Below are 72089 nucleotides of genomic sequence, written 5' to 3'. Positions count from 1 at the left end.
ACAGAGATCTTCCCCTCTGGGACACTGACAGGTTTGTCACACCCTTAATAATTGGGAGCCACTAAAAAGAGTGCAGGTTACTTGGACAATCACAACCAAACTAGGACAGGGTTGTACCACAAGGTTTTTCTCCAACTTGAGGCCACGCCTTCATGATTAGGAGACTTGGAGGTTTTATTTAATACATAAAAACCAACACAAACGGTCAAGGACAATAAAAAAAAAAGAGAGAGAGAGAAAGAAACATGTTCCAAACAAGAGAACAAGATAAAAATTCAGAAAAAGACCCTAGTGGAATGAAGGTAAGTGATTTACCTGATAAAGAGTTCAAAATAGTAATGATAAAGATAAAATAGCAGTGAAGAATACAATAACTCAACTGAAAAATACACTAGACAGGTTCAACAGCAGACTAGGTGAAGCAGAAGAAAGGATTAGTGAACTCAAAGACAAGGCAGTAGAAATAACCCAAGCAGAGCAGTAAAAAGAAAAAAGAATTTTAAAAAGTGAAAATAGCTTAAGGGAGTTCTAAAACAACAAGAAGTGGACCAAAATTTGCATTATCAGGATACCAGAAGGAGAAGAGAGAGAAAGGGGCAGAAAACTTATTTAAGAAATAACGGATGAAAACTTTACTAATTTGGAGAAGGAAACAGACGTCCAGACCTAGGAAGCCCAGAGAGTTCCAAATAAGATGAACATGAGGACTCTCACCAAGATACAACATAATTAAACTGTCAAAATTTAATGACAAGAAGAGAATCTTAAAAGTAGCAAGAGACAAACAACTTGTTATATATAAAGGAACCCCTAAAAGACTATCAGCATATTTTTCTGCAAAAAACTTGCAATTCAGAAGGGAGTGACATGATATATTCAAAATGCTGAAGGAAAAAAAAAAAGAAACTTCCAACTAAGAATACTCTAGCCAGCAAAATTATCATTAAGAATTGAAGGAGAGGTAAACCTTTCCAGACAAGTAAACTTAAGTTGTTACCAAATTAAAACAGACAGTTACAAATATAAGTTGTTTTATGTAAGCCTCATGATAATCACTATACAAAAACCTATAGTAAATACAAAAGGAATAAAGAAAAAGGATCTAAGCATACCACTAGAGAAAATTATCAAATCATAAAGGAAGAGAGCAAAAGAAAAAGAAAGGAAGAGAGGAACTACAAAACAGCCATAAAAATAATTAAAAATAGCTTGAGGACATATCTATCAATGGTTACTTTAAATGTAAATAGATGAAATTTTTTAATAAGAAAATACAATGTATAAAAACAAGACCCATCTATATGATTCCTACAACATACACTCTTCAGGTGTAAGAAACACACAAACTGAAAGTGTAGGGATAGAAAAAGATATTCCATGTAATGGGAAAACAAACGTAGCTGGGGCAGTTACACTTATATCACACAAAATATACTTTAATAAAAATAAACAAACACTGCAATAGGAGACAAAGAAGGACAGTAGATAATGATAACGGAATTTATCCAAAAAGGACAGTAGATAATGATAACGGAATTTATCCAAAAAGAAGATATAAAATTGGTAAATATTTATGCATCCAACATAGGAGCACCTAAACATATAGAGTGAACATTATCAGATCTAAAGGGAGAAATAGATAGCAATAGAATCAAAGTAGGGTTCTTTAATATCCATTCACCAATGGACAGATCATCCAGACAGAAAATCAATAAGGAAACATCAACCTTAAAAACATTATATCGGATGTACTTAACAAATATATAGAGAACATTTCATTCAAAACCAACAGAATATCCATTTGCTCAAGTGCACATGAAACATTTTCCAGGATAGATTACATGTTAGGCTATGAAACAAGTACTAACATATGTAAGAAGAAAAAAAAATATTAGTCACCTTTTCTAACCACAATGGAATGGAACTTGAATTCAGTTACAAGCAGAAAACTGGAAAATTTACAAATATGTGGAGACTAAACAACTCACTTGAGCAACCAATGGATCAATGAAGAAATCTAAAGAGAAATGAAAAAATTCCTTGAGACAAATAAAAATGGAAAAGCAACATTCCAAAACTTATGAAATGCAGCAAAAGCAGTTCTAGGAGGGAAGTTCAAGGCAATAAACAACTACATCAAGAAAGAAGAAAAATCTCAAATAAAAAACCTAACTTTACGCTTAAAATAACTAGAAAAAGAAGAACAAATGCAGTTCAAAGCTGGTCGAAGAAAGGAAGTAGCAAATATGAAAGTGGAAATAACATAGACACTAAAAAGGCAATAGAAAAGATCAATAAAACTAATAGATGTTTTTTTGAAAACATAAACAAAATTTTCAAAGCCTTACTTAGACTCAACAATAAAAAACGAGGGGGAACTCAATTAAATAAAATCAGAAATGAAAAAGGAGACATTACAGCTGAAACCACAGAAATACAAAGTATCATGAGAGACTACTATGCACAATTATATGCCAACAAATTTGACAACCTAGAAGAAATAGGTACATTTCTAGAAATATACAACCTCCCAAGACTGAATCATGAAGAACTAGAAAATCTGAATAGATTGTTTACTAGTAAGGAGATTCAGTCAGTAATCAGAAACCTCCCAACAAAGAAAGAAAGGTCCAGAAACCTTCACTGGTGATTTCCAGCAAACATTAAAAGAATAATTAATACCAATCCTATTGAAATTCTTCCAACAAACAGAAGAAGTGAAGTGTAAAACTAATTTTACAAGGCCAGCATTACTCTGATACCAAAAACAGACAAGTATATCACAAGAAAAGAAAATTACAAACCAGTATCCCTCATGAACATAAATGCAAAACTCCTCAGCAAAATATTAGAAAACCCCATTTAACAATATATTAAAAGGATCATACACCATTATCAAGTGGAATTTATTCCAAGTATACAAGAATGGTTCACCATGTACAAATTAATCAATATGATATACCACATTAACACAATGAAGTATAAAATTCATATGATCATCTCAATTGATGCAGGAAAAGCATACGGCAAGTTCAACATTCATTTATGATAAAAATGCTCAACAAAATGAGTGTAAGGTGAATGTACCTTAACATAATAAAGGACATATGTGAGAAGCCCACAGATAATATCATGCTTAGTGGTGAAAAGATAAAAGCTTTTTCTATAAGATCAAGAACAAGACAAGGATGCCTGCTTTAACCACTTTTATTTTTCATAGTATTGGAAGTCCTAGCCAGAGTAATTAGTCATGAAAAAGAAATAAAAGTTATCTAATATAGAAAGGAAGAAGTAAAAATGTCACTATTTTACATATGCTATTATATATAGAAAATCCCAAAGACTCAATAAACAACTGTTCAAAATTATCAAATAATTCAGTAAAGTACAGGATACAAAATCAATATACAAAAATCTGCTCTGTTTCTATAGACTAATAATGAACTACAAGGCAGAGGACTTAATAAAATAATACTATTTAAAATTCCATCAAAAGGAATAAAATGCCTAGGAATAAATTTAACCAAGGAGGCACAAGAATTTTACATTGAAATTATGGCATTAATGAAAGAAATTGCAGAAGATAAAAATGAATGGAAAGATATTCTGTACTAATGGATGGGAAGAATTAATGTGGTTAAAATATCCACACTATGAAAAAAATATGCAGACTCAATGTAATCTTTCTCAAAACCAATGGCATTTTTCACAGAAATAGAAAAACAATCCTAAAATTTACACGGAGCCAAAAAAGACCTCAATGGCAGTGACATCTTAAGAAAGGATAACAAAGCTAGAGGCATCATGCTGTTTGATTTCAAACTATATTACAAAGCTTTAGTAATCAAAAAAGTATGCTATTGGCATAAAAACAGACACATAGATCAAAGGAACATAACACAAGCCCAGAAATAAATCAACACTTATATGGTCAATTAATTTAGGACAAAGGAGCCAGAATACTCAATGAGGAAGGACAGTCTCTTCCATAAATGGTGTTAAGAAAATTGGACAGCCACATGCACAAGAATAAAACTGGACCACTATCTAATACCATAAACAAAAACTAAATCAAAATGGATTAAGAACTTGAACATAAGACCTAAAACCATAAAACTTCTAGAAGAACAGATAGGCAGTAAGATTCTTGACATCAGTCTTAGTGATGGTTTTTTGGATTTGACACCAAAAGCAAAGACAACCTGCAAAATGGGAGAAAACATTTTAAAATCATATATCTTAAAAGTGTTTAATATCCAAAATACATACAGAGCTCATACAACTCAATAGCAAAAACAAACAAACAAACAATCTGTTTAAGAGATGGACACAATCTGAATTGATAATTTTCCAAAAAAGACATACTGATGGCCAACAAGTACATAAAACGGTGCTCAACATTACCAATCACCAGGAAAATACAAATAAAAACCAAATGAGATGTCGCTTGACCCTATTAGAATGACTACTATCAAAAAGACAAGAAATAACAAGTGTTGGTGAGGATTTAGAAAAAAGGGAACCATTGTGCACTCTGAAAAAGAGAAACAATCATAGTTTCCATTTGTCTCCACTGATTTCCTAAGTGTTTAATTTTGTTACATGTCTGTTATTTATTTCTCTTGTTAAATTATGCTTTGGAAATTAGGATGTGACTGATATTGTTAGAGTTCCAGAGAGTTTCATGCTCAATCACTTAAAAACTCAAAATTTCAGGAAATTTTGAAGACATAGGCTAAGGGGATTTTCTAAAGTGTTTTTCATAGATAAAGAATATAAACTCATGGAAAATAATTTTGTGTTATGTATTGTAGCTTGTTTCCCCAAAAACATATGTTGAAGTCTTGTCCTCCAAATGTGTGATTATAATCTACTTTGCAAGTTGGGTCTTTGTTGATGTATTCAAGTTAAGATGGATTCAGTAGCATGTGTTCTAATCCAATATGACTGGTATCCTTATAAAAAGAGGGAAATTTGGACACAGATACATAGGGAGAACAGCATGTGAAGACAGATGCAGAGATTGGAATAATGGGTCTACAAGCTAAGGAATGCCAAGGATTGCTGGCCATCACCAGAAGTGGAAAGAAAAGCATGAACACATTCTTCCTCAGGGCACTAAGAAGGAACCAACAACGCTGGTACTTTGATTTTGGACTTCTACCTTAGAGAACCGACACAATAAATTTTGGCTGTTTAGAGCCATCCTGGTTGTGGCACTTTGTTATGACAGCCTTGTAAATCTAAGAAGCTGTGTAATCTCTGAAAGATATTTTCATTGACCCCTACTAACTGTATTTAAATGGATATATTAATAAAGCAGTAATGCTTGGAATATTTTATTTTGTGGGCTGAATGAAAGCATCTGATAGATAATGCTATAAATCCATGAAGAGCTCTTATCAAGCCTGAAAGGAGAGATGATATTTTTTTTCTGTCTCAGAATAAAATACGTTTAGGAAAAATGGAAATATATGTGTTATTGAGAGCATTTTCACCCTATATAAAGACTAAATTACTCTGGAAATCAAAATTATATTTAATTTTTTATTCAAAATATTGAATGTATCATTTTAAGAAAACAATTGCACTAAATTTCTTTAACTGAACTTACTTTGGAAAGCTTTAAATCATTGCAGGATGTAGGGCTTTAAGTTCCTTCTTTTAAATTAATATTTACTCATTTGAGTCAAAATTGGACTAATGAAAAGCAAAAATTGAAGTGTAATGTTGAGGTTCTGTTATTGGCAACAACTTTAATTTTACTAGTCCTTTATTTGGAGTGTGTATAGTGTTTCCCCAAATGGTCGCCATGAGAGACAGGAAGATGCAGCATTTATACAGTCTTCAGTGACATTAGTACGGCTTATCAAAGGGCAAGATCTCTGGGCCGAGGTGTACATAAGTCAAGCGGACATCTCGATTTGAGAAAGCTTCTGAGTGAAACTGAAAGATCATGTTACAGGTTTGATGTGAATTATCTTTTAATGTGAGCTGAGTCTCAGCTTGCACAGAACTTACAAATGTGTCTCCTGCTCAAATCAAAGGTAGTCTGAGAGAATGTGATATGGGAAACCAGAGGTGTCTGGTACAATAATGAATGAATATTTGAGTGTGCATGCTCTGCCTTACTAGAGCTTATAGTCCATTGAAGTGAGAGAAATAAAAAATAAAAAGAATTTAAAGTATTATATAATTACCATAGCACTGTAGGCTAAGAAGAAAAGGAGCTAGTTCCTCAAGGGAAAATAGAGAGTTGCCATGAAAAGTAATTTATGTGGAGTTTCAAAGATGAGTTTTCTGAGGAAATCACTTCCAAGTCCTTATAAACATTAAGGGAGTATTTTTCTAAATCAGATTCTGGTAAACATTCCACTTATTTTTTTGTGGTTCACTGGTAATAGTAAATAAGCCACTAGCTTGGTTTAGCTTAGAGAAATCATTTACCTCAATTTACAGTGTGATGAATGGATGACAGTACGGTCTTCCTGGCCTCACATTAATAGAATACACGATTTATTGAGACCTGCTCAAGCAAGGAGGCCCAACTTCTTGGCTATGTGATACAGTTTTGACTTCTCAGATGACAGTACTAATAAGTTATGGCCCATTCACCTACCTTCCCTCCTGCTAAAGGCATTAACAAACTACACTTTGGAAAACCAGGAATCTGTAAATAAGATACATACAGTAGGCTGTATAAGCTAAAATCTGACCAAAGTAACTTAATCAGCCTCACCAAAAGAAGGAAAAATAAATTATTTCCTCTGGCTGCAGCAGTACAGGTTATTGTATATAGCTCTAGAGGGCTCTATTTTTTCAATTTTATTGAACTATATTTTACATTTAATAAATTCAATCAATGTGTACATAGTAAAGAATTTTCTCATGCCAGGATAGGTGAATTTATTTTCTTCTCTGGGTATGCTAGTCTAGTGATTTGCGTTCCACATATCACTCTACCACCAGATTTTCTATGCTTACCTATCAGACATGAAAAAACATTATTTTTTAACCCCCTGATACTTGAAAATCAAAAGAGAATAAGACTTGCTTCATAGACTTCTTGGATCTTCACAGAATTTAATGACTTAAGAAATCAGGTATCCTCAAATTATCACAGCTGTGCTAGAGTTTGACAAAGAAGGAATGCAGGACTAATGCTTGTAAATTTTTGTATAGAAATAAGTCAGGATATCACCAATTATCTTGCAGATATTTGAAGAACTCTCCAAATATAAACTCAATTGATCTGAACAATAATAAAAAATCATATTTAGCTAATTGATTAATGGATGAAGACAGTATGAGATACATTTGGTTTTCCTAAAACTATCTTACAAGAGGAAATAACAGAAAAAGTATCAAGGACCTTCTAGTTGGCAGGACCTGTACTACATCTTGGACATATAACAGTGAAATGTAGGTGTAAGGGGATACCTCCATGGAGATTACAATACAGTGCAGATTTGGACAATAAGCAGGCAAATACAAGTTAGAACAATAAATGTCAAAGCAGAGGTGTATATTGGATTGAGCGCTATCACAGCACATGGATGAGCCTCTAACTCAGAGGTTAAGTTCTGATTAGAATTCTGAAGTAAGGGCTGGAAGAAATAAGTCATGAGATATGAGGAGAGACAGTACAGGAAAGAGACTGCCCCAGGGTAAACATATGCAAAAAACAACTATTTTGTTTCTTGGCTAGAGAAGAAAGGAGGTAGGTAATCACTGATGAAGATGGTATTTTCCTTATGGTTGAGGATTGTGTTTTTATCAATTGTATGGAAGAAAAAGGGAGGAAATGATGGTGATGGCATTACTGGGTCCATATGCCTGGGCCATCCTTAGTATTTCTTCTAATTTGCTTCTCAATAGTATATATGGGAGAAAATTCCAGAGAGAAATAGCATCAAAAAGGCCATAGAGATATGAAATATTGTCAAGAGTCCCAACAAATGAGGACAAATGTTGACAGATGGACTAAACTGAAATATATAAATTCATACAATATAATAGCCAATGCTTTAGACCTACGAAAACATCCTCATTTATTTCTGTTCATAAGAATATACTTTTCTCTAGTATTTTCTTCAGGGCAATATTGACATCTTTATTCCTCAGGCTGTAGATCAGTGGGTTCAGCATAGGCACAACAATAGTATAAAACACAGAGGACATTTTTCCTTGATTCTTGAGGGTGACTGATGATGGCTGCAGGTACGTGAATGCTAAAGAACCAAAAAAGACCACAACTGCCAACATGTGGGAGCTGCAAGTGCTAAAGGCTTTGGACCTGCCCTCAGTGGAGCGAATGCAGAGGATGCTGGCAATGATGAAGCTGTAGGAGCTAAGAATAGCCAGGCTTGGGCCAAGGATATTAATTACAGTAAAGATTAGAATCAGCAGTTCATTGAACTGGGTACTAGAGCAGGAAAGCTTTAGAAGGGGAAGGATATCACAGAAATAATGGTTGATCACATCAAATTTGCAGAAAAAAAGCCTCAACATACAGCCTGTATGAGCAAATGCACAAATCAGGCTTATAATATACACTCCTAAAATCAAGGAGAAACAGGCCTGATAGGACATGATGACATTGTAAAGCAAGGGGCTACAGATGGCAACATAGCGGTCATATGCCATTGCAGCTAACATGTAGCATTCTGAAATAGCAAAAACGAGGAAGAAATAGAGCTGAGTCATGCATTCAAGGTAGGAGATAATGGTCTTCTCTGTCACAAAGGTCTCCAGCATTTTGGGGGTGATGACAGTAGAATGGCAGAGATCAATGAAGGACAAGCTGCTGAGGAAATAGTACATGGGGGTGTGCAGGTGAGAACTGAGCCCTATCAGTGCGATCATGCCCAGGTTCCCCACCACTGTGACCACATAGATTCCTAGGAAGAGGAGGAAGAGTGGCAGCTGGAGTTCTGGCTGTTCTGTTAGCCCAGCGAGGATGAACTCAGTCACTGCGGAATGATTTCCTGCTGCCATTTTCCTCTGGGGAGTTTCTAAAAGGGAGAGAGAAAGACACCGTTTTTGGAGACATTTCCCTGCTATTCTTCATTTGATAAAAGATACCTCGTATAGAAAATTACTGTTTCCGATATTCTCTTGGTTTCCGTATAACAATATTAACTCTTGATAAAGTTACCTAAGTACTATTTATCTTAATTAAATATTTCACACCATAATATCTAATGTAATAAATTATCACATATAAAATTATTTTAGCCATAATGATGATGTCACATGTTTTGAGAGGCCACTACCCATTTTGAACATTTCAGTTATTTTGAAGCCAATTTTTTCTAAAGTGAGGTTTGCAGACTTGAAAACTTAGAATAGTCATTGAAAATGAGAGAAGCTGGCTGAGCAACACAGAGCAGAGAGCAAATCCTGATTACGTGCAGTATTGTTTCTAATCCAGAAACTAATTTCTGCCAGGGGTGAAAGAGGCACATTATTGCTAGGCCTTTGGAATGTTTTGATAAAAATGAGAAAATTTGGGTTTCAATGTAAAATCTTTGGATTTTAACATTATTTTGAATATTTTTGAATTAGTTTTTATATTTTTGAGTATTTTAATATTATTATTGAAATAAATCACTACAAACAACACTCACTTTGCAGATTTTGATAGCTGAATTGACCCACTGTTAGGCAATTTGTGACCTCTGGAACAAATATTCTGCCTTTGCTTGAGGGAAGAACTATGAGTAGTGGCTAAGTGAATAGGCCTTAAAATTCAAGTGCCTGTGTTCAGATGCTGACCCATCATTTACTAGTTGATAAACCCGGACAATTAAAATAACTTCATTATCAAATTAGCAGAGGTTAGCACTCTGAAAATAATAAGAATAATGATTGCTGTTGTTTTTATTACTTACAACATACTATCAATTGGAAAATAAGGGATAATTACACACTTCAAAACACAAAAACAGCAAATATGTTGTTTTAACCTTTCTTTTCACCTCTTTTATCTTTAATCAACTGAGGGGGTAGGAAAAACAGTCATAAAATTAGGGGATACAGAATCGTAAGTGTAGTCCTATATTCTGTTAATCACATAGAGATTTTTTTTATCATTACATTCATCAAAGTAAAATTAGAAATGAATTCCCCTTGAATAAAAATAAAAAAAGAATAAAAGGAAAATCTGAAATGTTCTACTCCATTGTTAAACAAAAATGAACTTGAAATGAAACTTAAATCTAAGTATAAAGGCTAAACTATTAAACTTCTGGAGCAAACACTAAAGAAAATCTTCAATACATTGAAGTAGTCTAAGATTTCTTAGGACATACACACTAACTATACAATACTGATAAATGCAATTTTATACAAATTAAAAACTGTTATTCAAAAGTTACCTGCAGAAAATTAAAAGCAAGCCACAGACAATACGTGCATCCAACTATGGATTTTTATCCAAAATTATAAATAATATTGACAAGACAATAATATGAAGACAATCAAGCAAATTAAAAAAATAAGGAAACTATTTGAACAGATATATCACAGAAGAAGATAAAGGAATATTTAATAAGGACATGAAAAGATACTAAAATCATTATTTATAAGGGAAATGAAAACTACACTAACACCATAATGACAAACCACTACACAACTATATTTAAATGACAAAAAAGAAAAGAAAGGAAAACAACAAAAACTTACAATGCTAATGTTTTGAGAGGATATGGAGCAACTGAAGCTCTCACACATAACTGGTGAGGAACAGCATAAAATTTTCCAAGCATTTTGGAAAACTGGCAATTCCTTAGAAAGTCAACTATGTATTTAAATATAACCCAACAATTTACTCCTCAGTATTTTCCCAAAAGAAATGAAGAGTAGATAAATGAATTGTAGTATATGCATAGAGTGCAATATTACTTATCAGTAAAAATTAATAAACCACGGATGCATGCAATGACATGGAATAATCTTGAAAACTCACATTGAATAAAAGGAGCAAGACATCGAGGAGCACACATTGTACACTTCCATTCATTTGAAATTATAGAAAAGCAGAACTAATCTATAGTGATGGAAATGTGGTCAGTGGCTGACTGCAGTGGGACATGGGATAATGACTGGGAAAGGAGATGAGAGAAATCTTTAGGATGATAAAAATACGTCATATCATTAATGAGGTTTTGGTTTCACCAGTGCGCAGTGTATGCATTTGTCAAAACTCATTTAGTTGAATTATATTCTTAGAGTGGGTACATTCCTTCTTGATGTAATCTTGATAAAATTATTCCTTGTTATAATCATAGGAAAATATTAATATAACAAAATATAAAATAAATTAATAATTATTATTTATAATAAAATTAATAATATTAATTTTAAAACAGAAAATCTAATAAAAATCTATAAGGAAAGGATAAAGAAGATCTGAATGAGATTCATAAATGTAAGTATATATATATATGTATTTATATAATCTCATGGCATCCAGAAACTAAATAGCATGCATTTTTTTTAAGGGCGCATAGAATCTTTACAGAATTATTTACGTGCTGGTTCATAACACAAGCTACAATACCTTCCCAGATGTTTTCACTGGTCTTCACATTTAAGAACGTAATAACACCAATCCTACAAGTTTTATCCTAAAATATAAAGAAGGAACATCCAACATTAATAATAAAATAAAATAACCTCATGGAAAACTCAGAATGGATAGTAACTTCTTAAAGCTGTTTGAAAAGCACATATAGCTTACAACAAACTTAATAGTGAAACATGGAAAACTTTGCTCTGTTAATGGGAAGGAGACAAAGATGTTTGCTTGCCATCTCCATTCCTGTTCATCATTATACTAAGAATACTAGCCAATTCAATAAGGCAAGAAAAATAAATAAATTTAATAAAGATTGGAGAGGAAGAAATAAAACTGTTAGTATAGATGACATAAATGACTAGGTAGAAAGATCAAGGAAACACAAATAAAAATCTTTAAATTAATAAGTAAATTAAAGAAAAATCTTAGATGTAAAGTTGAATATTTGAAAATAATTTACAAGATCATATTTGATTTTAGAATGTGAAAATGTTAGTGCGTATCTGAAATAAACTTATTTTCTCTCTTTGCATACAGTTTTTGTGTGTGTAATACATTTGTTTGTGTATGTTTGAATGTAATTAGATTTAAATTGCCAATATTTTTTCCATAATTATGAGACAGATTGACCTCTAATTTTTCTTTTCTGTAATGTTTTTCTAAGAATTTTGTTTCAAAACATGCTGGCCCCTTAAGAGATTTAGAAAATATTGCCTATCTTTCTCTCACTAGAATAATTTGCATAAAGTTTACCTTAAATGTTTAAAAGTATTCACAAGTGAAATTATCTAGACTATAGTTTTCTTTGTGTTCAGGTTTTCAGTAAGAGAATGAATTTCTTTAATAACTCTCGATTATTCAGATTTTTGTCTTTCCTTTCAATTCTCCAGAATTGAAATTTCAAGGCATTTGTCCATTTGGAAAATTATCAGATGGTTTATATTCTCTTCTCTTGTACTTTGTTTTATGTTGATAAGCCATGCAGTGCTTTCTATTTCTTTATTCCCAAAGTTCATTTATGATTCTTCTCTCTATTATCTAAATAATAGATCTTGCTCAGGACTACCACAACCTGGCCCAGGTTTACTGAACACCAGATTCCTGTTGCCACATTTCTTTCCTGTTCTACAGTCAAGCTCCTTCGTTCCTATGTGCTGCCTGATGCCTGGGGCATTTGCTGATAGCACAACATACCTTGTCTCTAAAACAATCTATATGTCTTCCTAGACTTTCAACATTTGTTAAGTTTAAGATTTGTATAAAACGAGATGCAATCTACTTTTTCTACTATAAATCCTTTCCCATTAGTGACTATTCAAACTTGGAGGGTCTGTCTCATTTCAGTCCCCAATTTTCCTCTGTTTTTTCTTGGCTCCAAAGAGCTCTAGGTATAACATCCAAACTAAGATAATCAATACCTTAAGGCAACATAAAAAAATATTGTAGGGATCATTGGGCTGTATTTGGTGATCTCTTAGAATTTATGAATAATATCAGCTCAGCTAGAAGACCTATCCTGGAAAGCATAATTCTCAAGACCTTATAATACTGAAATATGGAAACTCAAGGTAGATATTTTAATGAGCTAGGCTTCATATTCTGTACCCCTTTCTCCTTGTATCTGTCCATTTAAACTCCACACAGAGGGCTCACTTTGGCAGCACATATACAAAAATCCACATATAGGATCAGTAAATACCTTCCTTTCTAGAGTCCAACCTATGTGAAGGCAGAAAAAATTTACATCAAGGCCAGTATTTCAGTTGATCAACATAAATGTGACATAGATACAGTTCATCTTCATTTCATACAGGTGAGTGGCACAGGCTCTCATAATATGCTTGTGGGTAAGAAGGAGTTCTGTGTGCTGCTTGCTTTACAGTCAGATGTAGAAGAACATGGTGGAAACCAAAGAGTGTATATTAACTCAGGAATTTCCCAATATGATTGATCATTACCTAGGATGATTACAGTATATACAAAAATGATGAATGTGAAAATATAAACATTATAATGAAAAACAAAAGTTTGTGAATCATCCCTACACTGTTAGTGTTTTAGTCAGGGGACAACTTAATCTCTGTAGAATAGCTTTGATAAACAGTTTCTGTTTTCTTTCTTCTGAGAGTTACCTCCACAGCTCTATATAATTCACACATCTTGGTACTTCCAGAATTATCAACTTTGAACTTTATTGGAGCTTTCTACTATATTGCAGACACAGTTACCTTAGTTAAATCATTACCACTGCCTACCTTTTAACTCTAACAATTGATGCCTGTTTTCTTAAATTCGTTTCTTAGTTGCAGTATAACCTTAAAAATATTTTCAAAACTTTTTATTCATCAACTTTTCAAATTTTCCGAACTCCTTTGGAGAAATGTTTATTACAGTTACATGATCCTAACACTGGAATTAGTTAATCAGAATCTTTGACGGTTTTAATGATCTGACCTTTTGAAAATCAAAATAATTTAAAACAAACAAAACAGCTAACAAAACTACAAAAGTAATGCTGACGATTATCTAGCTTTGGGAACTATTGGATTAAAAGACACAAAGTCAGTGTAATGGCACACTTCAGATGAAGAACTTGAGAAATTGTATTTTTTTATTTTCTTTTTTTCCTTATTACTTTCTTTCCATTTATTTTCTTCTGTTCTACCCTTTCCTTCTTTCCATCTTGCTTTTGCAAGCTCCTTCCTTCCTTCCTTCCTCTTTTCCCCTCTCTATTATTTTGAAAAGTTAATGAGAGAGCAACACACCACACAATGAGCCCTGGAGCAGAATCTAAAAATCACAAAAACACAGTTACTGCCTTCATAATACTCAAGAGTTGATATTAAGGAGGGCTAATATTCACCATAATGAAACATAATATGAAAACAAAGTTGAAGTGAACTCAGAGTTCATAAAAAATTGAATAGATACCCTAATGAATGAAAAACTAGGGAACTGAATGTGTTGGCATTTGTATGTATTTCAAAATGTATTCACAATTGTTTATTTTTTACCCCAATCTCCATAAGATCCACTTCTCAGGTTCTGAATAATATATTTGCTTTTGAAACAAGTTATGATCCCCTATTTATATAAATATTAATTAATTATAAATGTTTTCTTCCTATACATAATCTAGATAATTAAGAATTGGCTACATATAGCAATGTCAATTAAGTAAGCATACCCACTGAAGTAGGGATGTAGAATATTTCATCAGAATATGAAATGAGATCACTTAACATCAAAAACATCAAAGGCTTTTCTTTCTGCCCTTTAGCTTATTTGAATTGTAAAGGGGATGAGAGAGAGTGTAATTGGAAAATATCAGTTTGGACTCAAACTGTTTCTGTGAAATTTTCCTTTTCTCAGTTAAGATTGGACTTTGAGATGCTAATTCTCCATGGTACAGTGCACACTCAGAATGAAACATAATATGCCTAGTTACTGTAACCTAGACCACAAGGGCTGACAACAACTGGACAAAGGAATATGGAAACTGAAAACAGTTAAATTGAAATTCAGTGGGGCAAAGATTCAATGCTTTTAATTTAACTTTAAAAAATCATTAATTTTCTTAATGAATATTGGTTTTGGGTATAATTCGTTTAAAAAGTAAGGGCTCAATTCTTTATTAACTCAGTAAAACCCATAAATTAAGTGACTGTTTAATAAGTGATTAGTTTCAGATTGCATTTATAGAAATACCATGTCTAGAGTATGATTGATAATAATCCTCACAAGATCCATAACGTAGCTTCCCAACTTGAGTTCCATAAGCCTAGAATGCCATGAACGGATCACAAGTGTTCCGAGGTCTTGGTCTTCTCAGCCCCTGAGGGAGTGAGGTTGAGCCTGTGGCATCCATAGACTCCTAGCTGGTCACCGCTGGCTACAAGCAATCTGGTCCACTATCCCTACTACATCACACAAATATTTCCAATCACCGTGTTTGCCATGAGGTTAAGGAGCACTGTGCTACACTTAAATTACATCTGCAGTTTTGTGTTTAGTTATGGATATTCTTTTCAACAAGAGACATTGACAAGATAGAAAACAACTAAAAACTGTCAAGAACTTGGAAAATATTTGAAAGTAACAAGATAATTATCGTGTATCGTCATATATCTGAAGGGAATCTAAAAGGGTGAAAGAGTTATTTTACGTATGGTGTTTGAAATATCTTAGAATATACCCTTTACTAGATACAAGGGAGAATATTCTAAAAATTTGATTTCTTAGAAATGGGCTGAGGTAATTATTCTTAATAATAGAATACACTCAACTATTAATTAGATGATGATCTAATTTCAGGGACACTGAGAAAGGATTTTCTTCATTGCTTTTAAGATAAACTATGAATATCCACATACCTCTTGCCACTCTCCCGATTTAGTTCACATTTGGTTCCTTTCAGTTTCAGAAACTTTCCTTTCAAGTTCATAAACTATTCAGTTTCTGGAATACGTCACATTCTCTCAGCTATCTGCATTTTTATATGCTCATCTTTTCACATGAAATGATAGTCTTTCAGCCCCGTTTATCTCCGTTATCTGGTACATATATATTTTTCAAATTTCATTTAAAACTAATGTCATCATGAAAATATTCTCCAATTTCTTGTCATTGATTGGACTTTTTACTACATGCTCAGAAATCTACCTTTTCTCAACAGCACATTTTCAGACTTCAGCTCCATTATAAGCCAGATGATGAACCGTATCAGATTTATCTCCTCTGTATCCTAAGTAAATAGGATACATCTGGCACATAATAAGAAATTTAAAATTTACCTTATGAATAAATGAGCATATAAATGAATTAAGGAAGATATTTAGGAATATTTGTTTGAATTCCCAATGTGATTGGGAATTCAATGTGATTAGTTCCAGACTTAATATTATAAATCCCATGTGAAATAAACACACTCACCTTTCTTCTTTCTGGAAACCTCAATGCCAAACTTTTTCTGAAACTTGCTCTCTTTGACACTGAGGAGAACAGTGTTAATGTTGGTATTAGGAGTCCTAGGTACCGAACATTCTGCTACCTTTAGTGCTGAGAAGGCAGGCACAGCCCTCGGTCTCAGAGCCACTTTTGAAGCTGGCGTCCGCACCACAGGTCAGCATTTTCAATTGCTAAGCATTCAGTTTGTGTTTCTCCACCTTCAGGGTAGCAAACATGCTCAAGTTTCACAGTCCCCCAAGTGGTTCTGATTGCTGTGCTGTGAAGGTTTGTCCTTAGTTTACATATTCCAGGCACCAAATAACATGGAGGAAAATACTCTCCAAGGATTTCCATTGCTCAGGGAACAAGCTCTTGAGAAAAGAGGCAATTGCAGTTGACAGTTCCCAGTTCTCAAACTTTTTCCATTAAAAGGGATTCTTGGTCCATCCTGAACTTATGAGTTAGTGATAAAGATTTGTTCCCTGGACCACTTGAAGATCATTTGTTTCTTAATGAAGGTTCTGATCCAGCAAGTCTGAGTGGGATTTGTGATTCTGCATTTCTTACAAGCTCGTAGACAGAGCTATTGGTTTACAGTCCACACTGTGAATAGCAGTTTTTAGAGGACCAGAGCACATCTTGACAAGTTATCTTATTGTTAATAGGGCTAAAAACTTTTCCTTTTTTATTTGCAAATTACATATATAGATACATATAGATAGATAGAGATAAAGGTACAGATATAGACTTTACTTACTTAAACTAAAAAGAAAAACAGTTCACCCATTTCCCCACCCCCCATCCCCTGTCTCTGGTATCTACCAATCTATTCTGTGTACCTGTGAGCTTGTTTTCTTTTTGTTTTTTTAGATTCTACGTGTAAGAGAAGGCATACAGTATTTGTCTTTCCCTGTCTGACTTATTTCACTTAACATCCTGCCCTCAAGTTCCATCCAAATTGTGGCAAATGGCAAGATTTCATTCTTATGGCTAAATAATATTCCATTATGTATATATATACACACACACACACATCTTCTTTACCTACTCATCCATTGATTGACTCTTAGGTTGTTTCCATATCTTGGCATTTGTAGATAATGCTGCAAAGAACATAGGTGTTCATATATTTTTTTGAGCTAATGTTTTTGTTTTCTTTGGATAAATACCAAGAAGTGGAATTGCAGGATCATACGGTAGTTCTATTTTTAATTTTATAAGAAGCGTCCATACTATTTCACATACTGGCTGCACTAATTTACGTTCTCACTAACAGTGCTCAAGCTGAAGGAGTTCATCTCCACCAGATACGCCTTACAAGAAATGTTAAAAGGAGCTGTCCTACTGGAAACAAAAAGGCAAACATTTAGAAAGCATTCAGCAAGGTGCTAAATAGACAGACATAATCAGAATGTTGTGTTTTGCATCTATGTTCATCAGCAATATTGGCCTGTAATTTTCCATTTTGTGCTGTCTTTCTCTGGTTTTGGTGTCAGGGTAATGTTGCCCTTTTAAACGCAGTTAAGAAGTGTCTTGTCCTCTTCGATTTTCTGGAAGGGTTTTAGAGGGATAATTACTAAACCTTGGAATGTTTGGTAGAATTCACAAGAAAAGCCATCTGGCCCTAGACTTTTGTATTTTGGGAGGTTTTTGATTACCCTTTCCATCTCTTTACTTGTGATTTATCTATTCAGATTCTTTATTTCTTCTTGATTCAGTTTTTGAGGTTGTATGATTCTAAGAATTTGTGCATTTCTTCTAGGTTATCCAATTTGTTTATTCAATAATTTTTCATACTATTTTCTTATAATTGTTTGTATTTCTGTGGTATCTGTTGCAATTTCTCCTGTTCATTTATGATTTTATTTATTTGATCCTTCACTATGTTTTCTTAGTGAGTCTGGCTAAAAGTTTGTCAATTTTCTTTATATTTAAAGAAGCAGGTCTTAGTATCATTGATCCTTTCTATGTTTTTTTTTAATTGTTTTTAGTCTCTATTTTATTTCTTTCTGCTCTGATTTTTAATATTTCCTTCCTTCTACTGACTTTGGGCTTTGTTGGTTGTGGTTCTTACTTTTCTAGGTCTTTTAGGTATAGTGAAAGTTTCTTTATTGAAATTTTTCTTGTTTCTTCATATAAGCCTATAAATGCTATAAACTTTCCTCTTACTACCACTTTTGCAGCATTCCTCAAGTTTCAGTATCTTGTATTTTCACTTTCATTTGTCTGAAATATTTTTCAATTCTCTTTTTATTTCTTCATTGACCTAATAGTCGCTCAGTAGCATGTTGTTTCATCTCCACATATTTGTGACTTGTCCGGTTTTCTTCATTTAGCTGATTTCTAGTTTCACATCATTGTGATTGGAAAAGATGCCTGATGTGATTTCAATCTTCTTAAATTTATTGAGAATTGTTTTCTTTCCCAACATATGGTTTATTTTTGAGTTCCACATGCATTTAAGAAGAACATGTATTCTGCTGGTTTTAAATGGAATGTTCTATATATCTATTAATTCCATTTGATCCTGTGTTTCATTTCAGGTCACTATTTCTTATTGATTTTCTGTCTGGATGATCTAGCCATTGATGCAATGGGAGCGTTAAGGTCCCCTACTATTTTGGGGTTGCTGTCAATTTCCCAGTTCTGGTCTGTTAATTGTTGCTTTATATACCTTGGTGCTCTTATGTGCATATATATTAATAAATCCTATGTCTTCTTGGTGGAATGTCTATTTATCATTATGTGGTATCTATCTTTGTCTCAAATTCTTGGCTTGTGGTCCATTTGACTATACATAAGTATAGCTAAACATGCTTTCATGTATTGCCATTTGCTTGGAGTATCATCTTCCATCCCTTCACTCTGAGCCAATGTTTGTCTTTAGAGTTGAGATGCTTCTCCTGGAGGTAGCATATTGTTGGGTCTTGTTTTTTAATCTGTCCAGCTACTCTGTGTCTTAATTGGTAAATTCAATACATTCACATTTAGATTAATTGTTGATATATGTGAGCTTAATACTGGTATTTAATCTTTGTCTTCTCATTGTTCTATATTTCTATTGTATCTTTTTACTTGTATTTCTGTCTACCATTTCAGTTTGGTGGTTTTCTGTGATGTTTTTCACAGTTTTCTCATTATCTATGATTTGCAACTTTTTATTTATGAATTTTTTGTTTTGTGGTTATCATGAGGTTTGTATAAAAGATCTTGCAGATGCGCTAGTACTTTTTCTGCTGATAGAAATTTATCTCTATTAGCCTATGCATGTGTCATCCCTTTCCTCTTCCCTTTATATGTTTTTATTGTCACAAGTTATCTTTTTTTGTCTTGTGAGTTTATGACCAAATTGATGCGATTATAGTTATTTTTGATGCTCCCAATCCCTTTAGCCTTTATATTACATTTAAGTGTTTATTAATTTATTCTGACATAAAGTCACAACATTCTGATTATGTCTGTCTATTTAGCACCTTGCTGAATGCTTTCTAAATGTTTGCCTTTTTGTTTCCAGTAGGACAGCTCCTTTTAACATTTCTTGTAAGGCGTATCTGGTGGAGATGAACTCCTTCAGCTTTTGTTTGTCTGGGAAAGCTTTTTATTTATCCTTCATATATGAAGGATGACTTTACTGGGTATCCTTGGCTGATAGTTTTTGTCTTTCAATATTTTGAATGTATCATTCCACTCTCTCCTAGCCTGAAGAATTTCTGTTGGGAAATCTACTGGTAGCCTGATGCTGGTTCCTTTGTAAGTTATTTCCTCCCCTCTGAGTGCACTTAATATTCTTTCTTTGTCATTGAATTTTTACAATTTTAATATAATATGCCTTGGAGAAGGTCTTTTTCATTGAGATAATTAGGAGTTCTATTACTTTCATGTACTTATATATCCTGTTCCTTCCGAAGGTATGGGGAGTTCTCAGCTATTATTTTTTTTAAATACTCTCTCTGCTCCTTTCTCCTTCACTTCTCCTTCTAGGATATCTGTTATCTTTTTGTTTCTTTTCCTAATCAAATGGGTTATTTCTGCAGAATTTCTTCATTTTTAAAAATATTAGTTCTCTTTCCTCTTCCATTTGAATCATTTCTAGATTTCTATCTTCGAGCTCACTAATTCTGTCTTCCATATGGTCTGCTCTATTTTCAATGGTTTCTACTTAATTTTAATCTCATTAATTGTATTTTTCTTCTCCAGAATTTATGTTTGAATTTTCTTTTAGAGTTTCAATCTCTTTGGTAAAATACTCCTTCTGTTCATTAATTTTATTCCTGATCTCATTGAACTGTCTTTCTGAGTTTTCTTGTAACTTAATGAGTTTCTTCATGATAGCTGTTTTGAATTCTCTGTCAAATCACAGTCTTCTGTTATTTGAAGTTTTGTTTCTGAGGACTCATCATTTTCTTTCTGCTCTGCTATGTTACTGTATTTTTTTTTAATATTACCTAATGAGTTGATCCTCTGCTGGTACATTTGTGGTAGTAAACACCTTTCTTATTTGGGTAAGGTTTTGGTTACTTTGTTCTGATCTGCTTCTGGTTGTCTTTGCTTTTTTGCCTTTTTTTTTTTTTTTTTTTTGAGTTAGATTAGTCCTGGGCTAACTACTGCCAATCTTCCTCTTTTGGCTGAGGAAGACTGGCCCTGAGCTAACATCCAAGCCCATATTCCTCCACTTTATATGTGGGATGCCTACCACAGCATGGCTTTTGTCAAGTGGTGCCATGTCTGCGTCTGGGATCCAAACTGGTGGACCCCGGACCACCAAGAAGCAGAATGTGCAAACTTAACCACTGTGCCACCAGGCTAGCCCCCTGGTAGTCTTTGAAAGCCTGAACTTTCCATACTCCACTACCTCTGCTATCAGCATCATCAGTGGCCTCTTTGTACTGCCTGAGCCTCTGAGGTGCTACTGCCTTGACACTTACAATGTTGCTGCAATCTCAGGTGTTGTCACCAGGGTCACCAGGCTGTGAGCACTTCTGCTGCTTCTGAAGTCTCCTGGATGTTATGTGCCCCCACTGGCTCTCCATGGACTCTCTGAAAAGTCTAGTGCTGCTGTGTCATGTACAACTTATGCTGCTGCTCCCAGGTAGTCTGAAAGTTCTGGCAGCACTACAGTCAGAGGTGTGAGATTCACAGGTATCTCTGTCAGTGCCAGAGGCCCAGGGTCTTGTATGCAGCCCCACTGCTGGTAGAGCCAGTGTCAGTGATGCCACACTAGGGGGTGGAGTCATGGGTTCTGCTGTGTTGCATGAAGCTTCACGTCACAGTGTTACCCACTACCACTAGTGGGGGAAGGAGGTAAGCCACAAGTGAGTATTGTTGCTGTTTGTGTAGTATGCGAATGCTGGCATGTGCCAGTGTGCTTTGAATCATTTGGTCAGGGTGACACACTCCAACTAGGAAAATCTGCATTTTGGATACAGTCCCCAGTGCTGGTAAGACTGGCATCACTGCCAGGGGAGGAGAAGGAGGATGGATCACCAGCTGTGCCCTGTGTCTTGAATCCTTGGGATGTGTTCTCCACCTGCCACCACTGTTGGGGAGGGGAGCAAGAGCTAAACCGTTAGTGAGTGTCATTGCTGCTCATGCAGCTCTGGTCACTGGCACATGCTCATGTACTTTAGACATCAGGTAAGGGGTCTCAGTCCTAGCTAGGAAAATCTATGTTTTAGAAACTTTCCCTGCTGCTGGAAAGACCAGCACCACTGCTGGGGGGTGTGTGCAGGAGCTTGATCACTGTCTCCATTCTGTGTGGAGGGGAACAGGGTCTAAGCCACAAGTGCCATGTCTGCCCTTGCATCCTCTGTTTGCTAGTGCACATGTCGGTGTGAGGATTCACTTTATTGATCCTTGCTGTCAAGGGAAGAGGGAGGGCTCATTCCTTAGTTCTACTGACTCCTGGAGGTCCAGTCTACCCACCTTCATATGTATAGATGCCTGGATCTCTCAGGCATTCTGGTGTGCTCTGCAGGGAGTCCGTTTTTGGTCAATAGATGTCTGACTGGTTGTAACTTAGAGGGAAGAGACAAAGGGAGCAACTCCCTCTGCCACCATGCTGACATCACACTTAGAAACTGTTTTCTTTACAAATTAATATATGCTTGTTTCAGAGGTAATGAAGGATAAACTCTGTGTGACAACATCATCCAAGTTCATTGTGGTGCCTCTGGTTATAATACATTTACTCTATCAACCTTTTTCAATTATTAAAACATTTGATATATATCCTTCTGTAATGGTACTTACGAAATCCTATATCTTTGTTATTTTTTACTCATTTGTAGTAGGTCTACTTCTTCAAGTTCCTTTATCTCTCTTTTTTGTGATAGAGTTCCATATCTATTTTGGAATCTATTTGACATCTATCATATTTTAATATCATGTCTTTCATCAGTTCTTAGAATTACTAGAGACTGTTCAAATATTTCTTTTTCTTAACACTTTCTAACAGTTTTAATACACAAATAAATGCTTGGAAAGACAAAAAAATTCTCATAAATAGTCATTTCTATCTATCATTTATCAATGTGAAAAATTTACTCAATGTTGAATTTTTAATGCTTAGAGTGGCATTAAATAAAAATTACACATGAGTGTTCTGGCTCAACACGGCAACAGGGAAGAACAAGAACTCCTCCCATGGCCAAACCAAAACTACAGCTACATACAGAACAATTACCTCTGAAAAGAAAATTGCATGAGCAACTCCTACACTTCAAGCAAATGAGAAAACCCCACGTGGAATTGGATAGGAGAGGTTGACAATCTTGCTGTCAACCACACCCACAGTGTGGCCACCCACAATTGGGAGAGAACTCAGAACCCTGCACTTCTCTCTGAGGATTGAAGTATTTGGACCGCATATCTGTTACCCCAACTTCTCAGACATGCACCTGAGAGATGAGCCCCCAAAACATCTAGCTTTGCTAGACAATGAGGCTTCTTTCTAAGAGACCCACAAGGCTATAGTGAACTGAGAAACGGTTCTTAAAGATCTTGCATTTGCAGAAGTGCCCACTCCAGGGCCTAGTTCAAAACCGTTCACTGAAAAGCCCCCAGACTTTCTGTGAAAGAAGATTGTTTACTTATTTTAAAACATAAGCAAGATGTGCAGGTATCTAATTTAACACACATCAGGGACTTTTGAAATACTGTCTGGGGATAGAGGTTGGGGGATGCCATTTTAGCATCTCCATCTACTTCCCTTCAGCTCACAAGTATCTCCCAGAAAGGTTGTTGTGCATTCGTTTGGCACCCCAATCATTGTTACTGCTGCCCAGAGGACAGTTCTAGGTCACCTGGCTCTGTTAGCCAGCTAGGCTTAAGGTTGCAGTTCCCATAAGAATAAAGCAACAGAGAAAAAGTCCTTAACCAGCATAAAAAAGAGTTCTTACCTCCAGGGCACAACAAGAGACAACAGACAGGGGCTCAATATTTCTCTGAAAGAGGCTTATTTGCTCATTTTATAGCTGTGGCCTGAGTGGCACACTTCTAGTTAAAGACACATCTAAGGACCAACAGTAATCCTCCCCAGAGACCTTGGCTGGCAGGTGTTTTTTTCACCCTCTCCCACTGCTATGCTCCAGAGTGTCAGTGTCTCCCAGAGAGAAGACTTTGGACTATGTGGTGTCCCATTTTTACATCTGCTGCCCTGGTCTTTGTGGCTTTAGTTGAAGGGATGCTCTTTGATCACCTGCCTCTGGTGTCCAGTGGGGCTTGCATTTCTGGGTCCTATGGGACTTTAACAATCAGAGATACAGTTCTTGGCCGGCTACAGTCCCAATGACACAGCACAAACAGCAGACTAAAACACACCCCCAGTCTATCTGTGAATGTCTATTTGCTGGTCCTGGAGCTTCAACCTGAGAATAATGCTTGCAGTTTGACATGCCTCTGGAGACACAGTGAAGTGACATTGATGGACATCATCTCTGTGTTCTCCCCATATCTTGCTCCAGGTCACAAGCATTTCCTGAAAAAGAACTTGCACATACATTTGGATTCCTGGATTTTTTTCAGCTGATGTCAGGGGACACTTCTAGATTACCTGGTGTGGTGGCCAGCAGGACTTACGCTCATGGTCCCACAAGACTGTATATATCTTCATAGTTTTAAATCTGCTGCCTGAGGATCTAGCTTCCAATCACCCTAAATCTAAGAGGTGACAGAGATAACTCCCCCTGATACACTGACGGCTTGGCACACCCTCAAGTACTGGAAGCCAATAAAAAGTGTAGGCTGCTTGCAGAATCACAGTGGTTTGCGAGACAACCAACCTAGGGCAAGGTTGTATGTTAAGGTTCATATCCAACTCAAGGCCACTCCCTCAAGATTGAGAGTCTTGGTTTTCTAATTTAATGCATAGAAACCAACACAAAGAGACAATGACAATAAAAAAAAAATAACATGTTCCAAACAAAAGGACAAAATAAAAACTCAGAAAAGATCCTGATGAAATGAAAGTAGGTGATTTACTTGATAAAGAGTTCAAAATAACAGGGTGAAAGCAGTTCAACAAGTTCAGGATAAGAATGGGTGGAAAAAGTAAGACTCTTGCTGAGACAAAAAATATAAGAAACTACCCAAGGAGTCACAGAACTGAAGAATACAATAAATGAACTGGAAAATAGACTGGACAGGTTCAACAGTAGACTAAGTGACGCAGAAGAAGGGACCAGTGAACTTGAAGACAAGGCAATGAAACTCACCCAATCAGAGCAGTAAAAAGAAAAACAAGTTATAAAAAAAAGAAAATAACTTGAAAGATTTACTGGACAACATAAAGAGAACCAACATTTGCATTATAGGGATAAGAGAAGGAGAAGAAGAGTGAAAGGGACAGAAAACTGATTTATAGATAATGACTGAAAACTTTCCAAAGCTGGGGAAGGAAACAGATATCTAGATCCAGGAAGCCCAGAGTGTTCCAAATAAGATGAAAATGTGGAAGTCACGCCAAGACACAGTATAATTAAGTGTCAAATGTTAAAGTTGAAAGTTAAAGAATCTTAAAAGCAGCAGAGATGAGCAACTTATTACATAAAAAGGAACCCCCAAAAAACCGTCAGCATATTTTTCAGCTTAAACTTCAGAAGTCAGAAGTGAGTGACACAATATATTCAAAATGCTTAAAGAAAAAAGCTCCCAACTAAGAATAACCTGTCCAGCAAATTTAATCAGAATTGAAGGAGAGATAGCATTTTCAAGATCAGTAAGAGCCAAAGGAGTTTATCACCTCTACACTGACCTTACAAGAAATATTATGAGAACATCTTTAATCTGAAAAAAGGAGACTAATCAATAATACTAAAATATATGTTAGTATAAATCTCACTGATAAAGTTAAATGTGTAGTACAATTCAGAATAATCAAATGTTGTAAAGGTGGGGGTTAATCATTTATAGAGCTAGTATTAAGGTTAAAAGAAAGATGGACTGAAACCAAATATAACTACAATAATTTGTTAGGGATGCACAAGATCAAAAGATGTAAATTGGTATTAAAAACATAAAATGGGGCAGTAGAAATGTAGAACTTTAGAATGCATTCAAACTTCAGTTGTTATCAACTTAAAAGAGACAGTTACAAATTAAGTTATTTTATGTAAGTCTTCTGATAATCATCAAGAAAAAACCTATAGTAAATATAAAAGAGATAAAGAATGAATCTAAGCATACCACTACAGAAAATTATCAAATCACAAAGTGAAAGAGAAAAAGAAAGGACAGAGAAAAGGGAAAAAGGAACTACAAAAAAAAAGAGGAAAAACATCAACAAAATGGCATAAGGACACACCTATCAAAAATTACTTTAAGAAATTGGACGAACTTACTTAATTTAAGTAAATGGATGAAATTCTCTAATCAAAAGACATACAATAGATAAATACAAGACCTATTTACATTCAGTCTACAAGATAGTAATTTCAGATGTAAGGAGAAACACAGACTAAAAGTGAAGGGATGAAAAAGATACTCCATAAAATTGGAAAACAAAAGGAAGCTGGGACATGTAAACTTATATCAGACAAAATAGACTTTAAACAAACACTGTAATAAGAGACAAAGGACAGTAAATAATGATAAAAGAGTCAATTCAACAAGAGGATATATCATTTTTAAATATTTATGCACCCAACATAGGAACACTTGGATGTATAGGACAAATATTACCAAACCTAACCGGAAAAATAGACAGCAATACAATAAAGTAGGGGACTTTAATACCCCACTTCACCAATAGATAGATCATCCAGACAGAAAATAAATAAGGAAACATGGACCTTAAATGACCTTATATGTGATGAACTTAGACAATCAGAGACCATTTCATTCAAAAACAACAGAGTACACATTTCTCCCAAATTCACATGGAATATTCTCCAGGATAGATCATATGTTACACCACAAAACAAGACAATAATTTTAAGAAGATGAAATCATATCAATAATTTTTTCTGACCACAATGGTGTAAAACTAGAATTCAATTACAAGCAGAAAACTGGAAAATTTACAAATATGTGAAGATTAAATAACTCGCTTGAAAAACCAATGGGTAAAAGAAGAAACGAAAAACCAAATGAAAAAAATTCCTTGAGACAAATAAAAATGGAAAAACAATATGCCAAAACTGATGAAATGCAGCAAAAGCAGCTCTAGGAGGAGAGTTCACAGCATTAAACTCCTACATCAAGAAACAAAAACAATCTCAAATAATAGAAATAGAATAACTAGAAAAAGAAGAACAAATGAAGTTCATAATTAGAAAAATAAAGGAAATAACAAAGATTAAAGTGAAAATAAATGAAATGAAGACTAAAAATACAATATAAAAGATCAATGAAACTAAGAGCTGTTTTCTGGAAAATATAAACAAACTTTTTAAAATCTTTACCTTGACTCAGCAAGAAAAAAAGACAGAGGACTCAAATAAATAAAATCAGAACTGAAAAAGGAGTCATTACAGTTGACACCACAGAGATACAGAAGATCATAAGAGACTACTATGAACAATTATATGCCAACCGTTTGGACAACCTAAAAGAAATGGATAAATTCCTGGAAACATACAACCTACGAAGACTAAATCTTAAAGAAATAGACAGTCAGAAGAGATGGTTTACTTGTAAGGAGATTAAATCAGTAATCAAAACCCTCTCAACAAAGAAAAAAAGGATTAGATGGCTTCACTGATGATTTCTGCCAGACTTTCAAAGAATTGTTAACAGCAATCCTTCTTGAACTCTTTCACAAAATAGAAGAATGACTTCCAAACTAATTTTGCAAGACTGGCGTTAACCTGATACCGAAAACAGACAAGAATGCCACAAAAAAAGAAAATCATAAACCAGTATCCCTGATAAAAACAGATGCAAAAACCCTCAACAAAATATTAGTGAACCCAATTCAACAATACATTAAAAGGATCCTACACCATGATCAAGTGGGATTTATTCTAGAGACACAAGAATGCTTCAACACCTGCAAATCTATCAGGATGATACACCTCATTAATACAATAAAATTTAAAAATCATATGATCATCTTAATAGATGCAGAAAAAGCATATGACAAATTCAACGGCCATTTATGATAAAAACTCTCAACAACGTAGGTATACATGGAACGTATCTCAACATAATAAGGTCCATATATGCCAATCTAATATATAGCATCATACTTAATGGTGAAAACATAAAAGCTTTTTCTATAAGATAGGCAAGGATGCCCACTCTCATCACTTTTATTTAACATAGTTTTGGATCCTAGCTAGAGCAATTAGAAAAGAAACAGAAGTAAAAGTCATCCAAGTCAGAAAGGAAGAAGTAAAATTGTCATTATTGGCAGATGACATGATATTACATACAGAAAACCCTAAAGACACGTCCAAAAATATTATGAAAACTAATCAAAGAAGTCAGTAAGATCAGAGGATACAAAGCAATATACAAATTTTGTTGTGTTTCAATACATTAATAATCAACTATTAGAATGAAAAGTTAATAAAATAATTCTTTTAACAATTCACCAAAAAGAATAAAATACACAGGAATAAATTTAACCAATGAAATAAAAGACCAGTACTTTGAAAACTATGTGACACTAGTGAAAGAAATGGAAGAATACGCAATTAAATGGAAAGGTATTCTGTGCTCATTATTGGAAGAATTAGTATTATTAAAATGTCCATGTTACCAAAGCAATATACAGACTCAATGCAATCTTTATCAAAATTCCAATGGCATTTTTCACAGAAAGAGAACAAATAATTCTAAAATTTGTACAGAACCAGAAAAGAACCCTAATAGCCAGAGCAACCTTGAGAAAGAACAAAAAGGCTGGAGGCTTTATGATGTCAAACTATATTACAAAGCTGTGGTAATCAAAACAGTATTAAATTGGCATAGAAACAGACACATAGATTATATATGGTCAACCAATTTACGACAAAGGAGCCAGAAAATACAGTGGAGAAAGGACAGCCTATTCAGTAAATTCTGCTGGGAAAACTGAAGAGCCAAATGAAAAAGAATCAAACTGGAGCACTGTCTAAAATTGTAGACAAAAACTAACTAGAAATAGATTAAAAACTTGAATGTAAGACCTGAAACCATAAAATTTCTAGAAATAAACATAGACCATAAACTGGTTAACATCAGTCTTGGTGATGATCTTTTGGATTTGCACTAAAAGCAAAAGCAAACTACCAAAGAGGAGAAAATGTTTGCTATTCATTATATAAGTGGTTAATATCCAAAATACATAAAGAACTCATAACTCAATAGCAAGAAAATAATCTGATTAAAAAATGGGCAATGGAAAAAAGGGAACCATTGTGCACTTTTGGAAAAGAAACAGAGTTTCCCTTTATCTCCTTTGATTTCTCAAGTGTTTAATATTGTCACATATCTCTGATTTATTCCTCTTAAAAGATTTTGGGTTGGAAATGAGAATGTGATTAATATTGTTATAGCTCTAGAGGGTTTCATGCTCAGCCATTTAAAAATTCAAAATTTTAGGAAATTTTGAAGACAAAGACTAAGGAGATTTTCTGAAGTGTTTTTCATAAAGGAAGAATATAAAATCAGGGAAAATAATTTTGTGCTATATATTGTAGCTTTAATTGTTTCCCCAAAAAGTATATTAAAGTCTCATCATCGATATATGTGAATGATATCTTATTTGCAAGTTGAGTCTTTCCTGATATAATCAAGTTAAGATGGGGTCAGTAGGGTGTGTTCTAATCCAATATGACTGGTATCCTTATAAAAACAAAAGGGAAGTTTGGACACAGACACACATAGGGAGAACAGCATGTGAAGACAGATGTGGAGATTAGAATAATGCATCTACAAGCCAAGGAATGCCAAGGATTGCTGGCCATCACCAGTAGTGAAAAGAAAAGTAGGGAACAGATTCTTCTTCAGTGCACTCAGAAGGAACCAACAATGCTGACACCTTGATTTCAGACCTTTAGCCTCCAGAACTGAGAAAATATATTTTGGTTGTGACAGCCTTCGGAACTAATACACTATGTAATCTTTGAAAAATATATTATTTGACTCATTGTAACTGTAATTAAATATTACAATATTTATAAAGCAGTAATGCTTGGAACATTTTATTTCGTGAGCTGAATGAAAGCATCTGATAGATAATTCTATAAACCCATGAAAAGTTCTTACCAAGCTTAAAAGGAGAGATGATGATATTTTTTTATTCTAAAATTAAAAGAGATGTTGAGGAACAATGGAAATATATGTTACAGATAATATTTTAGTTCTACTGAAAAACTAAAGCATTTTGTTTGGAAATCAAAATCATTTGTTTTTATTTAAAATATTAAATGCTATATCATTTTAAGACAATAATTGCAAGACATTTCTTTAGTTGAACTTACACTGAAGCTTTAAATTATTGTTAGATATGGGCTTTAATTTTTATTTTTATGTACTTATTTTTTATGAGGAAGATTTGCTCTGAGCTAACATCTGTGCCAATCTTCCTCTGTTTTGTATGTGGGTTGCTGCCACAGCATGGCTGACGAGTGGTGTAGGTCTGTGCCTAAGATCCAAACCCATGAACTGGGCCTGCAGAAGTGGAATGTACCAAATTTAACCACTAGACCACAAGGTAGGCCCCTTAATTTCTTTAATTTTAAAGTAGTATTTACTCATTTAAGTCAAATTGGAATTAAGGAAAAGCCAACATTGGCGTGTAGTGGTGAGGTGCTGTAATGGGCAATGAGGGTTTAATTGTACTAGCCCTTCATGAGGAGTGTGCCTAGTATTTATCAAGATAGCTGCCACGAGGGGCAGGAAATGCAGCATTTATACAGTACCATTAGATAAGGTTTACCCAAGGGTAAGAACTCTCTGGGCTGACTTGTATATAAGTCAAGTGAACACCTGGACTTGGAGAAGGCTCCAGGGTGAAACTGAAAGATCCTATTGCAGATATGAAGTGAACTACCCTTAGTGCAAGCTCAGTTTCAGCTTGCACAGAACTAACTAATGTATCTGCTGCTGAAATCAGAGGTAGTCTGAGAGAAGGTGACATGGGAAACCAGAGATGTCCGGTACAATCATGAATGAATATTTGAGTGCATATACCCTGTCCTATTGGAGCTTATATTTCATTGAGGCAGAAACAATAAAAAGAATAAGCGTTCAAAGTATCATATAATTACAACAAGCACTTCAGACTAAGAAGAAAAAGAGCCAGTTTTTCTGAGGGAGAATAGAGGGTTGACATGAAAAGTAATTTTTGTGGAGTTTCAAAGATGAGTTTTCTGAGGAAATAACTTCAAGTCCTTACAGACTTTAAGGGGTTATTTTTCTAAATCATATTTGGCTAAATTTTTCACTGATTATCCTGAGGTTCACTGATGATAAGTCAATAGGTTGCTTTAGCTTAGAGAAATCTTTTAACTCATTTTAAAGTGGAATTAATGGATTGACTGTAGGGTCTTCCTAGGCTGAGATTAACAGAGTCCATGACTGATGGACTGCTCAGACAGGAAGTCCCAAGCTTTTGAATAAGACTCATTTTTCAGTTTCTCAGTGGAGAGTACTATAGAGCTATGGCCCATTCACCTACTTTCCCTCCTGCTAAAGATCTGAACAAACTACAGTTTGGAAAAGCAGGAGTCTCTAAATAAGATACATACAGGAGACTGCATAAACTGGAATAAAATCACGGTAAATTAACTAACCTCACCAAAAAATGACAAATTATTTCCTTTGGATGCAGCAATACAGGTTATCGTATTTAACTCTATAGTGCGCTCTCACTCTTCTCAATTTTATTGAACTATACTTTACACATAATAAATTCACTCAATGTCTACATAGTAAAGAATTTTCTCATGAAAGCATAGGCAAATTTATTTTCTGCTCTGGGTATGGGGAATTATGGTGGTCTAGAATCGGTGGTTTTGGTTCCTCATATCACTCTACTACCAGATTTGCTATGTTTATCCAACAGATATCAAATATGTGTCTTATTTTTTAACCTTCCAAAGCTGAGTGATTGAAAGTAAAAAAAAAAAAAATTCTTGCTTCCGAGACCTCTTAGTTACTGTCAGAGTTTAATGACTTCATAATCAAGTATTCACAATTTATCACAACTGTACTGGGGTTTGACAGAAGGAAATCAGGACTAACACTTCTGAATTTTGGTACAGGAATAAGTCAAGATGTCATCAATCATCTTGCAGATCTTTGGGGAACTCTCCAAACACAAAGTTAATTGGTTTGAACAATAATAAAAAAGCATGTCTAGCTAATTGGAGAGATTAATGGAGGAAGAGAATGTGAGATATATATGGTTTTCCCATAAGTACTTTACAAAAGGAAATAATTGACAAGAAATTTTTCAAGGACCAAAGAGGTGGCAGAAACTATACTACATCCTGGAGATGTAACAGATATAACAGTGAAATATATGTATAGGGGGCTACCTTCATGGAGATTATAGTCCAGTGCAGATTTGAAAATAAGCAGGCAGGATACAGATATGCAAAAAACTGGAGATTATAGCCATCATATTGCTACAATTGATGTTGTTTCCTGACTGGGTAGAAGAAAGTAGATAGATAATTACTGTTGGAAGATGGTAATTTCATTATGGTTGAGGATTGTGCTTTTATCAATTGTATGGAAGAAAAGGAGAGGAAATGATGGTGATGGCCTTACTTTGAGCATGTATCCAGGTCATCTTTAGTATTTCTTCCAGTCTGTTTCTCAACAATAGTTATGAGAGAAAACTTCAGAGAGAAATAGCATCAAAAGGCATGGAGATTCAAAATAACGCCAAAAGAATCCTACTAAATGAAGAAAACTGTTGACATATGGACTGAAATGAAACATATTAATTCATACAATGTATTGTCTTAACTTAGATCAAATATATGCTCATATTATTTCTGATCACTACAATGTTCTTCTCTTTAGCATTTTCTTCAGGGCAACATTGACATCTTTATTCCTCATACAGTAGATCAGGGGGTTCAGCATGGGCACAACAATAGTATAAAACACAGAGGACACTTTCCCTTGATTCATGAAGGTGACTGATGATGGCTTCAGGTACGTGAAAGCAGCAGATCCAAAAAAGAGCAAAACTGCCAACATATGGGAGCTGCAGGTGCTGAAGGCTTTGGACCTGCCCTCAGTGGAGTGAATGCGGAGGATGCTGGCAGTGATGAAGCTGTAGGAGCTAAGGATAGTCAGGCTTGGGACAAAGATGTTAAGTGTACCAACACATAGAATCAGTAATTTGTTGACATAAGTACTAGAGCAGGAGAGATTTAGGAGGGGAAGAAGATCACAGAAATAATGGCTGATCACATCAATATTGCAGAAATGAATTCTAAACATGTAGCCTGCATGAGCAAATGCACAAACCAGGCCTATAATATACACTCCTAAAATCAGGGAAAAACATGCCTGATGAGACATGATGACACTGTAAAGCAAGGGGCTGCAGACAGCAACATAGCGGTCATATGCCATTGCAGCTAACATATAACACTCTGAAACACCAAAAATGAGGAAGAAATAGAGCTGAGTCATGCATTCAGGGTAGGAGATAATGTTCTTCTCTGTCACAAAGCTCACCAGCATTTTGGGGGTGATGACAGAGGACTGGCAGAAATCTATGAAGGACAAGTTGCTGAGAAAATAGTACATGGGGGTGTGCAGGTGAGAACTGAGCCCTATCAGTGCGATCATGCCCAGGTTCCCCACCACTGTGACCACATAGATTCCTAGGAAGAGGAGGAAGAGGGGCAGCTGGAGTTCTGGCTGTTCTGTTAGCCCAGCGAGGATGAACTCAGTCACTGCGGAATGATTTCCTGCTGCCATTTTCCTCTAGAGAGTTCCTGAAGGAGAGAGAGAAAGGTACAGTTTTTGGAGACATTTCCTTGTTATTCTCCATTTAATAAATTGTACCTCATATAGAAAATTAGTGCTTTAAATATTCCCTTGGTATCTGTTAATAATTTTAACTCTGGATCAATTTACTGAAGTAATATTTATCTTAATTAAATACTTTTACACTTTAATATCAATATAATAAAGTACGTCACATAAAATTATGTTAGCCATAATGATAAGTCTTTGAAGATCACTCCCAATGTTGAACATTTCAATTATTTTCAAGCCAATTTTGTCTAAAGTGAGATTTGCCTACTTAAAAACATAGAGGAGCCATTGAAAATGAGAGAAGCTGGCTGAGAGTTGATGTGAAGAGAATAAATCCTGTGATAGTGCAGTATCTTCATTATCCAACAGCTTATTTCTGATAGGGATGAAAAGCACATTATTGCTAGGCTTTTGGAATTTTTAATTAAAATAAAAATTTTGGGGTTTCTATATAAAATCTTCAGATTTTTAATATTATTTTTGACATGAAACAGGACAAACAACATTCATTGTGCAGATGTGCCAGCTGAACTGACTCACTATTATTCGATTAGTCACCCCTGGACCAAATATTCTGCTTTCACTTGAGGGAAGAACTATGAGTAGTGGCTAAGTGAGTAGGTCTTAAAGTCCAAGTGCCTGCGTTCATATGCTGACCCATCATCTACTAGTTGATAAACTTGGATGAGTAAAATAACCTCACTATCTAATTAGCAGGGATTAGCACTCTGAAAATAATAATAACAATAATTGCTGCTGTTTTGTTATTTATATCATGCTATCAATTGAAAATTAAAGGATAATTCCATATTTCAAAATACAGAAACAGCAACTGTAATGTTTAAACTTTCCCTTTCATCTCTTTTATCTTTCATTAATTATGACAGTATGAAAAATAGTCACAAAAGTATGGGATATAGAATCATAAATGTATTCTTATATTCTGTAAATCATATACAGTTTTTTATCATTATCTACATAAAAGTGATGTTACAAATGAATTCCATTTCAATAAAGTTGAAACAGAATAATTAGAAAATTAAATTTTTCTACTTCACAGCTGAACAAAAATGAACTTGAAATGAAAGTTAAATCTCAGCCCAAAGGCTAAACTATTAAGCTTCTGGAGAAAACACTAAAGAAAATCTTCAACACATTGGAGTAGTCTAATATTTCTTATGACACACACACTAAATATGCAATATTTATAAATTCAGTTTTATCCAAATGAAATCTGCTCTTTAAAAGGTGCCTGTACAAAATTAAAAACAAGCCACAGAGAATACATCAAAGTATAGATATGTATCCAAAATATATAAATAATATCAACAAGACAAGGCTATGAAGACAGTCATGCAAAGTAAAAAATAAGAAAACTGTTCAAACAAATATATCACAGATGGACATAATTGGATACTTAATAAGAACATGAAAAGATATGGAAATAATTGTTTATAAGGGAAATGAAAACTAGACTAAAACCATAATGACAAACCACTACATATGTATATTGAAATGGCAAGAAAAAGAAAGAATGAAAAAGAAAGAAACAAAAACTTACAATACCAATGTTTTGAGAGGATATGGAACACTTGAAGTTCTCATACACAACCAGTGAGGAGAATTGTAGACTTGTCTAACCATTTTGGAAAACTGGAAATTTGTTAGAAAGTCAACCATGTGCTTCCAACATAACCTAACAGTTTTACTCCACAGTATTTACCCAAAAGAAATGAAGACATATGTCTACACAATGACTTGAACAAAAATGTAATGTAAGCTTTGTTACTAACAATGAAAAACTGAAAACAACCCAAATATTCAACCAATGAATAGATAAATGAATTGTGGCATATGCATAGAGTGGAACACTACTTACCAATAAAAAGTAATAATTCACAGATGCATACAACAATACGGATTATCTTGAAAACATCATGTTGAGTAAAAGGAGCCAGACATAAAAGAGTACACACTGTACAATTCCATTTATAAAATTCTAAAAAGCAGAACTAATCTATAGTGACCGAAATGATGTCAGTGGCTGACTGCAATGGGACATGGGAGAAAGACTGGGAAAGCAGATGAGAGAAACTTTTAGGATGATGAAAATGTGTCATATCATTATGAAGGTGTTGGTTTCACCAGCACATAGTGTATGCATTTGTCAAAACTTATGTAGGTGGATTTTATTCTTAGAATGAGTACATTCATTCTTGATATAATCTTGAAAAAAGTATATCTTTTTATAATCTCAATAAAATATTAATACAACAAAATATATAAAAGTAAAATAATAATATAAAAATAGAAAACCTAATAAAGAATTAACAAGGATAAAGAAGATCTGAACATGATTCATAAATTGGAATATATGTATATAATCTCACGGCATACAGTAACTAAAGAAACCATATTCTTTTAAGGGCACATAGAACCATTGAAGAATTGTTTATATGCCAGTTCATAACACAAGTTGCAATATCTTCCAAGATATTTTCACTGTCTTCACATCTAAGAAAATAATCATACCAATCTTGCAGGTTTTCTCCTAAAATATAGAAAAAGAGGCAACATTCTATAGTAATAATAAAATAAAATAAAATAACCTCTTAGAAAACTCAGACTAGATAGCAAGTTCTTAAAGCTATTTGAAAAGCACGTATAGCAAACAACAAACTTGATAGTGAAACATGGAAACATGTTTGCATAAAAGTTAACTTAGACATTTAGAGGTATTCAACAGTGAAATTATCTAGAACTGTTGTTTTCCTTGTGTTCAGCTTTCCAGTAACAGAATGAATTTATTCAATAACTATCAATTTTCAGATGTTTGCCTTGCCTTTCATTTCTCCCTAATTGAAACTTCAAGGCATTCATCCATTTTGAAAATTATCAGATGGTTTTAATACTCTTCTCTTTCACCTTTTTATATATTTATAAGCTATGCAGTCCTTTCTATTTCTTTATTCCTTAAGTCAGCAATTTGTGATTCTTCTCTTTCTTTTTGATCCCTCATGATAGATGTTTTTAAATTTTATTCTTCAATTTAATAATATATTTTGGCTACATCGATTTTACGAAATTGTGTTCATTTTCTATGTAACTTATTTCTAATAACTTAATTATTATATTCTATTTATATATATATATTTGTTTGGTTTCCTCTTTTTCCTTAAATTCTTGAAATGGAAGATTAAATCATTGATCTTCAATCATCCTTATTTTCTAATATACACATTTAAGGAGTAAATTTCCATCCAGTTATTACTTTAGCTGCATCTGACAAGTTTTACTATGTTAAATGGCATTATTTTTCATTTAAATGTTTTATGATAATTTTTTAAATTATTTTATCCCATGGAATATTTATAAATGTTTTACTATTTTCCCAGAAAATTAGGATGTTTAAAAGTATCTCTTTTTTGAAATGTCTGTTTTTATTTCATTGCAATCAATAAATATACCATGAATTTAATTTTTTGAAATTTTTTGAAGTTTTGTTTATCATACATTTTGTAAATTTTTATAAATATTCCAAATGCACTTGAATAAATATGTTATATATCCTTGCAGAGTTGTGTGGTTTATGCATTTCTTGTTTTTTATTGATGTATAATTGATATATAATATTATATTAGTTTCAGATGTATGCATACTGGTCCAATACGTGTACATATTGTGAATTGATCACCAGAATTAGTCTAGTTAACATCCATCACCATACATAATTACAAAATTGTTTTCCTTGTGATGAGAACTTTTAAGGTTTATTCTCTCACCAACATTCAAATATACAAAACATTGTTATTAACTATAGCCCCAATATTGTACATTACAACCCCATGACTTACTTATTTTGTGCTTGGAAGTTTTTATCGTTCGACTATCTTCACCTATTTGACCCACCTCCTACTCCTTCTCTGGCAAACACCAATCTCCTCTCTGTACCTATGAGTTCATTTTTTTTTTTTTTTGCTAGATTCCACAAATAAATGAGATCAAAAAGTATTTGCCTTCCTCCGTCTGACATGTCAGTTAGCATAATGCCCTCATGGAAATCTATATTTTAGTAAGTTCAGTCCATTAATTATGTTGTTCATCTTTTATACACATAGAGATTTTTTTGACCTGCCATTTTAATAGCTATTGAGAGATGCATATATATTAAAGTCTCCCACAAATTTTGGATTTGTCAATTTCATCTTGATTTCATAAATACTTTTGTTTTAAAAAATTTGGGTCTATGCTTTGGGTCACATAGAGATTTAGGATTCTGAGACCTTTCTGGTATGGATATTAGACTTGAACTCTTATCATTATGGAGTGTTTCCCTGATATCTGGTACAGCACAATGCTTACAGTTTCTATACATGATTTTAGTAGAACAAAATGTTAATTTTTTGCTTAGTGCTTTGATGGCATGTCACTTTCAGTCCTCCTCCTTTTAATCTTTCTATATGCTTTTACTAAAATGTGTTTTTTAGAAGAAACAAAAAGTACAAATACAAGTTTTAAAATAATCATATTACTTAAAATAGCAATCATTAAGCATAAAATATCTGAAAAATAAATCTAACAAATATGTACAATGTCTATATAATAAAATTATATAATATATATTATATAACATTTGTTCAAAAAATCTTCATAATAGGAGAGATAATGCGACATTCATGGATTAGAAGATTCAATGTTATAAAAATGTTAAATCTTCCAGGTTCATCTATAGGTTCAATCTAATCCAAATTTAAATTTCAGTAATTTTTTTGTGGATTGCTGTGAATTTCAATGTGAAATTCATGGGGCCAAAAATAACTATGGCAATCTTGAAGAAGAACAAAGTTTTACAAATTATATTACTATTTGTAATAATATTACTATATTATCATTATTAGAAATATCAACTTTGACATTGCTTCCACTTTTTTATTATATTTCATGTGGAGTTACCAGTAGCAACACCTCTCGCCTTATCCAATACTTGATAGTATACTGTATTTTAGTTCTTTTCTTTGTTGCTTCAAAATATTGTAACTTCAAAAATATTCTCAAAATTTTATTCATCATTTTTCAATATACGGGTGTCCACGCTCTTCATCCTGTGACCACACTTTGTACAGAAATGCCTTCAAGCACTTGTAATCTTTGCACCCTGTCATCTTAAAACCATTGCCTTTGGAAACCTCTGTCACTGGAAAGCCAGTTTTGCTATATCCTCAACTTCTTGCCTCCATCTTGTCTTAATAGAAAGCAGATCTATCTTTAAGGAAGCTGAAACGATCTAAGTGGACAGTTAATGTTTTCTAAGGCCCACGAATAATTGGATTTATAGACGGAGTTAATATTTTGTCCACTATCTGTGGAGATTTTCAAAACACTACTCTAATGAAATAAAGGTCTTCCACTGATATGAACTCAGATAATTATATTACCTTTTTTCACTTCTATTATTTTTACCACCTGTTTACCTCCAATCTTTTCTGAGAATGAAGTCCTGTATCTAAATCATAGCTCTTGCTCACAACTCACCACTCCCTGTGCCAGGTTTGCTGAACCCTAGATTCCTTTTGTCATGGTTCTTTCTTCTCTACAGCCATGTTCCTTGGTTCCTATGCTATGCCTGATGCCTGGGGCATTCACTAATAGCTCAAGAGTCTTTGTTTCCAAGTCAATCTACATGTCTCCCTAGACTTTCAACATTTGATAATTTTAATATTTGCATAAAAAAACATAATCTACTTTCCCTTTTCCTGCTATAAGCCTTTTTCACTCAGGAACTATTCAAACTTGGAAGGTATGCCTCATTTCAGATCTCAACTATTCTCTGGTTTTTCTTCCCTCCAAATGAGCCCTGGTAATATCATCTAAACTCAGATAAACAATACCTTAAGACAACATTTAAAAGTACTGATGGGATCATTTGGCTGTATTTGGTGGTCTCTTAGAATTTATGAAAAATATCTACTCAGCTAGAATACCTATCCTGGAAAGTATAATCCTCAAAAGCTTACAAATTGGAATCTGGAAATTCATGGTATGTATTTTAATGTGCTAGGCTTCATGCTTTGTACTCATTTCTCTTTGTATCTGTGTCCCTTTAAAATCCACATGTAGTGCCTACTTTGACAACACATATATTAAAATCCACATATAGGATCAGTAAATGCATTGCTTTCTAGAGTCCAACCTGTATCAAGGCCAAAAAGATTTTATCCAGGCCAATATTTCAGTCGCTAACATAAACATGACATAGACACAGTTCTCTGTCATTTCATATAGGCAAGTGGTCCAGGCTTTCACAATACCTTGTGGGTAAGATAGAGCTCTGTGGGATGGTGGCTTTACAGTCAGATGTAGGAGAACATATTGGAACACAAAGAGCGTTTACTAATGCAGGAATTTCCCAGTACAATTGATCATCAGAGCCACCTACAGAGAGTACAGTATTTACAAAAATGACAAAAATGTAAACATGATTATAATGAAAAACAAGAGTTTCTGAATCTTCCTCCCTACACTCTTAGTCGTTTAATCGAGGGATATCTTAATCTCTGTGGAATAGCTCTAATAAAGAGTTTCTGTTTCTTTCTTCTGGGAATTACCTCCACAGCTCTAAATAATTCACATATCTTGGTATTTCCAGAATTATCAACTTTATATGTTATCTCAACTTTCTATTGTATTACATATGCAGTTACTTTAGTTAAATCATTGCAACTGGCTTCCTTTTCACTCTAATATTTGAAACTTTTATTTTTTAAGACTTCCTTTCTTATTTGCTCTATAACTTTAAAAATATTTTCAATTTTTTTTAATCATCAACTTTCCAAATTATCTCAACTCATCAGGATAAAATTTTATTACAGATTTCCTATCCTAACACCAGAATTAGTGAATCAGAATCTTCAAGGGTTTTAAAGATCTGACCTTCTGAAAATCAAACTAACTTAAAACAAATAAAACAAGTAACAAAACTACCAAAGTAGTTCTGATGATTATCTAGGTTTGGGGACTATCGGATTAAGAGATACAAAGTCAGTGTATTGGCATGCTTCACATGAAGAACTGGAGAAATTCTATTTTTTTTCTTTTTTTCTATTACCTTCTTTTCATTTCTTTTCTTCCTTTCTTACCTTACCTCTTTTCCATTTTTCTTCTCCTAGCTCCTTCCTTCTTTCTCTCAATCCTCTATTATTTATCAAAACTTAATGAGACAGTAACATACCAAACAATGACCTTTGGGCTAGAATATAAAAATCACAAAAACATAGTTACTGTCCTCATGAAATTCAAGACTTAATATCAAAGAGAGCTAATATTCACCATAGTGAAGTTAACATGAAAGTAAAGTTGAAGTGAAGTCAGAGAGGCATAAAAAATGAATACATTCCCTATTGGAATCAGAGCTAGGAAACTGAATGTCTTGAAATTTGCATTTATTTCAAAATGTTTTCTCATAAATTTGTATTTGTCTCAAAAAAGTTTGTATTTATCTCAAAATATCTTATTTGTTTGTTCTAACTAATCTCCATAGGATCCACCTATGAGGTTCTGAATAATATATTTGCTTATGAAACAACTTAATATCCCCTATTTACATAAAGATCAATTAAAGATAAAGGTTTTCTTATTATTACATATATTATCTAGATAATTAATAATTGAGTGTATATAGCAACAGCAATTAAGTAAACATAGCCACTGAAGTGGGGCTGTAAATCCTTTCATCAGAATATGAAATGAAATCACTGAACATCGAACATCAAAGACATTTTCTTCTGGTCTTTACCAAAAGGTAAAGACTTTATTTGAATTGTAAAGGGGATGGGAGGGAGTATAATAGGAAAATATCAGTTTGGACTCAAACTGTTTCTGTGAAATTTTCCTTTTCTCAGTTAAGCTTGGACTTTGAGATGCCAATCCCCCATGGTATACTGCACACTCTGTTTGAAACATAATCTCTCAAGTTACCATAACCTATACCACAAGGGATGACAACAACTGGACAAATGAATATGGTCACTGAAAATGGTTAAAGCAAACAAACTGAAATCTAGCAGGGCAAATATTATATGTTTTTAATTTTGTTTTAAAAGGTCAATTCTTTGCATACTGGATATAGCTTTTGGGTGTAATTCATGTAAAAAATATAAATACTCTTTTTTCTTTGCTGAGGAAGATTCACCATGAGCTAATATCTGTTGCCAATCTTCCTCTTTTTGTATGTGAGCCCCTGCCACAGCATGACCACTGACACATGAGTGGTGTAGGTCCACGCTTAGAAACCGATCCTGGACCACCAAAGTGAAGCACGCAGAACTTAACCACTAGGCAATTGGGGCTGGCCCTGAGGACTCAATTCTTTATTAATTCAGTAAAACCCATAAAGTAAGTGGCTGGTTAATAAAGCAGTTAGTTTCAGATTGCATTTATAGCAATACAGTATCTAGAGTATGGTTGGTTAAGATTGATAACATAGCTTCCCAACTAGAGTTCCATAAAACTGTCATATGGTGAATGGATCATAACAGTGCTGAGGTCTTGGTCTTCTTAGCTCTTGATGGAGAGGGGTTGAGCCCGTGGCATCCATAGCTCCTAGCTGATCACCACTGGCCACATGCAGCCTGATCCATTATCCCTGTTACATCACACAAATAATACCATTTTCTGTGTGAAGTTAGGAAGCTCTGTGTGGTACACTTAAATTACACTTGTAGTTTTGTGTTTAGTTACGGATAGTCATTTTAAGAAGAGACATTGGCAAGAAGGAGGACAAATAAAAACTATGGAGAAGTTGGAAAATGTTTGAACGCAATGGGATAGTTAGCAGATATTATCATACATCTGAAAGGAATCTAAAGGGAAACAGACTTATTTTATGTATGGTGTTTGAAAGATCTTAGAATATACCCTTTAGTAGAGATAAGGAAAATAATCTAACAATGGTTGAGTACTTAGAAATAGACTGATCTGCTTATTTCTAATCATTGAATGCACTCAACCATAAATCAGGTGAAGATGCACTTTCAGGAACAAGGAGAAAGGATTTTCTTATTACCTCTCACCACTCTCCAGGTTTAGTCCACGTTTGGTTCTTTTCAGTTTCAGAAACTTATCTTTCAAACTCAGATACTTTTCAGTTTCTAGAATATGTCACATTCTATCAGCTATTTGCAATTTTATTTGTTCATCTTTTTCACATAAAAAAAGTCTTACCAATTCCATTTACCTCTGTTAGCTGATAAATATTTTTTTTTTTCATTTCAAATCTCATTTAAAATTGATGTCATCATGGAAACATTCAAACATTCTCCAATTTCTTGTCATTGATTGGACTTTATTAGTACATGTTCAGAAAACTACCATTCTAAGCAGCACTTTTTCAGACTTAAGATACACTATAAGCCAGATAATAGACTATATAAGACTTATTCTTCTCTATATTCCAAGTAAATGGTACACATCTGGCACATTATAGGAAGTTAAAGACTTATTTATGAATAAATTAATATTTGAAGGAATGAATGAAAGTATCAAGGAATATTTGCTTAAATTGCCAAGGTGAGTACTTCCAGACTTAATATTCTCAAATCACAAGTGTGAAATGAGCACACTCACCTTTCTTCTTCCTGGAAACCTCAATGCCAAATTTTATTTGCAACTTGCTTTCTTTGACACAGAGGACAATAGGACTAATGTTGGTGTTGGGAGTCCTAGGTACCCAACATTCTGCTACCTTTAGTGTTGAGAGGGCAGGCACAGCCCTAGGTCTCTGAGCCACTTTTGAAGCTGGTCTCCATCACAGGTCAACTTCTTCAATTGTTGTGTTCAACTTCAATTTGTGTTTCTCCAGCTTCAATGTACATCATCACCTTTCATAGTCCACTGAGCAGTTCTGATTGCTGTGCTGTAAAGGTTTGTCCTTGCCTTAAATATGCCAGGCACCCAAGAACATGGAGACAAAACTCTCCAAGGATTTCCATTTCTCAGGAAACAAGCTCTTGGGAAAAGAAGAAATAACGGTTATTTCCCAGTTGTCTAACTTTTTTCTTCAATAGGGATTCTTTGCCAATCCTGAACTTCTCAATTAATGATAAAGATTTGTTTACAAGATCACTTGAGGATTTTTTTAAAATGTAAATTCTGATTCAGTACGTCTGAGTGGGTTTTGCGATTCTAAATTTCTTACAGTCTCCTACCCAGAGCTATTAGTTTATGATTCACAGTGTGAATTGCAAGTTTTAGAGGACCAGGGCGCATCTTGACAAGTTATCTCACTGTTAGTAGAGCTAGATATTGTTTTTGTTTACAAAATAGATACATATGTATAGATAGAGAGATAGATGATAGATATATGTTTTTATTTGTTTAACTAAAAAGAAACTCAGTTCACCCATTTCTCCTACCCCTCATTCCCCGTCTCTGGCATTCACCAATCTGTTTTCTGTATCTGTGAGCTTGGTTTTTGTTTTTACTTTTTAGATTTCACATATAATAGAGGTCATACATGTTTGTCTTTCTCTGTCTGACTTGTTTCACTTAGCATAATGCCATCAAGTTCTACTCATGTTGTTGCAAATGTCAAGATTTCATTCTTTTTATTGCTGAATAATTCTTCATTGTATATATATACTACAAATTTTTCATACATTCATTGGTCAATGGGCACTTAGGTTGCTTCCATATCTTGGCTATTATAAAAATGCTGCAATGAACATGGGGGTGCATATATCTTTTTGAGTTAGTGCTTTCGTTTTCTTTGGATAAATACTCAGAAGTGCAATTACTGGATCATATGGTAGTTAGATTTTTAATTTTATAAGAAGACTTCATACTGTTTTCCATAGTGGCTGCAACAATTTACCTTCCCACCAACAGTGTTCAAGTGTTCCTTTTTCTCCACATCCTCGCCAACACTTGTTATTTCTTGTCTTTTTGATGACTGTCATTCTAACAAGTGTGAGTTGACGTATCATTGTGGTTTTGATTTGCATTTGTCTGATGGTTAGTTAATTATCTTTTCATGTGCTTGTTGGCTGTATGTACGTCTTCTTTGGAAAAATGCTCAGATCTTGGGCCCATTTTTTTAAATTGCATTGTTTGTTTTTGTGTGGTTGATTTGCATGAATTCTTTATATATTTTGAATATTAATCACTTATCAAATATATGATTTGCAAATATTTTCTCCATTTAGTAGATTGTCTTCTCATTTTGATGATGATTTCCTTTGCTGTGCGCAAGCGCTTTAGTTTGACGTACTCCCCCACTTTTTTATTTTGCTTTTGTTGCTTTTAATTTTGTTGTCAGATTCAAAAAGAATCATCTCCAAGACCTATTTCAAGAACCTTATCAACCGTGTTTTCTTCTAGGAGTTTTATCATTTCAGGTCTTACATTTAAGTCTTAATTCATTTTGAATTAACTTTTGTGTATGGTGTAAGATAGTGGTCCAGTTTCATTCTGGCCTGATTCTAATATGACACCATGATATTGAACCTATTCATGAACTTTTTCTACTGTGTAGAATTTTCTTCAGGGCAAATTTGACATCCTTATTCCGCAGACTGTAGATCATGGGGTTCAGCATGGGTACAATGATTGAATAAAACACAGAGGACACTTTTCCTTGGTCCATGGAGCTTACAAATGATGGCTGAAGGTACCTGAAGGCTGCAGATCCAAAGAAAAGAGCAACAGCTGAGATGTGCGAACTGCATGTGCTAAAGTCTTTGGATCTGCCCTCAGTGGAGCGAATGTGGAGGATACTAGAGAGGATGAAGATATGGGAGGCAAGGATAGTTAAGGCAGGAGTCAGAATGTTAAATGCACTCAAGACTAGAACCAATAATTCATTGACATAGATGCTGGAACAAGACAGCTCCAAAAGTGGAAAGAGATCACAGAAATAATGGTTAACCACATTTGTCTTGTAGAAAAAGAGTCTCAACATAAAAACTGTGTGGATTGTAGATCCAATAATTCCCAAAACATAAACTCCCATTGTGAGCCAGAAGCAGATGTGATAAGACATGATGTTGTTGTAAAGCAAGGGGCTACAGATGGCAACGTAGCGGTCATATGCCATTACAGCCAACATGTGACACTCTGCAATAGCAAAAATGAGGAAGAAATAAAGCTGAGTCATGCATTGAGGGTAGGAAATGATGTTCTTCTCTGTCACAAAGTTCACTAGCATTTTGGGAGTAATGACAGTGGAATGGCAGAGATCAATGAAGGACAAGCTACTGAGGAAATAGTGCATGGGGATGTGCAGGTGAGAACTGAGTCCTGTCAGTATGATCATGCCCAGGTTCCCCAGTGCTGTGACCACATAGTGGTAGTTGGAGGTCAGCATGTTCCGTTAGCCCAGCGAGGATGAACTCTGCCACTATGGAATGATTTCCAGGGACCATTATCCTCTTAGCAAGTTCTAAGTTTTAAAAAAAGTAAATTAGTGTACTTTTGTGTGTGTGGGTGTATGTATTTGAATGTATGCACATGTGTATGTGTGTGTGAGGGGGAAAATAATTCTGTAGAGATCATTATTTTAACACTCAACAGGGGAGATTCATAACGCAGGGATCTCTTGTTTTTCTCCTGCTGCTCTGGAACAACCAATGACCAGAGAAGGGCTTAGAGACTTCAAGAAACTTAAAATTCAGATATTTCATAATTTTTTAAGATAAAACATGAATTTTTCATTTTTTAAGTCAGTCAGAGGCAACATTACTACCGTTATTTCTGAAGACTTTTCTCTTTTCTCCAATATTCTATATGTATATATTAATGTCATGCACGTAAAGTAGCATAATATTTTCATCTTGCTCTGAATAGACAATAGTAATGTCTGCTTTCTATAATTAATAAATGTAGGATTCATAAGTCTGTGAAGAGTAGTTATATTGGTCTGAGCTATTTTCCTCATTAGCATCCCAACTCAAAATATCAGGACTGAGCAACTGACGTATTTTTCCACCTGAGATTTGGCTGCTCTGCTTGTCCCAGCTCCTTTGACCCAGGCCTACTACCCTGGAAAGCAGGACCATAACTGCTGGCAGACATCATGCATATAACTCAGCAGCTTTTCCAATACCAAGGACCCATCCTCCCACATTCTAATTTGGATAATCTCAGAGGCTATAATATAATGGCCTATATTTAGTTCATTTTTTCTACCACTGTGACCAGGGGAGCAGTGGACTATGATTGATCTATGCAATTTGGACTTCATGTTTGAAGTGGTGAAGGTTAGAAAACTATTCATATTCCCAAAATATGAGAAAAGTTTGTGCCGACAGACACTAGGTATCATTTATGCTGGTCTTTTCTTATAAACGTGTATTTTGCATGTGGTCTCTATAGAATTTGAAGATGGTGACGTAGATTAGTAGAGCACATGCAAAATACAATTACAAATTTTAATTTAATTTATACTAGTTACCAGTATGCTGCATTTTTTAAAGACCAATTTATCTTCAGTTTATATTTGCAAAGAAAATGAGTAGATTCTAGAAAATGGAAATTCATATTCTTACTTACAAATAGTAGTTGGATTAGTATTTTCAGTTTGGGAAATGATATTTTGTGTGATATATAAAAACTGGACAACTTCAGGAAAATGATCTAGAAAGCTGTCATTTTAAGAATGGCTAAAACAACAGGATATTTCACTAACAAAGCAAAAATTCATGTGGCACATGATAGTTATCTCTGTGTTTAACATATTGTTTTATTTAAGCTGTATTGGTCTCATTGTGTATGTCTCCAAGAGAGGGAAGTAAAACTAACTGCTTGAAACCATGGAGAGAAGTATTCGTTTTCACAACAAAGATGAACATTCAATGGTCAGACATACCTTGAACTTTCAGTCAGAAATGTTTGAGTACAGCCTGAATAATTACTTATTAGCAGATGTTGTTTAAGCACGCAAGCAACTGATGAGTTGTTGAATTAAATTATCTTAAACATCTCCTCTGGTTTCAATATTTCATGATTTTATCATTCTAATAGGTCTTGATATTATGTTAGACAGATGTGCATTCAAACCTGAACTAAACTCTATACTTGTTGGTGACCTGACAATAATTACGTTCACTCTTCAACCCTCTGAAAAACAAAAACACTAACATCTGTCTCATGTTACAATTAAGCTAAACAATGTTTACAAGATGCTTAGCACAATTCCTCGCTATTGGTAAAAAATGATAAAATGCCAGTGTTGTTTTAATGTTAATCTGAGTTTCTCTTTAATATATCTTTTATTTAACCAACATTTTCATTCCTGTAATGAATGACCAGAGTTTTTAACTTTTTTGTTTACCATATCTTCTTATTCCTTTCTACATGAGTATTACAATAATACAGAGATTTGGAATATTTTACTGAATATTAACCTCCTAAAATTATCGACATTTTCCATGGTCTCTAAATAAATTCCAAGCCAAATTCTGTGTCATTCAAATATTTATATCATCTGGCAACAAAAAAAGATTACATATATATATATTTTATCTCCCAAGTATCACACGATTTAGTTACTTCACAAAAGGGCATTTGTTAGACTTTCATTTTTGACTCATCATATTTCATTAGCTTTTCTCTTATCTTATCCCCTCTATCCTACGGAATCAATTTAATAGTTAGGGCCCTTTAGTTAAGGGCTTTAATAATGAAAGCCCCAATTAATAAAACCATTCTTTACATGCTCATGAATATGTTTCTTATGTTTATGTTTAGCCATACTTAATTCCTTATTAATTATTATGAGTTATTTATGGGTTTTTCTTCTGTATAGGCTGAAAACTCAATACAGTACTAGACAAAGTGCCTTTCATACAAGAAGTCTCAATAAATATGTGATTTTAATTAAATTATTGAAAGAAAGTTAGAGATATGTTAACATAGACTCAATATAAGTGAAAAAGTACCTCACACTGCTTAAATTGAAGAGAGCGAACAAAGAAGCATATGTCATAATTTTATGCAACAGAGAACAGGGAGTTGATAAGAGAACTTTTGCTCATCAGGAAGTCCAAGTATTAGAGTTAGAAAAGGTAGCGATAGATAACTATGTGCATCTCTAAGTGCACTGGAAGGGAGCTAGTAGAGAGAACTCTAAAATTTTAAAGTCAAGAACTGGGATTCAGAGATAGTCTTCTTGCTCCCCAAAAATTCAGAGATATGTATTTTCCTCCTCCATTTCTCTGAAGGGAAAAATGATTCTGATGAGGCTGGTTCTGAGTACTAACCTTGCAGGACCTCTGGATGTGGAGTAGGTCATAGCCTAAAAGTTTCTGTGGCAATAATTTTGAGTCACTGATCCTGATATCTGATGAAGCTGATGGCTCTCTGAAAAGGCTGCTTGATATATGATGATTTTATACTCTGGCTGCTGAGGCTAAGAGTCTGATAGAAAAAAATCATGATAATGGCCTCCCCCTAGGATCTTATACCACAAGTATCACCTCTTGGGAAAAGAAACAATTAGAATTTTCCTTTATCCCCTTAAGCTCTTAAGTATTTAATAGTGTCACATAGGTGCGATTCATTGTCTTGTTAGATTATAAAATGAAAAAAATGATGTAATAGGTTTTGTTAGATCTGCATTGAATTTCATGCCAAACTATTTGAAAGTCCAAATTTTCAGGAAATTTTTAAGACATACGCTAAAGGAATTTTTAAAAGTGATTTCCCACAAAGAGTAAATAGAAAATCAGGGAAAATAACCTTTGTGTGTATGATTTGAATAATTTTTATTTACATTGACCTCTACTAACTACACTTAGATATCATGATATACTTATAAAACAGTAATAATTGGAATATTTTAACATGGGGGCTGAGTGAAACAATCAAGTGGATATTGCCATAACCCCATGAGAAATTCTTAAGAAGCCTAACAAGGAAGTTGATGTTTGTTTTCCTCTAAAATTAAAACAGACATGTTGAGTAACAATATAAAGATTTATGTGTTATAGAGATTATTTTAGTCCTATATAAGTAGTAAATTATTTTTTTAAAATAAAATTGTATTTAATGTTTTTATTCTAAGTATTCACTGAATGTTACATCATTTTGGACAATAACTACAACAAATTTGGTTAACCAACTAACTTTTTTTCCAGCTTTGAGATATAATTGACATATAAAATTGTGTGATTTAAAGTGTACAACATATTGATTTGATAAACTTACATATTGCGAAGTGTTTACCACCATAGCATTAGCCAACATTGCTATCAAGTCACATAAGAACCATTTCCTTTTTGCCATGAGAATATTTAAGATTTACTCTCTTAGAAACTTTTAGTATATAATAGGATATTATTAACTCTAATCACCATGCTGTACATTAGCTCCCCAGAACGTATTCATTTTAAAACTGAAGTTTGTACCCTTTAACCAACATCCCCCTATTTCCCCAGTGATGGTCTGTTAACCACCATTCTACTCTCTGTTTCTATGAGTTCGGCTTTTTTAGAGTTCACACATAAATGAGATTATACAGTATTTATCTTTTTCTGTCTGACATTTCACTTAGTGTAATGCACTCAAAGTCCAACCATGACATTGCAAATTGCAGGATTTCCTTCTTTCTCATGAGTGAGCAATATTCCATTGTGTATGTATATATGTTTGCATATTGTATACTATATATACATTTGTATATCATATATTATATATACATATATATTGTACATTTGGTTTATACCAAATTACTTAGATTGTTTCCATTTCTTGGCTAATCGAATTTAATTTTTAATGCTTTAAGTTATTATTAGATGTGAAACTTTAATCTGTTTTTTTAAGTTATTTTTGAAAAGTACTGTGAAAAGGGTCAAAACTTGCAACAGAATAATCTTTAAACCCTATAGAAAATGTTTCTCATCAATAATTATCAAACCTTAGTACAAGAAATATGGTATGATGTAAGACACAATAGTTGTTCTCAAGAATTTGACAATTTTGATAGAGGTAATATCCACAAGCATGAATTAATAGTAAACTATACGAGACAAAACATCATTATTATCGCATGTATGATGAATCAGAAGTGTGTCTGATAATAGCCTGGAGAGGTCAGAAATGCATGGAGAATTAAACCCTTGCATTTATAAGTGTGTGAAATTGAAAATTGTGCAAAATTGGGAAGGTAGAATGGCGTTAAGGAGCCTTTTCAGAATGGGAAAGCAGCATGAAGGAAGAGAAGGCCATAGGAAGGAACCCAGCATTGTTGGGATATTATAGGAACTATTCAACCCAGTGTGACATAGAGCTTTAGAGGAAATATCAAAAGTCATGAAATATTAATATATTCTATTTATGCATTATATGTTTCACTTTAATTACATTTCATCTTATTATTCTTCTTAGATACAATGCTAAATTCAACTGTTAAACTCCAGAGAGAACATAGAGTTGTCTATGGCTAAATACAAATATTTGAAAGAATTAAATAAACTGCAACTAATTTCTAATTTTTATCCTCCCTTTCTTCCATAATAGTAAATTCCTTGAATCTTAGCCTGGCACATAGCTATAGAGATAACCATTATATTTCTTAGCCCCTCTTAAAGCTAGGTTTGGCCATATGACTAAGTCCTTATCAATGAGAAACAGGTGTAGGTGAGATCTGTGACTTTCAGGCAGTGTTCTTCAAGGTTGGAGACATTCCTCTCTCCTTCTCCATTTTTCTTTCTGATGGGTGGGTGATGGAGATGAAGAATGGAATGGAATCATTGTCTGAAACCAAAAATTGGAAGTTATGTGTTGTAGTCACAAAGCAATAATTTAAAAGAAGCTTATGCATCTGATGAGCTACTGTACCAACCCTGAGTCATCTAGTTTAAGGCACCATGGTGCATGTGTATATGTGACATAGAGCAAAGCTAATTGTAACTAAAGTAGAAGTTAGAAAATGATTCTGTCTAAAGTTCATTCTTGTGGCATATTAATGTTCCTTGAAAATGCTAACTATATGAGAGGAACTGTTTTCTTTTAGAAATTAATATATGCTTGTATCAAAGTTAATGAACGTTATCCAAGCTGATCATAGTGCCTAGAGTTGTAATACATTTACCCTATCATGCTCTTTTCAATAATTTAAACATTTGATGACATATATCTGTCAACGAAATAAAGAATCTAGGTAAAGATTAAATGAAGGAGTTTGTTTGATAATGAAGGTGAGGAATTCGAGTTCTGGCAAACAGTCCAATGGAGTATTCTGAGGACTGCTCCAGGGTCTACAGATCTGATGCAGTTTATGTACCCTTTCATAAAGCAGTGTCCATGCAGGAAAGGACTTACACATCGAATATTCATCCACTTCAAGGATAACAAGAACTCTTGGTTATATGTCACACAAGGTGTGTGTTGGTGCTATCTATGTGTGGAGGGAGGCAAGGACCATGGGTCATCACTTTTTCCTTAAATTTTTCAGAAATATAGTTGGGAAATATGAGAGTGAGTTAACTATTATCTCTTCCTGTTACTGATTTATCCGGCTAGTGTTTTCAGTCGTGAGAGAAAACGTTGCAAGGCCATTTAGACACAGACTTACGAGGCCTTCATGGCTGCTTCAAGCACAGCATGGACTTTATCGTACTGACTTTAAGCCTCTACAGCTTGCTTGCTAGATTCACCTGTTAGACCAGGGAGAAGGGTCCCAGTTTCGTTCACGTATCCTTCTGTAATGGTACTTAATAAATATTAACGTATGTATTATTTTTTTTCCTCATTTGTTTTAGGTCTCCTTCCTTAAGGTCTTTTGTCTCCCTTTACTGTGGTAGAGTTCCATCTCTACATTGCAGTCTATCTGATATCCATTCTAATATTTTAATAGCATGTCTCCCACCAGTTCTCAGATTCACTAGCGACAGTTCAAATATTTTTTATCTTTTGCAACACTTTTTTACAGTTTTAACACAAAAATAAGTGCTTAGAAACACAAAAATTTTCCTAACCATATATTGCTCTCACGTATCAATGTAAAAATTCACTAGATTGTATATTTAATGCTTAGAGTAGTAAAATATAAATTATACTAGGAGTTCCAGGTCAAGAGAGCGATATAGATAGATTCAGAACTCACTTCCTTTCATTTACACACAGAATCTACAGACAGGTATGAAACAACTTCTTCCTGAAAAAAAAAAAAGAAAAAAAAACTAGCTGAGTGACTCCTAGACATTGAGTAAATGAGAAAAAACACACATCAAAGTTGGTAGGAGAAGCTGGGACATAACTTTGCCATAAACCTTAACCCCAGCATGGCAACTCACAATTGGTAGGAAACTCAAAGCCCTAAGTTTCTCCTTGAGAAGCAAAGGGTCTGAAGTCCGCATCTGGCACCCCAACTTTTAAGATCTGCACCTGAGAGATAAGCCCCAAAATACCTAGCTTTAAAAGTCAAAACTGCATCCACAAGACTCACAAGGTTGTGGGGAACTGAGAAAGAGCTCTTAAAGGGCTTGTACTCACACACTCATCCACCCCAGGGCTAGTGCAGAGATAATCAATTAAAAAGACCCAGACTTTCTGTGAAAGAGGCTTATTTACTTATCTTAAAGCATTGGATTGAGAGACAGGCATCTAATTCAACACACCTCAGGGGTCTATTGAAATACCCTGTGGGGACTGTGGCCAGTGGGCACCATCTTTGCTCTCTCCTTCTGCCTCTCTCCAGCATGCCCGTAACTCCCTGAAAGGAGCTTGTACCTCATCTGGTGCCCTAATTTTTGCAGCTGTTACCCAAGGGACACAGAGATGTCCCTGCTTTGGTGAACATCCGGTTTATCCTTGCAGGTCCTATGGGACTCTAACTCACCAAGAAAGAGTTTTTAACCCACTACCATCCCTAGGGCTCTGTAAGAGGCAACATGCTGAGGTATCTAGTATTTCTGTGCTGGAAGCCTACTAGCTTATCTCATAACTGAGGCCTGAGAGAAAAGATTCTAAATAAATACAAAGCCTAACAAGAAGTTATATTATTTTTTCCTTTTTTATATAAAAGGGATATTGAGGAATGGTGGAAATATATATGTTACAAATAATATTTTAGTTTTATGTAATGATTACTTCTTTCGGAAATCAAAATTTATTTAAGTTTTTAATCAAAATTTTAAATGCTATGTCATTTTGAGACAGTTATTGCCATAAATTTCTTCAACTGAATTTACTTTAAAATTGTTTAAATTGCTGTTAGATGTAGGGCTTTCAGTCCCACTGGATTTCAGACCTTCAGGCTTAACTGGAGCTATACTTCTGCCTTTTCTGGGTCTCCACTTGCAGATAGCAGATTGTTGAACTTCTCAATGACATGAATTAATGTCATATCTGAATGCATGACTCAGCTCAGGCAGAAGAACCAGGAAAGGAACGACAAAACAGCATCATTAAGACTGGTGAGATGGATTAAAAAATAATATGCTTCCTCCTAGAAAGACATCTGAGCTCCAAAGACAAACACAGGCTCAGAGTGAAGGGATGGAAGAGGGTACTCCAAACTAATGCCAAACAAAAAAAGAGCAGGTGTTGCCATACCTATATCAGACAAAGTAGACTTCATGACAAAACAGTTAATGAGAGACAAAGGGATCAGTATGTGATGAAAAAAGGGACACTCCGCCAAAAAGCCATAACACATATATATCTATGTACCCCAAACAGGAGTACCAAAGTACGTAAAGCAACTATTAACAAACCTAAAAGGAGATATTAAAAACAACACAATAAGGGTAGGGGACCTTAAGGCTCCACTTACATCAATGGATAGATCATTCAGACAGAAAGTCAACAAGTAAATAGTGGATTTAAATGAAAAACTAGACCATATGGACTTAATAGATATATATATATATATATATATATATAGAACACTCCATCTAAAAACAGCAGAGTACACAGAGGATACATTCTTCTCAAGTGCATATGGAACATTCTCAAGCATGGACCGTATGTTGAGAAACAAGGCAAGCTTCAACAAATTTAAGAAGATTGAAATCATGTCAAGTATCTTCTCTGACCTTAATGCTATGAAACTAGAAATCAACTACAAGAAAAAAGCTGGGAACGTGACAAATATGTGGAGGTTAAGCAACATGCTATTAAACAACCAATGGATAATTAAAGAAATTAAATGAGAAATCAAAAAATAGAGAGAGATAAATAAGAATGAAAACACACCATAATAACTCATATTGGATGCAGCAAATGTAATTCTAAAAGGGAAATTTATAGAAATACAGGCCCATCTCAACAAACAAGAAAAACCTCAAATAAGCAATCATAAACTACACCTAACATAATTAGAAAGAGAAGAACCAAAAAAGCCCACAGTCGGCAGAAGGAGGGAAATAATAAAAAATTAGAGCAGAAATAAATGAAACTGAAACAAACAAAAAAAAAACAGTAGAAAGGATCAATGATGCAAAGAGCTGGTTCCTTGGGAAGATAAACAAAGTTGACAAATCATTAGCCAGACTCACTAACAAAAAAGGAGAGAAGGCTCAAATCAATAAAATTAGAGGTGAAAGAGGAGAAATTACAACAGATACCACAGAAATACAAAGGATTATAAGAGAATACTATGAAAAGCTATATGCCAATGAATTGGAGAATCTAGAAGACGTGGATAAATTCTTAGACTCATATAATCTCCAAAAACTGAACCAAGAAGAAATAGAGAATCTGAATAGATCAATCACAAATAAAGAGATTGAAACAGTAACCAAAAATTTCCCAAAAATTAAAATTCTGGGACAAGATGGCTTCTCTGGTGAATTCTACCAAACATTCAAAGGATATTTAATATCTATCCTTCTCAAACTACTATAAAAAATTGAGGAATATGGAACACTCCCTAACACATTCTGTGAGGCCAACATTGTCCTGATATCAAAGCCAGACAAGGACAGCGCAAAGAAGGAAAATTCGACCAACATTGCTGATGAACATAGATGCCAAAATCCTCAAGAAAATGTTGGCAAACCAAATACAGTAATATATTAAAAAAATCATACACTACAATCAGGTGGGATTTATACCAGGGACACAGGATGGTTCAACATCCACAAACCAATCAATATGATACATCACACTGATAGAATGAGGAATAAAAACAACTTGATTATCTCAATAGACACAGAGAAATCATTTACAAGATCTAACATCCATTTATTAATAAAACTCTGAATAAAAGGGGTATAGAAAAAAATTACCTCAACATAATAAAGGCCATATACTACAAACCAATAGGCAACATCATACTCAACGGGGAAAAATGGAAAGCCATCCTTCTGAGAACAGGAACAAGACAAGAGTGTCTACTCTCACCGCTTTTACTCAACATAGTACTGGAGGTTTTGGCCAGAGCAATTAGGCAAGAAAAAGAAATAAAAGAAAGTCCAAATGTCAAGGAAGAAGTGAAACTTTCTCTGTTTCTGGACAACATGATTTTATATGTAGAAAACCCTAAAGAATCTGTCAGAATACTATTAGAAATAATCAACAATTACAGCAAAGTTGCAGGGTACAAAATTAACTTATAAAACTTAGTTGCATTTCTATACTCTAATAATGAAGTAACAGAAAGAGAACTCAATAATACAATCCAAATTACAATCACAACAAAAAGAATAAAATATCTAGGAATATATTTATCAAAGGAGGTGAAAGACCTCTATAATGAAAACAATAAGACATTATTGAAAGAAATCAATGAAGACATAAAGAAATGGAAAGATACTCCATGTACTTGGATTAGAAAAATAAATATCATTAAAATGTCCATATAACCTAAAGCAATCTGCAGATTCAATACAATCCCAATCAGAATCCCCATGACATTCTTAACTGAAATAGAACAAAGAATCCAAAATTTCATATGTGGTAACAAATGACCCTGAATAGCTAAAGCAATCCTGAGAAAAAAGAATGAAGCTGGAGGCATCACAATCCCTGACTTCAAAATATACTACAAAGCTATAATAAACAAAACAGCATGGTACTGGTACAAAAACAGATACACAGATCAATGGAACAGAATTGAAAGCCCAGAAAAACAAAACACACACATCTACAGACAGCTAATCTTTGACAAAGCAGCTAAAAACATACAATAGAGAAAAGAAAGTCTCTTCAATAAATGGGGCTGCTAAAACTGGACAGCCACATGCAAATGAATGAAAGTAGGCCATTCCACAAAAATTAACTGAAAGGGGATCAATGACTTGAAAGTAAAACCTGAGACCCTAAAACTCCTAGAAGAAAATATAGGCAGTGTGCTCTTTGACATCAGTCTCAGAAGGGTTTTTTTTAAATACCATGTCTACTGGGGCAAGGGAAACAAAAAAATAAATAAACAAGTGGGACTTCATTGGACTAAAGAGCTTCTAGAAGGTAAAGGAAGCCAGGAACAAAACAAAAAGACAACCATCAACTGGAGAAAATATCTTCAAATCATATATCTGACAAGGGGTTAATCTCCAAAATATGTAAAGAACTCACACAACTGAACAACGAAAAAGCAACCAGATCAAAAAATGGGCAGAGGACATGAACAGACATTTTTCCAAAGAAGGTATACAGATGGACAATAGACACATGAAAAGATGTTCATCATCACTAATCATGAGGGAAATGCGAATCAAAACTACACAAAGACTTTACCTTACATACATTAGAATGGCCATAATCACCAAGACAAAAAATAACAAATGTTGTAAAGGATGTGGAGAAAAGAGAACTCTCATACACTGCTTGTGGGTGTGCAAACTGGTACAACCACTGTGGAAAACAGTATGGAGATTTCTCAAAAATTTAAAAATAGAAATACCATATGACTCAGCTACCCCACTCTCATGTTGCTATAACTTCTGCCCAAAAGAACTACAATCAAGAAATTGATTATAGACACTGAAATAGTTTAAACAAACAAGTGAAAATTTGGCAGAGAAAATAGTTAACTTCTAATCTCAGTTAAAACTTTTCACATTCAAAATGCCTGGTTTGAATGCAATTCCTTTGAAAATCTAAAATAGGTATTTTCCTTATTAACTCAGTGAAGTCAATATAATCTTGGATGATGAAGAAAGCAATGGGAGATTTTGCTTTTATCAATAAAAATACCGGACTATGATGCTCAATAATCCATGTAAGATCTGTTGACATAGCTTCCTAAACATGTGCCATTTAATTGAAATGTCATGAAATGATAATGGGGCTGAGATATTGGTTCTCATACCTTAGGATATTAGGGATAAGCCTGTGATATCCAGGGCCTCTTAACTAGTCACCATCAGCCACAAACTGCCTCATTCACTTATTCTGTTATGCCACATGGATTTTACCATTTTCTATGTGCGTCACGAGGTTAGGAAGTGCTGTGCTATACTTAAATCTGGAGTTCTATATTTAGTTATGGATGTCCTTTTGAAGGGGGGACATTAAAAAGATGGAAGGAGTACAGAAACTGTCAAAGACTTGAAAAATATTTGAAGGTAATGGGATAATTTGCAGTCATCTTCATATATCCTAAAGGAAGTGAAGAGAGAGAGATTATTTTTTGTATGGTGTTTGAAAGATTTAAGAATATACCCTTTAATAACTGTAAGGAAAGATATTCTAACATTTCCATTATTAGAAATGGAATGAGCTACTTGCTCTTAGTCATAAAATACATACAACCATAAACCAGATGACAATCCAAGTTCAGGGACACTGGAGACAAGATTTCCTGAATTGATTTTAGGATAAGTACAAAATTCACACTCTTTCACCACTCTCCATCTTTAGTTCTTTTAATCTTCCTCCCCTGCTATGGAACATTTGGCTTCAGTACATATTCAGTTCCTAGAATACGTCATGTTTTCTCAGGTGTCTGCCTTTTCATTTGTTCTTCTTTTCACCATGAAGTGGTCAACAACCTGTCTCACTGCTGTCTGGTAATTTTTTTTTCTTTCCAAACCTCATTTAAAGTGACATTATCATGGAAAAATTCTCCAATTCTCTGTCACTAATTGGATGTTTTAACTACATGCTCAGAATACTCTCATTTCTAAACAGCACATTTTCAGACTGAGTTACATTGTAAGCCAGATGATGGACCATATCAGGCTTATTCTCCTCTGTATTCAAAGAAGGTAGCACAGTGTTTCGTACACTATAGGAAGATAAAAAATATTTTATGAAAATTTCAAAAAATGAATGTACCCCTGAATTTTCACCATGATTGCTTCCAGATCTAATAGTCTCAAATCACAGGTGTGAAATGAGCACAATCAATCTTTCTTCTTCCTGAAAATTTCATTGCCAAATTTTATTTGCAACTTGTTCTCTTTGACTCAGATGACAATGGCACTAATGTTGGTGTTGGGAGTCACAGGAACCTAGCATTCTGCTATCTTTAGTGCTGAGAGGGCAGACACAGCCCCAGGTCTGAGAGTCACTTTTGAAGCTGTTTTTCATCACAGATCAGCATCTCCAACTGTAAATTTTTAGTTTGTGTTTCTTCAGCTTCAGAGTATCAAACATCTTCACCGTTCACAGCCCCATGAGCAATTCTGATTGATGTGCTATAAGGGTTTGTCCTTGATTTAGAGATGTCACTTTCCACAGTTTCAGGCACCTGTGGTCAACTATGGTCTGAAAATATTAAATGAAAAGTCCCCAAAATAAATAATTCGTAAGTTTTCAATTGCATGAGGTTCTGAGTAACCTGATGAAATCTCATGCTATCCTGCTCCATCTTGCCCTGGAACATGAGTCATCCCTTTGTCCTGTATATTCATGCTGTGTATGTTGTTTGCCTGTTAGTCACTTAGTAGCCTTCTTGGTTATCAGATTGACTGTCATGGTATTGCAGTACTTGTGATCAAGTAACCCTTATTTTATTTAATAATGGCCCTAATGAACAACAGTGATGATACTGGCAATTTGGATATGCCAAGAGAAGCTGTAAAGGGCTTCTCTTAAGTGAAAAAGTGCAAGTTCTCAACTTAATAAGTGAAGAAAAAAATCACAAGCTGAGTTAACTAAAATCTACAGTACCTTTTATTATAGTATATTGTTATAATTGTTCCATTTTATTATTAGTTAATCTCTTACTGTGCCGAATTTATAAATTAAACTTTGTGTGTATAAAAAGAAATCACAGTATATATAGGATTAGGTACTGTCCATGGTTAGGAATCCAGTGGTGGTCTTGGAATATATCCTCCACAGAGAAAGAGGGGTTACTGTAGTAAATTTCAGAACGTTCTAATGTTGTAATAGGTAGTGGGTTAATTATTTATAAAGTTAGTATGAAGTTTAAAAGACAAAAAGGGTAAAAATAAATATAAATGCAATAATTTGTTAGCTATACAAAAGATAAAAAGATGTAAATGGTGACATGAAAAACATATAATAGGAGGTAGGAAAAATGTATAGCTTTAGAGTGAGTTCAAATTTAAGTTGCTATCAACTTAACAATAAACTTGTAAGTATGTGGTGTTTTTTGTAAGCCTCATGTTAACCATGAAGCAAAAACCTATAGTACGTACTCAAAGGATAAAGAGAATGAATCTAAAATACCACTACAAAGAAAGAGAGCAAGAGAAAAAGAAAAGAACTAAGAAACTACAAAACAGATAGAAAACAATTAATTAAATGACAATAATTACATATCTATTAATAATTACTTTAAATGTAAATGGACAAAATTATCCAATCAAAAGACATTGAATGGTGATTGATTAGAAAACAATCCCATCTATAAGCTGCATGCAAGGGGCTCATTTCAGGTGTAAGGACACACACAGGCTGAAAACAAAGGGATGGAAAAAGATATTCTATACAAATGGAAACCAAAGGAAAGCTTGGGTAGCTATACTTATACCAGACAAAATAGTCTTTAAGACAAGAACTGAATAAAAGACAGAGAGTCATTACACAATGATAAAGGAGTCAGTTCAACAAGAGGATATAACAGCTAACATCATACTCAATGGTGAAACGCTGAAAGCTTTTCCTCTGAGATCTGGAACAAGATGGGGGTGCCCACTTTTGCCACTTTTATTCAACATAGCACTGGAAGTCTTAGCCAGAGCAACTAAGCAAGAAAAAGAAATAAAGGCATTCAAACCAGAAAAGAAGATAAAAAACTCACTATTTGCAGATGACATGATATTATATATAGAAAATCCTAAAGCCTCCACCAGAAAATTGTTAGAACTCATCAACAAATTCACTAAAGTTACAGGCTATAAAATCTATATACAAAAATCTGTTCTACTTCTATAAACTAATAGTAAACTATCACAAACAGAAATTAAGAGGACAATCCCGTTTACAATGGTGTCAAAAACAAAATACCTTGGAATAAATTTAAATGAGGAGGTGAAAGTCTGTACAAGAGTCCCCCTTATCCACAATTTTACTTTCCACAGTTCCAGTTACCCATGGTCAACTGCAGTCCAAAAATATTAAATAGAAAATTCCAGAAATAAACAATTCATATCTTCTAAGTTGCATGCCATTCTAAATATCATGATGAAATCTCTCATGCCTTCCCACTCCATCCACACTGAATACGCTACCCAACTATTACTCACTTAGTATTCATCTTGTTTCTCAGACTGGCTGTCATAGTATCACAGGGTTTGTGTTCAAGTACACCTCATTTTACTTAATAATGGCCCCAAAGTGAAGGAGGAGTGATGCTGGCAAATTGGATATGCCTAAGAGAAGTTATTAATCTCTTACTGTGCATAAGTTATAAATTAAACTTTATCATAGGTATGCGTATATAGAAAAAAACATAGTATATAGGGTTTGGTACCATCCAGAGTTTCAGGTATCCACTGGAGTTCTTAATATGTTTCTCCTGCAGATAAGGTGGACTACTGTACATTGAAAATTATAACATTAATGAAAGGAATTGAAGAAGATACAAAAAAATTGAAAGATATTCCATGTTCATGGTTTGGAGGAATTAACAATGTTAAAATACCAATACTAGCTAAAGCAATTTACACACTCAAAGCAATCTTTATCAAAATTACATTTTTCACAGAAATAGAAGAAATGACATTTTTCACAGAAATAGAAGAAACAATCCTCAAATTTGTATGGAACTACAAAAGATGCCAATAATCAGAGCAATCTTGAGAAAGAATAACAAACCTGGAGGCATCACACTCCCTGATTTAAAATTATATTTCAAAGCTATAGTGATCAAAACTGTATGGTATTGGCATAAAAACTGACACATAAATCAATGGAACAGATTAGAGAGCCTAGAAATAAACTCATACATGTACGGTTAATCACTTTATGACAAAAAGGAGCCAAAAATATACAATGGAGAAAAAGCCTCTTCAACAAATGGTATTGGGAAATCTGGACAACTACACGTATAAGAACACTATCTTACACCACACCCAAAAACTAACTCAAAGTGGATTAAAAACTTGAACATAAGTCTTGAAACCATAAAACTCTTGGGAAAAAAACATAGGTATTAGCTCCTAAACCGTGGTCTAGGTGATGATTTTTGGATTTGACACCAAAGGCAATTGCACTCTACCAATGGAAGAAAATATTTGCAAATTATTTATCTGATAAGGGGTGAATATCTAAAATATGTAAAGAACATATAAACTCAATAGCAAAAAATCAGTCTTACTTAAAAATGGGCAATGGATCTGAATAGATATTTTCCAATGGAGACATATACATGGCGAACAAGTCCATGAAAATCTGCTCAACATCACTAATCACCAGGGAATGCAAATTGAAATCACAATGATATCCTTTCACAATTGTTAGAATGGTTATTATCAAAAAGACAACAAATAAGAAGTGTTGTAAAGGATATGGAGAAAAAGGAACCCTCTGCACTCGGAAAAAAATGATCAAAGTTTCCCTTTATCTCCATTGTGTTCCCAAGTGTTTAAGATTGTCACATAAGTGTGAAATATTTCTCTTGTTAGATTATGGGCTGGAAATGAGGATGTGACTGATATTGTTAGAGCTGCAGAGAGTTTCATGCTCTACCATTTAAAAGTTCAAAATTTCAGGAAATTTTGAAGACGTAGACTAAGAAAATTTTCTAATGTGTTTTCCATATGGGAAGAATATAAAATCGGAGAAAATAGTTTTGTATTATGTGTTGAAGCTGAAACTACTTCCTCCCAAAAATATATGTGTCTTCACTGTCAATATCTGCGAATGTGATCTTATTTTGGAGTAGATCTTCATTAATGTAATGAATTTTAGATGAGGTGGGTAGGGTGGGTCTTAATCCAATGTGGATTGTATCCTTATAAAAAGGGAAATTTGGACACAGAGACATACAGGGAGAACACCATGTGAAGTCAGAGGCAGAGATTAGAATAATGCATCTACAAGCCAAGGAACACCAAGGATTGCTGGCCATCACCAGAAGCAAGGAAAAAAGTATGGAACAGATGCTTTCTTAAAGCTCTCAGAAGGAATCAACATTGTTGAAACCTTGATTTCAGACTTCTAGCTTTGAGAACTGAGACAATAAATTGGTTGTTTAAAGCCATCCAGTTTGTGGTATTTGTTATGACAGGCTTGGGAAACTAATAAACTATAAATCTTTGAAAGATTTATTTTCATTAACCTCTTCTGACTGTGTTTAAATATTACAATGAATTCATAATGTGGTAATGACAAGAAAGCATCTGATGGATGTTGCTATAAACTCATGCAGAGTTCCTAACAAGCCTAATAAGGAGAGATGATTTTTTTTCTTCTACAAATAAAGAGATGTTGAGGAACAATGGAAATATATGTGTTGCAGAGAGTATTTTGGTTTTACCTAATGACTAAATTGCTTTGTATGGAAATCAAAATTATATTTGTTTTTATTCAAAATATTAAAAGTTATATCAATTTGAGACAATAATTGCAATGAATTTCTTTAACTGAACTTACTTTTAAATGCTTTAAATCATTGTTAGATATAGAATTTGACCTTTTTAAAATTTTAAAGTGGTATTTACTAATTTGGGTCAAAACAGAATTAAGGAGACTCCAGTACTGGAACGTAGTATTGAAGTGCTGTTATGGGTAAGGGGGCTCAATTTTGCTAGCCATTCATGAGGAGTGTACATAGCATTTCCCATAATGACTGCCAAGAGAGGCAAGAAGATGCAGCATTTACACAGTCTCCTGTAACATCAGATAAGGCTTATACAAAGGCAAGAACTCTCTGGGCTGACTTGTACATGGGTCAAGTGGACACCTGGAGTTGAAGAGAAGGCTCTAGAGCAAAACTGAAAGATCATATTGCAAACTTGAAGTGAACTACTCTTAATGCAAGCTGAATTTCACCTTGCACAGAGCTAAAAAATATGTCTGCCCCTGAAATCAGAGGTAGTCTGAGAGAATGTGCCATGGGAAACCAGAGATGTTTGGTGCAATCATAAATGAATATTTGAGTGTGTATGCTCTGCCCTACTGGATCTTATAGTCCATTGAGGCAAGAGCAATGAAAAGAATAAGTATTCAAAGTATCATATAATTACCAAAAGCACCATCATCTAGAAAGAAAAAGAGCCAATTTTTCTGAGGGAGTATAAAGAGTTGACATGAAATGTAATTTATGTGGAGTTTCACAGATGAGTTTTCCAGGGAATAACTTTTAGGCCTTACTGCCTTCAGAGATGTATATTTCTAAATCAGACTCTGGCAAATTTTTCACTGATTATCCTGAAGTAAACTGGTAATGGTAAATAAGGCAATAGGTTGGTTTATCCTAGAGAAATCCTTTAACTCAGTTTAAAGTGGAAGAAATGGATTGACAGCAGGGTCTTCCTAGGCTAAGATTAATAGAGGCCATGGCTGATTGAGGTCTTGCTCAGACAAGGAGATTTAAGCCTACTTGATATGCTCAATTGGGTATATGACTCAGTTTTAGAGTTCCCAGAGGACAGTACTATAGAGCTATGGCTCATCCACCTACCTTCCCTCCAGCTAAAGACATGAATAAACTACAGTTTGGAAAACTGGGAATCTGTAAATAACATATATAGATAAATTAGGTAGCATAAAATGTATCTGACTAAATAACTTAATCAGCCCCTTTAAAAAGAGACAAAATATTTCCTCTAGCTGCAGCAATACAAGTTATTGCATTTACCTCTTTAGTGCTCACTCTCTCCTTTTATCAATTTTATTGAAGTATATTTTATGTATAACAAAATTCACTCAATATCTGCATAGTAAAGAATTTTCTCACTGCCAGACTATGTGAAGTTACTTTTTTCCCAGCATATAGAAAACCATAGTGTTCTGGACTAAGTTCCTTGTGTTCTAGATATCACCCTACCATCAGATTTGCCATGTTGACCTATCAGATATCAAATATAGTTATTATTTTAACTGCATGCTTTCTAATAAAAAAAGTCTTGTTCAAAGACTCCTTAGTGGTTGACAGGATTTAATGACTTAAGAAATCAGGTTTTCACAAAATATTACACCTGTACTGGAGTTTGACACAGAAGGAGCTCAGGACGCATACTTCTAAACTTATGTAAAGAAATAAGTTGAGACGTCATCAAGTGGCTTGCAGAACTTTGGAGGATTGTCCAAACACAAACTTAATTGATTCGAACAACAAATTAAGCGTATGTAGCTAACCTTAGAGATCAATGTGTGAGCTCATATGAGACACATTTGGTTTTCCTATAAATACTTTATAAGAGGAAGTAATTAACAACAAACTTATCAAGGACCTAGTAGGTGGCAGGCACTGTACCAAATCCTACAGATATGGCAGTGAAATATATGTATAGGGATCTAGCTTCATGGAAACTACAATCCAGTGCAGATTTGTGAAATAAGCAGGAAAGTACCAATTAGAACACTAAATGACAAAGCACAGGTATTTTGGATTGAGCACTATCACTACACATGATAGTTCTTAACTCAGATTCTAAGTTCTGATTAGGTGTCCTAAGTAAGAGACAGAATAAATAAGACAAGCAAATAAAGTATATAGATAATTAGGACAGAAAAAAGACTGTTTCAGGCTAGAGTTACACAAAACACTAGAGATTATTGTCATCATATTGATATGATTTATGTTGTTTCTTGACTGAACAGAATGAAGGAGGTGGGTAACCACTGCTGGAAGAGGGTATTTTAATTATGGTTGAGGAGTGTGTTTTTATGGATTTTATGGAAAAAAAGAGGAGAAAGTGATTGTGACAGCATCAGTGGGTCCATGCACCCAGGTTATTCTTAGTATTTCTTCTAATCTGTGTCTCAATACTTATAACAGAAAAAAACAGAGAGGATGAACATTAAGAATGCTATGGATATAAGAAACAATGTCAATAGAATTGCATAAAATGAAGACAAATCTTGACAGATGGACTAAAAGGAAATGTATCAATTCATACAATGTAATTGTTGATGACTTAGATCTAGTAAATTATTCCCATATATTTCTGATCACTAGAATATTCTGCTCTTTAGCATTTTCTTCAGCGCAACATTAACATCTTTATTCCTCAGGCTGTAGATCAGTGGGTTCAGCATGGGCACAACAATAGTATAAAACACAGAGGACACTTTTCCTTGATCCATGGAGCCAACTGATGATGGCTGCAGGTACATGAAAGCAGCAGATCCAAAAAAGAGCAAAACTGCCAACATGTGGGAGCTGCAAGTGCTGAAGGCTTTGGACTTGCCCTCAGTGGAGTGAATGTGGAGGATGCTGGAAATGATGAAGATGTAGGAGCTAAGGATGGTCAGGCTAGGGGCAAAGATATTAAATGTACCAACACACAGTATCAGTAATTCATTGACATCGGTACTAGAGCATGAGAGCTTCAGGAGGGGAAGAAGATCACAGAAATAATGGTTGATCACATAAAATTTGCAGAAATTAACCCTTAACATGCAGGCTGTATGAGCAAATGCACAAATCAGGCCTATAATATACACCCCTAAAATCAGGGAGAAACAGACCTGATGGGACATGATGACGTTGTAAAGCAAGGGGCTACAGATGGCAACATAGCGGTCATATGCCATTGCAGCTAACATGTAGCATTCTGAAATAGCAAAAACAAGGAAGAAATAGAGCTGAGTCATGCATTGAGGGTAGGAGATGACGTTCTTCTCTGTCACAAAGTTCACCAGCATTTTGGGGGTAATGACAGTAGAATGGCAGAGATCAGTGAAGGACAAGCTGCTGAGGAAATAGTACATAGGGGTGTGCAAGTGAGAACTGAGCCCTATCAGTGTGATCATGCCCAGGTTCCCCATCACTGTGACCACATAGATTCCTAGGAAGAGGAGGAGTAAGGGCACCTGGAGTTCTGGCTCTTCTGTTAGTCCAGCGAGGATGAACTCAGTCACTGTGGAATGATTTCCTAATGCCATTTTCCTCTGGGAAGTTTCTGAAGGGGAGAAAGAAAGGCACATTTTTTTGGAGACATTTTCTTGTTATTCTTTATTTCACAAAAGATTTCATATATAAAATTAATGGCTTAGCTATCCCCTTGTTTATTGCATAATGATTTTAACTCTCGATAAATTTACCTAAGTAATATTTAACTTAATAGGTTTACATCTTAATATCAAATGCACGAAATTACTTCATATGAAAATATTTCAGCCATATAGATGATCATTTTAAATTTTTGGAGTGACTACTCCCTATTCTGAACACTTCAAGTTTTTTACCCAATTTTTGGTAATGTGAGTTTCACAGACTTAAAAACTTAGAGGACATATTGAGTATGAGAGAAGCTGGCTGAGCAACAGTGTGGAGAGAGTAAATCCTGTTTAAGTGCAGCATCCTTTATTAACAAGTATCTAATTCTTCTTGGGGTAAAAAGAAGCACATTATTACTATATCTCTAGAATTACTTTTACAAATATCATAAAATTTGTTTCTACATCAAATCTTCAAATTTTTATTATTATTATTGAAATAAAACCAAACAAACAACATTCATTAAGCAGATGTGTTTGCTGGATTGACTCACTGTTAGCCAGTGTGTGGCCCCTGGAATGAATATTTTGCCTTTGCTTGAGGGAAGAACTATGAGTAGTGGCTAAGTGAGCAGGTCTTGAAGTCCAAGTGCCTGTGTTCATACGCTGACCATCATTTACTAGTTGATGAACTTGGACAAGTAAAATAACCTCATTACCTAATTAGCAGAGGTTAGCACTCTAAAAATAATAATAGCAATTACTGGGTTTTTGGTACTTACAGTATGCTATCATTTAGAAAATAAGGGATAATTACACACTTCAAAATACAGAAATAGTAATTATAATGTTTAACCCTTTCATCTCTCTTATCTTCATTGATTAAGAAGATATGCAAAACAGTCATAAAATAAAGGGATATAGAATCACAAATCCAGCCCCTTTTTCAGCTAAGCACTAAACAGATTGCATAATTATATACATCAAAATAAAGTTCCAAGTGAATTTCACTTGAATAATATAAAAAGGAAACAGAAAATCTAAAGCATTCTACTCACAGTCAAACAAAATGGAACTTGAATCTTAAATCTAACTATAAAGGCTAAATTATTAAACTTCTGGAGAAAACACTAAAGAAAATCTTCAACACATTGAGATGGACTAAGATTTGTTAGGACACACACACACACACAAACTATACAATATTATAAATTCTGTTTTATCAAATTAAAAGCTGTTCGTCTAAAGGAAGTATTAGACAAAGTCAACGTACAAAAATCAGCGGCATATCTATACTCTAATAATGAACCAACAGAACAAGAGCTCAAGAATACAGCCCCATTTACAATCACAACAAAAAGAATGAAGTATTTAGGAACAAATTTAACTAAGGAAGTGAAAGACTTATACAAGAAAAACTGTAAGACATTACTGAAAGAAATCAACAGTGACATAAATAAATGGAAAGGTATTTCACATCCATGGACTGAAAGAATAAACATAGATAAAATGGCAATGCTACCTAAAGTAATATACAGATTCAATGCAATCTTATTCAGAATCCCAATGATATTCTTCACAGAAATACAACAAAGAATCTTAAAATTCTTCTGGGGCAACAAAAGACTCCAAATAGCCAAAGCAATCCTGAGAAACAAGAACAAAGCTGGTGGCATCACAATCCCTGACTTCAAAACATATGACAAAGCTATAGTAGTCAAAACAGTATAGTACTGGTACAAAAGCAGGCACACTGATCAATGGAACAGAACTGAAAGCCCAGAGATAAAACCACACATATACGGACAGCTAATCTTTGACAAAGGAGCCAAGAATATACAATGGAGGAAGGAAAGCCTCTTCAATACGGTGCTGGGAAAACTGAATAGCCACATGCAAAAGAAGGAAAGTAGATCATTGTCTTTCTCCATACACAAAAATAGACTCAAAATGTATCAAAGACTTGTAGGTTAGACCTAAAATCATAAAACTTCTGGAAGAAAATATAGGCAGTGCACTCTTTGATGTCAGCCTTAAAAGGATCTTTATAAATACAATGTCTACTGAGACAAAGGAAACAAAAGAAAAAATAAACAAGTGGGACTTCATCAGACTAAAGAGCTTCTGGAAGCCCAAGGAGATGAGGATCAAAATGAAAAAGTAGCCCACCAACTGGGAGAAAATTTTTTCAAATCATACATCTGATAAGGTATTACTCTCCATAATATATGAAGAGCTCACACAACTGAACTACAAAAAAAATAAAGAACCCAATCTAAAAAGAGGCAGAGGTTATGAACACACAGTTTTCCAAAGAAATGCTGTTGGCAATGCAAACTGGTGCAGCCATTTTGGAAAACAGTATGGAGATTTCTCAAAAAATTAAAACTAGAATTACCATATGACCTAGCTATCCCACTACTGGATATTTATCCAAAGAACTTGAAATCAACAATACAAAAAGACTTATGCACCCCTATGTTCATTGCAGCATTATTCACAATAGCCAAGACATAGAAGCAACCTAAGTTCTCCACGACTGATGATTGGATAGAGAAGATGGATAAAGAAAACATATATATATACACACATACACACACAATGGAATACTATTCAGCCATAAAAAAGTCATAATTGTCTCATTCACAACCAAATGGATGGACTTTGAGGGCATCATGAAAGTGAAATAAGCCAGATAGAGAAAGACAAACACCATATGATTTCACTCACTAGTAAAATATAAACAAACACGGACAAAGAGAACAATTTAGTGGTTACTGGGGGAAAAGGAGAGAGGGTGGGCACAAAGGATGCAGGGGCACATTTATATGGTGTTTGACAAATATTAATGTACAACTAAAATTTCACAACATTATAAACTATTTAGACCACAATACATTTTTTTAAAAAAAGGAACTATTAGAAAATTTAAAGCAAACCACAAACTAAGTTTTATTCAATACATGTAAATAATACTGACAAGACAATAATATGAGGAGAATCTAGCAAATTAAAAGATAAGAAAACTATTTGAACAAATATATCACAGAAGAAGACAAAGTAATAGGCAATGAGCACATGCAAAGACACTATAATCACTACTCATCAAGGAAATGAAAACTATACTAACATCATGACAGACAACGACACATCTACATTAAAATTGCAAAAACTTATAAAAACCAAAGTATTGAGGGGATATGGAGCTACTAAATCTCTCATACATAGCTGGTGAGGAAGGGTGTAAATTTGTCCAACCATTTTGGAAAACTGTTTAGCAATTTCTAAAAAATCAATCATGCACTTACAATTCAACCTGACATTTCTACTCCTCAGTATTTACCCAAGAAAAATGTAGGCACATGTCCACACAGTGACTTGTACAAAAATACACGTGGAAGCTTTGTTACTAACAACCAAAAACTAGAAATAACCCAAATATTCAACCAATGGATAGATAAATAAATTATGTTATATTCAAGGAATGGAATACTATTCATCAATAAAAAGTAATAAATCACAGATACATGCAACTACACAGATTAATTTTAAAAACATCATGTTGAGTAACAGGAGCCAGACTTAAAGAGGACATATTGTACAATTCCATTTATATAAAGTTCTAGAAAAGCACAACTAATTTATAGCGGTGGAAATGTGGTCAGTGGCTGACTGTGGTGGGACATGGAGAATGACTGGGAAAGGAGATGACAGAACATTTAGGATGATAAAAATGTGTCATATCATTATTGAGGTGTCGGTTTCATGAGGGCACAGTGTATGCATTTGTCGAAACTCATATAAAGTGAACTTTATTCTTACAATGGGTATATTCATTTTTTTATTTATCTTGATAAATTATATCTTGGTATAAACTTGATAAAATATTAATAAAATAAAATACATGATAAATTAGTAATAATAAAGAATCAAGAAGGATAAAGATCTGAACAAGATTCATAAATTTGAATGTATGAATATATATATATATAAATTCTCATGGCATGCATCAACTAAAGAATGCATATTATTTTTAAAGGCACATAGAACTTTTACAGAATCATTTATATGCTGGTTCATAATGCAAGCTACAATACCTTTGCAGACGTTTTCCCTCGTTTACATTTAAGACAGTAATAATACCAATCTTACAGGTTTTCTCCTAAAATATAGACAAAGGAAACTTTCAACAGTAAAAATAAAATAATCTCTTAGAAAGCTCAGAATAGATAATAAGTTCTTAAAACTGTTTGAAAAGCATGTAAAGCAAACGACAAACTTACTAGTGAAACATGGAAAACTTTCCTCTGTGATGAGAAGGAGACAAAGATGCTTGCTTGATATCTCCAATCCTATTCATCATTTTACTGAATATTCTAGCAAACTCAATAAGGCAAGCAAAAGAAATAAAATAGTAAGAATTGAAAAGGAATAAACAATACTATTATTTATAGGTAACATGATTAAGTAGCTAGAAAAATCAAAGTAATATAGATAAAAAGTCTTAGGCTAATTAAGATTTAGACTAACAGAGTAATTAACTAACAAATAAAAATTATAGATGTAAGTTTTAATATTTGAAAATAATAGAGATTTCTCAGTGCTGGCCCTGTGGCGCAGTGGTTAAGTGCACACATTCTGCTTTGGCAGCCCAGGATTCCCTGGTTCGGAT

The 72089-nt window shown here is 34.1% G+C and overlaps 4 protein-coding genes across 4 annotated transcripts; all 4 read right to left on the bottom strand.

The window, feature by feature from the left end:
* Positions 1 to 7793: 7793 nt before the first annotated feature.
* On the bottom strand, positions 7794 to 9031 carry LOC100072002 (olfactory receptor 8G1). Its single transcript, XM_067053903.2, has one exon. The coding sequence runs from the start codon at positions 8995 to 8997 to the stop codon at positions 8062 to 8064; it is 936 nt and encodes a 311-aa protein (XP_066910004.2). The 5' UTR covers positions 8998 to 9031; the 3' UTR covers positions 7794 to 8061.
* A 23934-nt stretch (positions 9032 to 32965) lies between these two features.
* OR8G1B (olfactory receptor family 8 subfamily G member 1B) lies at positions 32966 to 33898 on the bottom strand. The gene has a single exon (NM_001391527.1). It carries the CDS (start codon positions 33896 to 33898, stop codon positions 32966 to 32968), a length of 933 nt encoding a protein of 310 aa, NP_001378456.1.
* Positions 33899 to 45461: 11563 nt separating this feature from the next.
* LOC100071993 (putative olfactory receptor 8G3) lies at positions 45462 to 46374 on the bottom strand. Its single transcript, XM_067053904.1, is given in 2 exon segments — positions 45462 to 46296; positions 46298 to 46374. Coding segments are annotated over 2 exon segments (912 nt in total).
* A 20056-nt stretch (positions 46375 to 66430) lies between these two features.
* Positions 66431 to 67384, bottom strand: OR8G1C (olfactory receptor family 8 subfamily G member 1C). Its single transcript, XM_001501838.4, has one exon. It carries the CDS (start codon positions 67361 to 67363, stop codon positions 66431 to 66433), a length of 933 nt encoding a protein of 310 aa, XP_001501888.4. The 5' UTR covers positions 67364 to 67384.
* Between the last annotated feature and the right edge of the window lie 4705 nt (positions 67385 to 72089).

The sequence above is a fragment of the Equus caballus genome, chromosome 7 (assembly GCF_041296265.1).
Source record: "Equus caballus isolate H_3958 breed thoroughbred chromosome 7, TB-T2T, whole genome shotgun sequence".
Classification (NCBI taxonomy): domain Eukaryota; kingdom Metazoa; phylum Chordata; class Mammalia; order Perissodactyla; family Equidae; genus Equus; species Equus caballus.
This window is presented reverse-complemented; position numbering and strand designations above follow the sequence as displayed.

What these genes read in the sequence shown, in the direction of transcription:
- OR8G1B (NM_001391527.1), bottom strand. Translation starts at nt 33,898, where the DNA reads ATGGCAGCAGGAAATCATTCCGCAGTGACTGAGTTCATCCTCGCTGGG.
- LOC100072002 (XM_067053903.2), bottom strand. Translation starts at nt 8,997, where the DNA reads ATGGCAGCAGGAAATCATTCCGCAGTGACTGAGTTCATCCTCGCTGGG.
- OR8G1C (XM_001501838.4), bottom strand. Translation starts at nt 67,363, where the DNA reads ATGGCATTAGGAAATCATTCCACAGTGACTGAGTTCATCCTCGCTGGA.